Raw genomic sequence first — 63,242 nt, 5'->3', positions numbered from 1 at the left:
AAACTTGCCGAATGATATTATTAACATCTTCAAGTATTGGTATGGAAACCAGGTCAACAGGGTCAGGTGGTTGGGGGCATGGTCTGAGCCGTACAGGTTACAGTGTGGGGTTAGACAGGGAGGACTAACATCTCCCTCTCTGTTTAACCTATACATGAACGAGTTGTTAGTCGAGCTCAGTGGTAGTCGTGTTGGCTGTCATGTCGACGGGGTGGCTGTTAACAACCTCAGCTACGCAGATGACATGGTGCTGCTGAGCGCGTCTGTGTGCGGACTCAGATCACTACTTAGCATTTGTCAATCGTATGCAGATAGACATGGACTAATATACAACACGACCAAAAGTCAGTACATGGTGTTCGGTATTGGCCATAGGAAGTTGATGAGTGTGCCGCCTGTTAGCTTAAACGGTGCTCCTCTTGACAGAGTCGAGAAATTTAAGTATCTCGGTCACTGGGTCACCAGTGGTCTGAAGGATGATATGGACATTGAGAGGGAACGGAGGGCTTTATCGGTCAGAGCCAACATGATAGCCCGCAGGTTTGTTCGTAGTTCCGTAGAAGTGAAAGTTGCATTGTTCAGGGCATTTTGCACTTCCTTCTACACATGCAGCCTGTGGGAGACGTACTCTCAGAAGGCATATAGGGCCCTCCGTGTCCAATACAATAATGCGTTTAGGGTGTTGATGGGGCTGCCCCGATACTGCAGCGCCTCGGGCATGTTCGCAGCGGCTCACGTCGACTGTTTTTACTCAACCATGCGCAAACGCGCATTGGCACTGGTGAGTAGGGTACGGGTCAGCCCCAACACCATCATGCGCATGATTGCGGACAGGTTCGACTGTCCATATATGAACCAAGCTTGTCGCCTGCATGTTGTTTCAAACACGTAGTTCATAAGTTAAATAATTTTATAATGATAGTTTGTGTTTTGTAATATTTTGTAAATTTTATTTTTATTATGCATTAAATTTCAGGTAATAATAATGTAATATGTAGTGAATGTATTGTCTATAATATGGGTCTTTGCTGCCCGAAATAAATGAATTTTATTTTATTTTTTTTTTTTTATAAAATCAAAGCGATGCAACCTGCAAGAAAGAGCGCCCGCGCAACATAGTTCTGCCCATCTCTCTGCGATGGATGAGACGTCACTCACTGACGTAACAGTCACTGTGCCACGCTCAATGTTGCCGCCCGGAAGAATGACTAGCGCATTGAGAGGTTCCATGGCGAGTGTGGATACCGGTACCTCGCCAACGATGCCGAAGAAAATTCACTTCGATTTAAATAATTCTACAAACCTAGTTAATTAATATTTTTGTTGTTCTTAATTTGTTTTTATATTAAATTTTTAAGTTGACAATTTATAGTGACATGTAAGTGAAATATTTAAGAACAGTTTTTATATTTTAAGTTGGAATATTTAAAAAATTTTACAATGTTGATTTATAGGATTTATATTTTGCATATTTACATTTTTTAATGACATTTTACTTTATTTACGTTATTTACATTTTTTTAATGACATTTTACTTTATTTCTTCCTTGTGTGTTGGGAGTATGTACGGGTCAACGTACATTATTGTGCAACTGACAATATGCAACGTCGCACCCTACATTGTGCACGTGCAATATGTATAAATTATAATTTTCAATACAATAAAGTTACTCCGTGGTATCGGTCGAGTATTATTTCTACAGCATCTTTGACATCTCCCTGCATCATCTCGCTGATATCACCTGACATATTCTGACATATTACTGTACGAGACAAGCAGCTCGTACAATGAATTAGTTACAAATTTGGTTTAATTTACGATATTTTGTGCTTGCGTATTAATTGACATGAACGGTTTAAACGGCAACGGTTTCTTTTATTTTTTGCTATTAAGGTCTATTTACCTTAAGGCAGTTATTTACTGTCCTGTGCTATTGAATAATTTGGCGACGTGTTTTAAAACTCGTTTACTTACGGTATAAAAAAAATATACAACGTAGAGGGTCCAATCTTAATTCATCACAACTAGACGATCACGTATATTTTAATAACGGCCAAATATTAGTTATCATATAATTTTAAGCACGTACATAACAAGCACCGGATCTATTATTTATTTTTAAATAGACCCCGGGTATGGCTCTTACAATACGCAATACGTATACATGTGTGATGTAAAACGAATGTACTTACATACCTTACATATCATTGATTCACTTCGTCATTACTTACGCCATTGTACCACTGCTTCCTCAATTTATACCATGAGGGCACTTCTTCCACTTCTCATGTTTTAGAAGATTTTCCAAGTAGACATAGAAAGGAGACTCCAGTGACTGTTATAAATTATATTATAAGATCTTTCACTATAAATCCAAACAAAACAAAACATGTCTATTCTAGTCAAAGATGCTTTTCGTAATGGCGGCCACCTGTCAGCGCTCCGTTGATATCGATAATGATGATATCGATAATGATGATATCGATTTATTTCTTATTTCGATGAAACTAATTCTTAACGACGCAAAGTAAGTTTTCTAACAGAATAAAACAAAATACCTAATGTCACGATACGCACGAATGTAACACATTTGAATCAATATCAAGTATGCCTACTATTTTTGTTCGGTTTCGTTTTCATATTCGTTTAGTCCGTATAGTACTATTTTCTTGCAATATTTCTCTTTGTTTATTTTATTATATAATTCTTTATTTTGTAGGTATAGGTTTTCATTTTCCGTTTGTGGGTATGCTTGTTACGTTTTTATTAACATGTATGTTAGGATTCTGATGTAGATTTTTTATTTGCAATTCAATGTCATATACTCGGTTTCTAGCTTCACTTATTTGTTTTTTTAAGTCATTTTGTTGCGATGTGAGAAAGTCAGTGGTTTGTGTGAATTCAGATTTCAATTTCGATTTTATTGTTAAATTCTTGTGTTATATCTTGTGATATTCTAAGTTGTTCAAATTTTGTGTCTAGTTTTGAGTCCAATAAGGTAGATATTTTTTCCACGAAGTTAACTTCATTCATTTCAACAGGTTTCTTGTTTTGCGGAGAGTAAAATTTTTTTGTTGTGTGTCTCCCAATATACTTTCCTCAAATAAATGACTATTTACTGAAGTTACGGTGTCATTTAAATGTTGCTGGTTGTGTGTTTGAAGGCCAATAGGAGTATTATCGTCTCTGTTTGAACGTAGTGATCATTTCGCCCTGAGCATGTCCAGGTGCGTTCTGATTCGCCCTTTTCTGATAAAAATTTATTTTTTTCGATGTTTGCACTAAAGTCCGTAGTATTTGCCTCTACATTTGCTACATTCCAATAAATCTCCTGTTAACATGTTTATCACACCCATGGCATTTCCGCATCTTGGAATGGTAAGTAGTTTCACTATAAGAGTATACATTTTTATTTAGTCTTAGTTCGTGCGGGTATGCAGAGCACAAGTGTTTACCTGTTCACGGCGGCTAGCCGCGCGCTGTTATGAGTCATCCGCTGGTGGCGTTCGCACATTAGTGTAAGGTCGAGAACACTTTTAGGCGTTGCGATTTAATTTTTTAGAATGTTATTGTCTAGAAGTTTGCAGTCTTTCACTATCACCCATCAAAATGGTATGATCATAACATGGAGCAAAGTCTTCGAGAAGCTTTTCAAGAGCGAAGAAGTAATTAATCCTCAGAGATGGGCAATAGTAAACTCCCAGAAGTAGCTTATGATGGGTCAAAGTAGCTTCCAAAAACAGATATTCTGCAGTATTGGGTGGCGGAGGTTGAGGTGAAGTACTGAGGATGCAAAAGGAATATGGCTACGAATAAAATAGCTACCCCACCGTGAGAGGAACTAGCACGGACGTTGCGACTCAGTTGGAAACCCGGGAGACAGAAAGAAGTAGAAGCAAGACAAGGATTTAAAAATATTTCGGACACAAGAATAGCGTGAATATTTCTGCTTTCGAACGTAGCTTGCATGTCCGCATAATGTGCTGGAAAACTCTGCGCATTGATGTGTACTACATTGACATTCTTAGGTACTTCTAAAAAGGTATTGTGCAGTAACTCATCAAGAGCAGACCACTACAACACTACAGCTAAAATGTAAAGAAATAAAAATAGAATGAATAAATTAACATATACATAATAATATGTAATAATAATAATAATAAATTGAAAAATAAATAATAATAAATTAAAACTTTTTGTATGCGCCAGCCGCTCAGAAGCCACGAAACAAATATATTATAATTTCATCACAAACAATCATGGAATGGAACGCAACAGATAAAATAATTTATTTCTTAAATTTATTTAGCTACGAGGCCATTAGCTTTAAAATGCAATCACAAACTAATAAATAATAATATTCAGAACAATGAGATACTACTTGTGGAAGGTATAGAATGAGCAAGCAGGGTAAAAAATAAGTGCACGTTAGTGCTATTTATGACAGAATAAAAGCTCATCCATACCAAATACTATTCGAAAAGAGACAAAAAATAAAAATGTTACGCATTACTGTCGAAACAGAAATAGTGAAATTGGTTGTTTAACAAAAATGTTTTAGAACATGATCAGAAAAAACGGTTACTATAATTATGCTACGACTAAGTAGTACCCACAAGAGACTAAATATAAAAATTATACAAAATCATGCTCTCAAAACCAATAACAGAACAAATACAGGTAATTCAGAGTAGAGGCAAACAATAAAAAACAATTTGAATCAAAAGACACAAACAAGACTTACTAAGCATTACTACTACTTTTTTGAAGTGGGGGCGCTTTCTGCGAATAGCAGCGCTTTCCACTGGTGCTGCCAGCGAGGAGGTGCCTCCAGCAGGATCTTGTGCCGCTTATCCCCTTCGCCGAGCACTATAACACAAGTCAGGGGACTTGCCCAGCATTTAGCCACCCCAAGTTGTTGCCTGACTTCCATGAAGAGATTGTATTGCTAGATATGGCTTTAGATGCTAAATTGCAATGGGGTCCCTAAATAAATAAGTTATCAAAATGGCTCAGCTGTGCAGTGTACGCGATGAAAAAACTTTCAGACGTCGAAAAAGCTGGAATGGTTTACTTCAGCTACTTTCACAGTTTAATGACATGCGGCATTTTGCATTTTGCTTTGGGGCAATGCCGCTGCCGCCGATATAAATAGAATCTTTGTCCTGCACAAACGTGCGGTAAGGGCAATTTACAACCTGAGCCCCAGAGTGTCTATGAGAGACAAGTTTAAAGACATTAACATGCTTACACTAACGTCACAGTACATTTATAAAAATGTATTGTTAAGAAAAATATTAATTTTTCTACATTGACTTATTGTAAGTCAATGTTTTTGTATGAAAAATATAACATTAATATGAGGAATAAAAATAAACAGCTGTTCTTGACAGTCGTCATAAAGTCTCAAATTCATTTAACCGGCCATGTATACGCTTTTATAATAAGATTCCGATTGATTTTCAAACTTTGCCATTTACGAGGTTTAAAACTATAGTGAAACAAAGCTTTATACAAGTTATTACACAACTTCTGCGTACTTTCAGTTTGGCACTTTCAGGTATTCTCGATCTAAGATGTTTAAATTAAATATTGTAATGATAAATGTATTCAAATGTATATTCACAAAAGCGACCCTAGAGTTTCTGGCTTATTCTTCTCAGTAATGAGCTTTTCAAGACTAATTTGCCTACTTATGAAATAATAGTAGATTGTATAATAATAGTATTGTTGTAGTGCATAAAACGAGTAATTTCTGTGGATACTTAATTCGACTGTGAAATGGGTTTTATGAACGAGTTATACACTCTGCTTTTTTCACTTCGATTGCGAGGAAATTCAACAGCAATATTACAAATAAACGATTATTTAATTAAAATTGGATGTAAAATTACAACTATTAGACATATTTAATGTGATTTTTTTTTATTTTGTGCACTAGAGCATAAAATCCTATTTTATGTAGCCTACACCCAGCATAAATACGAACTTTAAGAAGCATGAGAAGTGAAAAGATTATTTCACTATGACTTTGGACACAAGAGTTCTGGACCCGCTGAATATTCTTCCCCGTTTTCTTCAGTAAACCGCCCTGGCCCGTAGACTAATCTAAGTAGTAATAATCCAAATTAGACAGTACTAGGGCATCAGTCTAAGCTGCACAGGCGTGTCTAAAACAGTGTAGCAATTTGAAGTATAATGATTATGCACCATGGATAATAAACAAATATTATAGTGGTTAAATGTTTAATCTACGTGGCACCGAAGCGATGTTTGTTTTATTTAAATACTCGTATTTATCCAGGTTTCCAAAAAATATTTCATATGAAGGAAGATCATACAAAAATATCGGAATCTGGTGCAGCGTAATTAAAACACGTGTGACGAGTGCATTACGCCTGCCGGCCGCCGGTCGTGTGTCGTAACGTCAACAGACGCAGGATATAAATAGGTCGACACCTATTTATATCCTGTCGCGACTTTCCTGTCGCGACTCGTTCGCGTCTCTACCCGAATATGGTCACTTTACTTCACCACCATACCTCACCTAATGCAATGAACATTACCATGCAGTGAATTTCTTCGCCAGACTTCACGACTAACTTGCCAAAGACGATGGCGTACCTAAGTAACTTTGAGCAAAACCAATTCAGCAAGTACTCGTAGCGGAGAGTGACCAATTGAAGACGAGCGATGCATTGCGGCAGATGCCCGTGCACATCAAGCGCATCACAGCGCAGTTACCATCCAACACGCCAGGACTGGTAGCTGTAAAGGTACTAACTGGGTGATAAATCTGTCAAAGATTTCTCATAGATGGCGCTACGACTAAAAAGTCGTTGAAAAACCAAGTACAAAGACACGACGCAAGCACATAAAAAAATTCGTGAGGTCCGTTGGTTCGTTCCGTGGCTTAGTTGGTATAGCGTCTGGCACGGTATGCAAGAAGACGTCGGTTCGAATCCTACCGGATCGAAGGAATTTTTTCTGAGTGTTTTTTCTGAGTGTTCGATCTTTGTATTAATAATTATAAAAAAGAACACTTACTAATTATTAACTTTGCAAACGATGAACGATTGGGCAATCAACTACTGAAAAAACGAGCGACACGTATTCGCTAGTTCTTCTCAGAAGAATCTGCCTTGCGAATGAATACCAACGTTTGAACGGGTGACGTCGTCGAACACAAGAAAACAAGTGATTATTTTGAAAATCAGCCTCGATTTTTTGCACAGCTACATTTATGTGGCAGTTGCACGGTCAATGAATAAAACATAATAGGTAAAATATCAAAATGACGGGGATTGTATTATATGGACGACTCATTGTTTTGTGGAAAACGTGCATACAACCCCGAAATAAACTTTTGTTTTCCCTCCGGAATGGCGCACTGTTAAGTTTGGTGTCGTTTACCTAGGTGTCCGTCGCCGACTGCGGCATCGTAGCTCCCTAAGTGTCATTTTCCATTAAGCGATTAGCTGCGGGCGGTTAAATGCGCATGGTACAGTGACTTATTTGAATAACGCGAAGTCCGCGACTAGCCGCTTAGTGGAGAATGCGTGTAACAGATGAACCAAAATTGACCGCGCTTTTTTAACCGACTTCAAAAAAGTGGAAGTTCTCAATTCGACTGTATATTTTTTTTGTATGTACGTTACGCGATAACTCCGGTATTTGTGAACCGATTTTCATGATTCTTTTTTTGTTGGAAAGGGGGTACTTCCATAGTCGTCCCATTTCATTTTGAAGGAAATCATCCACTCTAAGGGTGGCTGTTCACGCATGAAGACTCATTTTTATAAATAGCGCCTAAATTTTCTTAAGGATCAATTATTTTAATGTTTTTAATTCTTTTATTTTTTAACTTAATTTTTATTTAATTTAAATTTGCTATTTCTCCAATTCAAGACGTTTTTCTCTCAATATTTTTTGAGTAGTGAGAACCGATTTTTATTATCTCCAGTGTCAAGTCCTGTATAGTGGCGAATTTAAGGATAATTCAATAAAACTTAGCAAATAGCCGTAATTTCACGTACTTTTGAGGTTAGTTTTTTTAGTACTCCGTACCGAGATTATGTTCGACAATTACGCGGTTGTGTATTAGCGTGATATTATTTCGATTAATCAGGACAACCATATGCACATGGTGGAGCGTGTTATGTATCCAGATATGTGAACAACTGTAACATCAGTTCAACGCACTTGCATTCGCAGCAGAAACATGCGCCCCGTACATTACAACGTGACCGCTGACAAAATTAATATTTTACGTACTAATTATAAGTCACTTTTTGGCCCAACGTTGCTAACATCGAACGTTGACTAAATTCCTTCAGTTAGAAATCTATTGTGGAAGTTTAATATAACTATTAACTACATATTTTCTCGTTTTTTACTTCACGGCCACACTCCCAAGCAGCACACCCACATTTAAATATATACTATGAGATATGTAATAGAATTTAATTCGATTGAATATTTTAAGAGCTCAGTTTCCCTCTCGAACAAGGTTTCTAGATAATTTAAAGTAAATGTGAGCTCAAATTTATTAGTAGATCACAAGTAAGTGTGCTTCGAGAAACTATCTGTAGGTAGTGTTAAGAGTGAGCTTTTTCTTCAAGTAACCCTTCTAGAATGCTACAAGACCATTTGTAGAATGTAGACAGTCGTTATTTAGTCTTGTAGACAGTTTTTAGATAATTTATAGTCTATGATAGTTTTCTTAGTAATGCTATTTTAAAACCAAAATACTAAAGCGTTAGAAACATAAGACGCAATTCTCTTAATACTAATAGATTTCAAGTTTAATGGCTTACAAAATATAAACTATCAAAATGACTACATGGCGAAATTAGATATAATATTTCTGACTTTTTCGCGCAATGTTTAAGCGGTTAGAAGGCGCGAATTGACGTGCGACTTTAAATATATTGTGAAAAGTGAAGTAAAACTTGACATAAAAGTAATGCGCTCGCTAAATTTTAAATATTTATCTATAAAATATAAACTTAATAAAAATACAGTTCTCGATTTTCGGTTTTAAATATTTATAGAAAGCTTAAATATACAAAATAACTCACAAAACAAACTATTTCCAAGAAGTTCTAGGCTTCTTCAAGCTAATTTCAACTTAGATTTACTTTTTATAAAGAAAATAAATTTTTGTCGGCTACTTCATAGTCATTCTTTAAAAATAAAAATGGCGATAAGAATTTAAAGCTTTTTCAAGACACTGTTGGGGCATTTTGTCTATAGCTTTATCTATAGAAAAACTTTATAATACGAAAAGATTATTTTTACTTGCTTTATGTAGTTGATCTTGTAGAAGAATATTCACTCTTAAGAAGCTTCTGTGATTGTCTACAAAACGCAATGTTTCTAAGCGATTTTTTCTTTTGACAGTATTATAAAACCTTTATAAAAGTTACAGTTAATAGTGAGCGTATTACGCGATAAAAACCTTTAGAAACACTAGGTCAAAAAAACAATTGAAAAAATCCAATTTATCGCAAAAATACCTTATTCTGTATAATTATATGGAATGTGTTATATATGACTAGAAAGGTTAGAAATTCCCTATCATATAAATATTAGGAATATTTTAATAACATACCTAACTTATGTTGGAAGAAATAAAATTTTCATTACAAAATTGAGGTTATTTCTTCACACATTTCACACATTTCACACAATGATTTCACTGTATTCTATTGACAGACGGCACAATACACATACACAATATTGAAGTACAGTAGTTTACGCGCTCATTTCATAGGTTAATGGCTCATTTCAATTGTCATCACTTATTTGTCAACAAACAAATGCCGGCCATGGCCGGCCCGAGTGCGAATTACAACTATTGTATCCAGCGTTGCCAATTTGTGGGGAATTCCCCAAATTGTGAGGAGTTTTAACTAGATTGATCGTTACTGTTAGAAACATTGTGATGGACTATATCGACGTGTTTTTCAACATCGCACATCCCTCGTATTATTAACAAGCAGCTTAAATAGAATTATTATTATTAGAGCACTTGGTTCTGGGAGTCTAGTCCTACGTCCGTCCGAAACTATTACTGCCAAATAAGCAATTCTTTACCAAATGAAAAGACGCGTGATGCGAATGAAGCTTCATACTTGATACTTGTCTTTTAATTTTGTCGAATATTACTTATTTGACAGTAATTGTTTCAAACGGATGTCGGACGGATTGTAAAATTACCAGTCGGTGCGTGTTGAGTTCGTGATTCTTTCTCCCGCTTAGGCCGGTCCTCGGTATGAAGCAAAACGAAATCAGCTATTGAGAAACAAAGCCGAGCAGTTGGTACTTCCACACCTCAACTTACGACTCGTCAACTTTAAATATTAAATATAGGTCGAAACTCATTGATTATTTCTAACATTAACATAGTGTCAGTGTTTTGTTCAGACTGATTACAGATTAATGTTGAATCTAATTAATATTGTAATTAATATAACTGCCTCCGTGGCCGAACGGTTACCATGCCATGGACTGCCATGCAGAGGTCCCAGGTTCGACTCCCGGGTCGGGATAAATATTTGTATGGCCTACATTTATTTATCTCGTAAGTTTGGGTGTAATTTGTGGTTGTCTACGTGTGTGTCCATGGCACCCGCGACACAGGGTTTCCCCAGTGCGGGGCTATTTTGAATGTGTACGTTATTACTATTATTATTAAAATAAATAAACGATTTAAGGTCATCTAATTTTATAATTAGTTTTACTTTTTACATTCTGTTTACATTCACAACAAACCTAACAGATTATTACATTTTGAGTTTCTTAATTCTTTATTATATTTTTAAGCGATGTATTTCTAATAAATAATGAAAACTTGAGATGTGGGGAATTTATGCGGAATATGAACTTTGCTCTTCCCAAATTTGGGGATTTTAGCCGTGATTTTTGGGGATTGTGAACAATTGGCATTGGCAACGCTGTTTGTATCGAATGATGTGAGTTTATATCCAAGGTTCACCACCTCCACCAGATCTTTTAATATTCTTTACTTTATCCATTTTGCATGAACTCTTACAACGTCCAATAGAGTAAAAACCCTAATTGTAGTATTTTTTAAAATAAAATCTGCTGAAGACGCGCTATAACGTGTTTGTCAATAAGTACAAACACTACAAAATGTATATAAATTAAATATATCTAGAATAAACTTAAGTAAACTAGTTTATAGAGTATTAATAGACTTTACTGGACGTGTACAGAACAATTATACTAAAAATAATCAGTTGTTCTACAGATGAACTTAAAATAAGAACTATAAGAGTAAATCTTAAGCGAGAATACACTTAATTAAGTTGTTTGGTATTGAGACGGTTTTAAAATCTGGACTTGAGTGAAATAAGTCTATAAGAACAATTTATTTTTTCTAAAACCATTTATAGACAACTATTATCTAAATCAATACCATATTAAGACTGTTTATAGATGTTACAGTTTTAAGGCGTATAAAGTGTGCTTCTTGGGCTATATAATTAGCGCGAATAAGGTGTCGTCAAAATATGTACATAAGAGATGACGTAAACTCGTGTCACCTACCAATCTAAACAACATTGCCCAAGGAGCAAATGACCTGAATAATTTCCTAAAACAATCACGGTCCTCTCCAAATATTTTTCTTCAAAAGTGTAACCGCCTCTGCAGTCCTGTGGCTTGCACACCGGTTTTCTTGTTGTCGCCATCTCTGAGGCCCCGGGTTCGATCCCTGGCCGGATCAATGTAGAAAAACTAACGTTTCCATATTGTCTCGGGTCTGAATGTTTGTTGTTTCCGATTTCCATAACACGAGTGCTTTAGTTGGGTAATTTGGGATCATAGAGATGTATGTGACGTTGTGGATGTTAATGATTCATAATTATTTTATTCGATTAATTCAATTTGTATAGTTTTTTTTTTCAATAATTTATTTTCTTCAAGCATTATTTTGTCAAACTTTGAGCATAAATTAATTAATTGAATGATAAAAAAATTGTATCTCTATATTGATGCTTTTTAATGTTTATTATTGCGATCTAAATTTTTATATTGGTTTTGATATATTTCATAAGAATTGTAATAATCAATGATACAGCTTGTATACGAGATTAATAATTAGTTAATAACTTAACTAATCACTGTAGTGTCACAGTGTTGACAGGGTTCATGTGCAGGAATACTATTATGTAGCACCTCTGTTAATCCACATGACACAATGAATAAATGAATTATTAATTCGTTTGTTGGAGGTCACCACAGACCACATAAATACTAGTAAGAGGTCACCAAATGGGACGAGCACAAATTTCGAACTGATTCTGTGAGTTACAATTAAAGACACAATTTTTATAATGTTTTGGCGTAAGTCAGTTGAGTGAACGCAAAACCAAAGAATTCCACTTGGAAACAATAATCCTCCGGACCTAAGGAGAGGTTTATGAATTGATTGCGACGGCGCGCGGCGCGGACCAGGCGCAGACCGGGCGCGGCCAATATTGATTCAGCACCAGTTTAGAATGTTTCAATATATTCTAAATTGGCAGAACAATCGGCTGGCGCACGTCATGACTATTTATTGTTAATACTTTCACTCTGGCGTCTTAGGCTTGTCTAAGTCGCGTCGGCACCAGATCCCGTGGCAATTACATGGATTTAAATGGGTTGATGCAGCAGCATACTTCGTTTTTAAAAGGAAATCTGAAAATGATCCAAAAATACTGATCTCTGTATTGATATAACGAATGACACAGACTATTAAAAACAAACACACACTCACACACACACCACACACATAAACACGACGTATCGAACGCCGATGGGTAAATACTAATCGAGGCACCTCCCTGACCTGTTAGCAGAATGCGCAAGATTTAGTTCCCCTAAAATATGACATTTAACCCGCACTACCCAATCCGTCTAGGTAATTATCACGCGCTATGAATTAGTACAAAAACAATGCAGCATTATTGGAAGACTAAGCAAACGCACAGACGGCATGGGGGCACGCAGTGGCGGGGCGGGCGTGTCCTCGCGCGGCTATTTGCGCCGGCGGCGACGGCACGGGATGCTCTTAAATGGAAGTACGAGAGAGCGCGGCGGCGCGGGCGCTGCGGCCGTGTCGCCGCGAGCCTTGTACGGCACCGTCCGCCCGTATATATGCGCGTGCGCGCCACCGCGCTCTCTGTCGCCGCCCGCCACCAGACGCAGTGAGTGTCCGCTGCCCTGCTCTCGCTGTCCGCTCGCTTCCCACCCTGCTCGCTAGTGCTTTTGCTTCTGCTGTCCGTGGCTGTGCTCCGAGTGCCTGTGTTACTGCCTGTGTATAATTGCCTGTGTGTAATTGCCTGTGTGTAATTGCCTGTGCGCGTGCTCGAGCTCGACCCCACGTCGCAGCACATCGGCGTATATTCTCTCCCAGAAAGGAAGTGGAGTTGGCCGGTATGCCCCTCGGCCTCGACGTGTCTCCCGGCAGCATGCAACCCTGATCGACCCACGACCTTTTCATTTTGTACCAATGCCCCTCCTAGGTAAATCTAAATTGAAAAAAAAATTACTTGGAAATCATCTGACACAGTTGCCGTAGACCCCTAATCATAAATACGGTATCCTTAGTTCGGTTTTCTGGAATGTATTTGATTCATATGTGAATAAGTTTGCCTCAGTCCCGTGCTTGTGTTTGAATGGGTTATTTTTTGAAAACCTTTTACTAGCGATATAGCTTTGATACCGTTGTAGTATTTTTCTCACATGTCATCGTCACATGTCATCGTCATATCGCATCTGTGGCCGGCGGAAACCGAAGTCAGCAAACCATGTTCAACATTTGCTAACAATATTGTTTTTTTAGCTCATTCGTGTCTCTCATAAAAACACTGTAAAAGTATAAACACATAATAAAGCATTCTTTCCCTAAAACCTATCTGATGGCTGTGATTTGCTCTTTTTGTTCAAAATTTCAACTGACACAATTTATAATGTCAAATGAAATGAAATCAAATCATTTATTTCTTTACATTGGATTGATAACAGAACGCACGAAAACATTACAGTAAAATGTGTCTTCTGGTGATTTGTACAGACGTTAACAATGAATGTCGTTCATGCAGGTGTTGACGAGCGAGTGCAGTTTGAGCGAGCGAGTCAGCAGCAGTAGCCGACATGTGTGACGACGATGCGGGCGCGCTTGTAGTGGACAATGGCTCCGGCATGTGCAAGGCAGGCTTCGCCGGTGACGACGCGCCGCGCGCCGTCTTCCCGTCTATCGTGGGCCGTCCTCGCCACCAGGGTGTAATGGTGGGCATGGGTCAAAAAGACTCGTACGTGGGTGACGAGGCCCAGAGCAAGAGAGGTATCCTCACTTTGAAATACCCCATCGAGCATGGTATTATCACTAACTGGGACGACATGGAAAAGATCTGGCATCACACCTTTTACAACGAGTTACGCGTCGCGCCTGAAGAGCACCCAATCCTGCTTACAGAGGCCCCGCTCAACCCAAAGGCCAACCGCGAGAAAATGACACAGATTATGTTCGAGACTTTTAACTGCCCCGCCATGTATGTCGCCATCCAGGCCGTGCTCTCTCTTTATGCTTCTGGTCGTACCACCGGTATTGTGCTGGACTCCGGTGACGGCGTCTCCCATACTGTGCCCATTTATGAAGGTTACGCCCTTCCCCATGCTATTCTCCGCCTAGACTTGGCCGGACGCGACTTGACCGATTACCTTATGAAGATCCTCACGGAGAGAGGCTACTCCTTCACCACCACCGCCGAGCGAGAAATTGTTCGCGACATTAAGGAGAAGCTATGCTACGTCGCGCTGGACTTTGAGCAGGAGATGCAGACGGCGGCGGCGTCCACGTCACTGGAGAAGTCATATGAGCTTCCCGACGGTCAAGTCATCACCATCGGTAACGAGAGGTTCCGCTGCCCCGAGGCTCTCTTCCAGCCGTCCTTTTTAGGCATGGAATCGTGCGGTATTCACGAGACCGTGTACAATTCCATCATGAAGTGCGACGTCGACATCCGCAAGGATTTGTACGCTAACACAGTACTATCCGGCGGCACCACCATGTACCCAGGTATCGCCGACAGGATGCAGAAAGAGATCACCGCTCTCGCTCCCTCCACCATTAAGATCAAGATCATCGCTCCCCCCGAGAGGAAGTACTCCGTATGGATCGGTGGCTCCATTCTGGCCTCCCTGTCCACCTTCCAGCAGATGTGGATCTCGAAGCAAGAGTATGACGAGTCGGGCCCCGGAATCGTGCACCGCAAATGTTTCTAATAAATTTATGTATCTCGTGCGCTTTTATTCGAATTTTATACCGGCCACTGTACAAATGTATTTACTTTGCTCACGCTCTCGGAGACTGCTCGCTCTTGCGTTATCGTGTAAGTGATTTAATTAAGGCAATGTGGTTTAATTATACTTTTTGTTACTGAACGCTTCGTTTCATTGTCCCGAACAGACAGCGAGGGACGAGGGGCACTGGGCGATCGCCCTTAAAAGGGCCCGCGACGCCATTGGCTGGCACGCTGTATAAATAACCATTGCATTGTGATCTCAGGTTAATTCGGGCCATCGGCTGCTGCCAATAATCTATGCATAGAATTGCCGCAGCGCTAATCGATCACCCTGCGCCCCTCACACCCCGCTGATGTTTAACTGCACTCCGTCCACGTGTAACTTAAATTTAATCTGAACTGTGATTAAGTACCGAGACATTTAAAGCAACAGTTAAACCAGAGTCACTGCTATTATAACCGATTACTTGACACGCAATATTGAACAAGAATTATAATAGTAACCACCTATAAAAGTAAGTAAATTTACATTATTTCGTTTCGGTTTTGAAGAGTAAGGGTGCTGGTGAGGCACATGGGACTTGTCAACTTATGTCTCAGGGTGCGATTTAAAGCTCTGAGTGGCACTGCAACTGTTATGGACAGGCGTGTAGCTTACCACCACGCGCACGACTTGTTCGCCCGTCAATTGATATTATAAAAAAAAATACAGAGAAACCGAGTATACTCACCCAAGTATGCGTGAACCGTACAGTAGGAACAAAAAAAATCTTGATTGAATTGAAAAGTAGAGAAAGAAAACAGCTTTGTATCGAGGGACAGGTGCAGAGAAACAATTCTGGTCCATGTTCCATTGTTTATATCGCCATCTTAAAAAAATACATAGACGTCTACGTGTATTTACATAAATTTGACAACATATTACACCGAAAGCGGCGCAGTGAGGTGATCGCGCGTAACTCTAGTACTCAATGCATCAAGAACTCAGGATTTAGTTTTAGTTGAATCGTTCAAACGAGTACAAAAATAATATATTTTTTTACAAAAGTACTCCTTTGAAGCGTCTTAATTGAGCAGAAACTAGTAAGTAAAATAGATTGATACGAGGCCCACCTCACTACACCGAAAAAACATTAAGTATTTGATGCTACGCTCTCAGGTCCGTACTATTGGAAGGGCGGCACTTCACGACCGACGGTGACGTCACCACTACTCACGGCACTCGATGGCTCGACACGTACACTAAACACTGACCGCGGTCACGCGCGCGTGAGGCGCAGCGCCTACAGCAGGCGCGTGTCGGGCGGCGCGTCGTCGTCGCTGTCGGCGCACTCGAACCGGATGTGCCTGGCGTTGACGTTGGCGCCCCCCGCGCGCCGCGTCGGATTCACGTCGTCGCGTGTCGGCTCACTCGCGCCGGCGCCCGCGCCGCCCGCCGCTAGTCACACTTTGTCTTCCGCACCAGCCGCCGATCGCACGAACTGCAACAGACGCGCGCTCTCAGTAGAGAGACCGAGCTGTGCGCGGAGGCGCGGCGAGTACCTACCGATACGGTGGTGGCAGTGGCGGAGTTAGCACGCGGCCGGAAGGTGAGCACGCGCCAGCGCCGTCGCAACTGCGCCAGCACCTCACCGTTGCAGAAGCAATACAGCACGGCCACGCACAGCCCCTGCGGTGAGATACTCAGCGCTGACGCGTACTCGTATGCGCGCCACCAACTGGACGAGCGCTCAGGTCGGATGGGAATCAGCAGGTACTGCAGGCCCAGCAACGGTGCCAGTAGGCACGTGGCGCGCAGTGCGTGCAGCGCCGTGGCGGAAGGCCGTGCCGCGCCTGCGCCTAGCGCGCCGCCCGCGCGTAGCTTTGTACATAGCACGCGCACGATGTTCATCAGGAAGGCCAGGTTCAGCAGAATGGCGGCCAACGCCAGCACGGCCAATTCCGGACGCAGCTCGTCCTCGTCGAAGTCTATCCAGCACAGTTTATCGCTGCCGGTCAGCCGTCGCGCCACGTACACGATTACTGACACCACTGGCGACAGCCAACCCACAGCCAGTAGCGCGCGTAGCAGCTTGCGCTCGGATACGAACGCATGTACGAGCACCGTGTGTAGGTAAATGCCCTCGCAGAGCATCCACATGTAGTTGGTGACTAGCACGTACTGTAGCAGCGCATTTAGGGCACGGCACCAGACTGGTGAATTGCTCATCGTATAAGGGTCCTTCATTACCAGCTCGTACACGCAAAGCCACAGCACGTTGTTGGCCGCAAATGACGCGAACAAGTTCATGTGCACCGTGATGCGCGCGCACCGCAGGTTCCTAGAACAGACATGCGGTCACTAGCGGCCACAGCAGACTCCAGTGAACACTACTATGCACTTACTTGAAATAGATCAGGATGGCGAGCGAGAGTAGCAGTGCGAGCAGCGAAATTCCATAGCCGATCTCGTACACGGTGACCACGTCGCTCATAGTCTGCACACGCCAAGACAAGTGTATGTAATCACTTCACCGCGTCAAGCGCCAGAGAGTGGAGCGATACCTACGTCTTCAACGACACAGGTAGTGTAATTGGACCAAACGAGGTTTGTATCTGGATGCCGGAACCATGTGCCATTCGCCGTGCATTCCTTGTGCGCCAACACTGCAAATACAGCGACAAATCCGATACTCGCATATTTTTATACCCTCACAGCAGGAAATAGAGAGCGAATACTTACGTTCCTTCTTGAAGCCAGGAATGAAATCGGGACAATTGAGATAGGCGACGGTGCCTGCGGGCGTGTGTGGCCAGCAGAGCCACATGTCGTAGGTGCCCTCACAGTAGAGGCCGGCCGGCGGCGCGGAGCGACTGTTAGCTGTCGTGCAGGCCAGTCCGTCGCGCGCCTGCCGCTCTGCATCGTGCATCATCAGCGCTTCGTGCTCTGACGAGTTCATCGCGCGCGCAGGTGGGGGCCGCTGATAGCGTCGTCATCGCCCGCACGCCGTAACCATCGATCTCTTTGGCCTCCGGGCCGGATGCCTGAAAGCAAAGTTCAATAAGTCATAATAGTAGCCCAGATAATATAATACTTAACTAGGTGGTGGGTATCGGTAGTGTCATCAAAATCTCATTGCGCTTCCGGCTGCTGAGCCTATGCGCGAGGTCGATTTTCGTTACGGAGGATACTTTGAATTACTTTGAATTTTACTTTTAACACAGATTTTATCAAATTTTGCAAAATAGAACAGTAATTAAAGAGAAAGTACAATTAAAAACCAAATTGTCTCGTGTAGCTCAATCATCACTTGAGATAACAGCAATGTCTGTGAGGGCGCGAGCGTATCTTCTATTTAAATGGTAATGCCGGCGTCGGCTCATGTTGTATTCATACATCTCGACTGATTTATTTATGGTCCCCTTAGCCAGATTGTATCACACATCTTCTCCTTTTACATTTTCATGCTTTCCTCTACCAAAAGCTTAATCATCGTGTAATTGTGACGTAAAGTACGCATCGTACTGCGCAGAAAACAAGGAATTTCGACTATGCTGTTACGTGACTCTATGTTTATTTTTAGCGGACATATAAAAACTTTACTTGCAAATAAAATCGCTAGAACGGCGAAAATATGAACACGATAATTGTAGTATATTAGAAATTTATAAAAGTAGTCACACCGCAGTTTAATAATTATTAGCAAGAGTTTTCAATACTGCGCAAAGCCTTGTCAGCTACCTCTCTCTACAACAATAAAGCCAACAAGATTGGATATAATTTTCACTTTATAATGTCGTAGGCTTATTGTTTCGGTAAATTACAATTTATTGTAAACAGGGCTCAATGAAGACGCTTTGTAGGCCGCGACATGAATATGGCAAAAAAAGGCATTCCCTTCACGACATATCCTTTTAGCTGAGAAATTCCTTGGAGAGTTGGTGTGCGCGCCATTACCAATTACCGACGTACCGATAATGAACACATCATTACCATCAATTATTATTTATTGCTGATACGTGCAGCGCTCTCAGCGATTAAGGCGACGGTAAAAATGGCACGATGGGCCAATTTCGATTTACTTGACGTTATTTAATTTCTCGAACTGCGGGAAAGTAAACAAAATGAAAATTATGAAAACTTGCAGGTTCTTTACAATCGAAAAGAAAGTTCGGCTTTGTTCGATCGGCGGGAAGTTAATGTAATGAAAAAGTTGATAGGAGGGAATCGCTGTTTTTCGCCGCCATCGCGGCCGAGGCGACCATGATTGGCGAGCGCCACGCATTAGCGCTAATTACTCGCGTCGCAAGTGGTTAATGGCTAAGCTTTAGTGCCGAGGTGCGCTCGGTGTCCTTGGGCGGCTGGCGTGGTGTTTATGGCTTCCGGCACCAAAGTCATAGTCATAGGTCATTAATATAAACGAGAATTAAGAAAGGTCCAAGTGCTGAGCCCTTCGGAACACCCATACTTACTGAAGAGCTCAAAGAAGTCACTCGATTTATGTCTACTATCTGAATTCTATCGCTGAGATATGACGAGATAAGCCTTGCCATTTACTCCGTAATATTTCAACCTCCTAACAAGAGTAATATGTTCCACACAATCAAATGCTTTTGGGAGGACACAGAAAACCCCACAGCGTTCGGGAACTTTCCCAAGCATCAAAGACGTGTTTTAGAGGCATATTGTAGGCAGGCAGGGTGGAGGCGGCTAGTGCAGTGAGGATTCCATCGCTCCACTAGGTTCCTTCGCGTTTGGATACCACTTTCCACTTAACATCAGGTGGAGTGGAGTCATTTGCCTGTCAGGTATAAAAAAAAAAAAAAAAAAAAAAAAGTAGTCATACCCCGCATCGCTAGTCGGTCTACTGCTGGTAAACCCATATTATACACTATGAAAAATGTGATTCCTACCGAAATAGGACAGTAGTTGAGTCAAAACAACAAACAACGCATACTCTCATAGCCTCTATCCGCACTAGCCCTGCCACTAATCCTGTATCGCGAGTGCCATGGACACACACATAGGTAGACAATCACAAATTATACCCAAACTCACGAGAAAAATAAATGTAGACCATACAAATATGTCTCCCGGCCCGGGAATCGAACCCGGGACCTCTGCATGTCAGTTAAGCGTTGTAACCGTTGGACCATGGAGGCAGTTAAAGTCAGCACAACTTTTCGAATATTTTACTTAAAGCTGGTAGAATTGAAATAGGTCTATAGTTGTTGGAATCAACTTTCCTACCTCTTTTGAATAAAGGAATAACCTTACTGTATTTCACCAAATCAGGAAAAATACTTCGTCGATGCACCTTTGGAATGCAACAACTAAATGTGGGGAAATCATATAAATTACCGAGTCTATAACTTTACATCGACGACGACTTTAGACGACGATCTAAAGTTATATAGACTTAGTATTTTATGTGATTTCCCCTTATCTGATTACATCTTTTGTTTTTTAACATGTATAGATTTAAAAGGTTTGATTATGTTTTGCGGATTAATGTGATGAAAATTATAATTATACTGCCACAAACATCAATACTATTCTCTAGGAGATCCATAGCAAGAGCAGGAGAGGAATTTAATGATTCTGTAGTGTTCACAGCGATTTTCGAAAAAAATGATTCGAAAGCTTGAGCTACCTCATCTTCAAGTTTGCCGTCTAATTCTAGAACTATATCTCTATCATGTTGTTTAACCCTGTCTGACTCTTTATTTATTCGATTGTATAATTTTATCGCTGTGAAACTTAACCGTAGCAGCTATGCATACTTTTTAAATAATTTTATCATAATTATTGTATAAAACTGGTATTAGTATTACAACTTTTTATGGCATATAGCTCATACAAACGAGACCTACTCTTATGAATGCCTACTGTTGCCCAGTCGTTGCATTTAGTCTCTTCAATGGAAAGTTAATGTTTCGAATTGAATACGTTATCAAATTTATTTTTAATGCAACTAAATATCGTGCTATATAAAATAATTAACTGTCTCTGTGGCCGAATGGTTACCGTACCGGCCGGACTGACACGCAGAAGTCCCAGGTTCGATTCTCGGGCCGGGAGAAATATTTGTATGGCCTACATTGATTTCTTTCGTGAGTTTGGGTGCAATTTGTTTCTATCTATGTGTGTATCCATGGTACCCGCGATATAGGGTTTCCGTAGTACGGTGCTATGTTGAGTGTGTGTGTTATCATTATTAAAATTTATTTTTTCGAACTTGCGGTATATGAGGCAGAGAACTTAAAATACTGCAGATTATTTTAAAATCTAATAACTTGTACTATAGTAATCGGTCTGGAGAGAAATTGGTCTACCTTCTTGCTCACTTTGCAATTAAAAGAAGCCGCTATGGTCTGGTCTTAAGCAATTTATTATTGATTTAGATGCTGCGTCTGTGTTGCAAAGGGGCCGTATACACACAATTAAGACGACAAACTGATCCAATTCCACGATCATCATGACATGGAATCTCAATAGTCCGTTCAATGGAAATAGCTATGATATCCTCACGCTCTTTAAATTTTAAGTTACGCTTAATAATAATCATGGATCCGCCTCTACTAACTTCTTTCCTATGAACGAACTGCCTATTACTATTAATAACGACTTTTCAAATATTTTTTCATTTATGTGACCGACGATGGTACGAGTTTGTCTAAAACGTACCTGTTTACTCTAGCCTTGAGAAGCTCCGAATTAATAATTATCAGACGAACAACACTCGGCATGGGCTTCCTAGTGCACTTTCTACTACTACTAGTCCTACTAGTTTGCATCTTTGATTACGTGCTAAGATGCATGAACTCACATCGACAAAGTAGATGTCGTATATTTTGATTACGCAAAGGCTTCGATCTAGTGGCCAAGAAGACGATGTTCAGACGATTTCATGAGCATGACGATCCTGCTGAAATTCTCGGCTCTAGGGTTTACTCCAAAACTGCTAATATCTTACCCGAGAGACCGCAGGCAATGTGCAAGTGTCAGCTTTCAGATCAAAAGACTATTTCACTCGATCCGGTGTGAATCAGGGGAGTAACTTAGGCCCAACTCAGTTTTTGATTATGAAGGATGATCTGACGCATTCTATAACGGGAGCGTACCCTGTGTTGTTTGCAGACAACTTGAAGGTAATAATAATAAACTTTTTATTTGCACCAATTTGGATCACTTATGTTAGTTTGGCTACATACACGATTGTTAGTTACGTACAAATTAGAATGACATCATTTGAATAATTTTATAACATCCACTGCTCAACACAAAAATAAAATAAATTAAATTAATCAGTTTTAATTAAATAAATTACGTTATAAATTTGGACATAATATACCCACTACAACTTAATAAACAGACAAATACCATTATTGAATTCTAATAGAATTATTATTAAAATGGTTTATATGAACCCTGCCGCAATGAGCAAGACATATACAGTCGAGTCTGTTCGCAATCACGTAAAGGAAGCTGTTTGTGCTTGCACCCATTCTGCTCGTCAGACGCTTATTCGTTATAATAGAGGCTATTACAACGAATCTCATTGCGATGCACTTGAACGAGTGGCATCGGCCACAGAATCGTCTGTAACAGAATGAAGTGCTACCAATAGAGTACAGCTTCACGCACTGAAATGTAAGCCCATTAGTTTCACACGATCCAATAACACTATAATCGCGAACTAGCACATGGCGGATGCCCTGCTTGACCGAGCCAGTTCAATTCAGGATTTAGGTATCTCTATAGGTACCAGATTGCAAAAGTACGAACAGGGTAGGTACTCGACTTTATAAGAAGAACAGAGTCTCAATTCCGTGACGATAGAGTTGATATATTATTATTGTTACACAATGCCCTCAGCCTCGTTCGAAGCAAGCTCGAATACAGAGCAATTGTATGAAATCCTTGTGAAAAAAATGTAGGTTATTAATTGAGCGCATCCAACCCAAATTCACTAGGCACCTGTGCAAGAGGCGTTAAAGTTGCTATCCGTTTCTACACCCATGTTTGTTTGTCTCCGGAATGATCGGTCTAGAGACTGTAACTAACACGGGCATTAAAGGCACGTGCCCACTATTGTTTACTTTTACGAAATAAAGTGGATAATCCTCTCGTCTTAGAAAAAACCCGGTCCGTTTGTGCTACAATCGCGGCGCGCTGGCAACTTATTTGCCCTGTCATTTGGGATGGTTCGGATCCGGGAGGCCACCGGGAAACGAGTCAACTGAATTACATAAACTAGTAAAACCTGTACTGATAATTCCACCGATAACTGTAAATATAGCTGCATCACGGGCTAACTAAACAGATTTAAATTATACGATCATTCGTGTCATCCGATGTACACGCACAAAAATAGCAAGAAATATGTTATTGATAAAAAATCACAGAACTGTAAATCGTTGATGGTAGATTTCATGATTGTTTTAAATAGAGGCCTTAAGGATTCAATACAGTGGAATTTAAATTTCAAAATTCGTATTTTACAGTTATTATATTCCAACCATTTTGTATTTGAAATAAAATACAATAATGTATTTCAATTTACCTGACTTTAAGAAATTATTTTCTACACAAATTTTTGCTCTTCCTTCCTAATTTGTACTCGTGTAAAGCCGTGCGTGACCGGATGCAGGTTAAAAGACGCGCGACGCGATTGGCGATGCGATTGCGACTCAGCATGGGTTTACAATAAATGAGTACAATAAAACGAAACGACTCCGCTGAGGCAATTCGAGCGTCGAGCGGCTACTCCGTATGCTACGTCCATGTCTGTAGTACCCGAGTGCACTACAGGCGCACATTGGATATGTGCCATTAGTGCTTTAAAGCGAAACATAATACCGATATCGTAAGTTAAAGCTATTCACCTGCACTCCAGCCTGGACTCCTCCATACGAGTCCCCCGGCAAATTCGCGCAAGGACGGTCGCTCATCCTTTCCTCGAAAAAACTCAGAGCACCTTCCAGCCCCTCTATGTTGAGGTGCTACGCTGTCATGAGCAATTAATGCACTTTATTGAGTCTTACTTTATTACTCACTTTACTAAGACTTAATTTATAGACCTCTATTTGAAATACTCGCTCTATTTAAACAATTTGCAACTCTATGAGGTAAGTACTCGTTACCGGCCACCAAAATCAAAGACACTTCCAACTGACTTAGAACCGTACATATTGGGTATCAGTGCTTAATTTTTAAAGTGAAGGAAAAAAAATGTAAAAAAATGAAATAAAATTGTCACTGCTGAATTTTAGTACAACATTTATTTGCTGTTGGGTTACATCTACTTGGTGTAACGGGCTGGTGTCTGCAACTCGACGTTACAACTGAGTTACAAGTAATTCATAAAAAATGCACAAAAAAATGAATGGCAAAAATAAATTTGTACGATTTTTTATCGAGTTCTTAGGTTTTCGCTGTTACACACAGGATATGAAACTATTTTTCGGATTTTAATCGCGTATATATGTTTTTTCAAATAAACCGACGTTTCGGGCCCTTTACAGGTCCCATGTCACTGTTGACTGAGGTGGTACAGTCATCAACCAGTTACGTCAAATATTAATGCAAACCACCCTATTTTTTACTATAATTACAAAAGTTATTCATTAAATACCTTATTTATAATTTTACAAATAAACATTCCAATTTACGCTACATTACGCTTTACAAATTATCTTATTGAATGAATTTTTATTAAGTTCAATTTATTATTAATTAATAATACAATTAGAATAAATTAAAACATATTAATTAATACTGTAGTCTTATGTATGTTTGGCATTTTTCATTAGAGGAAATACTGGATTCCAAACTGGTGGTACGGAGAAACCATCTCCCCTGTTGAAATTAGGATGTTTTTACTTTCAATGGCCTCTCGCAGCATCCTGGGTAGACAACGGACTTCTTTTACAAGGACCTGGGGTTTGTCAAAGTTGCTCGCAGACACAGACTTGTTTAAATCCGGAAAAATAGTCTCATTTCCTATAAAATAAACAATTGTTATAATTATTAATACAAAGTCTTCTTCTTCTCTTACAAAGACGTCTTCTGGCATACGGCCGAATCGAGTCTTTGTATTAATAATTATAACAAACTAGTGGAGTAATTTCACAAAAAATAATTGAATATCAATTGAATACAAAATTTAAAATAAATAATTATTAAAAAATGATTTAATTTTTTTGTCGCGCACCCTGCATTTGATCTCGGTTAATACCACCCCATTCTCAATGAACTTCAACGATAGGTGTTGGTCAAAGGTGTAGGGACGTCTTTGAGATATGCCAACGAAATTAATGCCAAACGTCATAAGCGTGTTGCGAACTCTCTTGGCGTCGTGGGCGCACGCGCAGTCGACGGCAGTGAACACATCGAAATAAACGGTTGAAAATCAGAGCAACTTTGGTACATACGCTTGCAGCTTCGTGTTTCGCTTCATAAAATCAATCTTCCGCGGAGATTGAGAGAGATACTGCGTATATTTGTGAGATGAAACTTAGTTGCCAATTCTGCACAACACCTATATTGCGAAGATCTGAAATCTTCGTTATGTCAACGTCAGCAATGTTGTACTGTGACCGGAGTTTGAGAGTTTGTGTGAAAACAATTTTGCTATTCAGTATCGCGCCGCCAACCCTAACCTGCTCCGACTACGCGATGCACCGTAATCGTGAGTTGTGCTCAGAGTTATATAAAGCAAACTCACTGCGTGGAATTAATAGAAATGGTCATCACGATACACCTAGATGCGTTTTTGCGTAATGTGCATCGGAATCCCCAACTTCGGCGACGAATCTCTTTAAGTTCACGGCTCCAAGTGGGTCGGAACCGATCTAGTAAAGACGCAGTGACACCAACCGAACCAAGTATCAACAATAACAACAGGTATGAAGAACTTTTTAAAAGCGTTATTGAAGTCTGAGTACGTAGTATCCCAGTGTCTACCTTTTTAAGGGCTCACCAGTAAGAGAATTTATTATTATTATTACGTTTCTGTACATCGCCCCCGTTCCAGGTGTTTTTAAGAGCCTCTGATCCTCATTTTGTAGACAGGAATTCTCGACTTTTAGAAAACTCGGAAATATACCATCTCTGACGAAAATTTTAATGTGTTGCGGTGGTGGTAAAAATAAGTTATTTGTGACTAGTGGTCACAATTAACCATAGTGAAAATAGAGTGATTTGCATTAATATTAGACATAATTACTTGATGACTTCACCAGCACAGACAGCCGTGGTCACGTTTCTCACATGGCATGGTCATTCAATTACCTACATGTCCCATTTTTCCTACTATCAATCTTGTCTCGTGTAGTGGGTAACGGGTTAGTTATACAGATATCATTCGAATGTAATTGTAAGACGTCACGAATTTTCCGCTGATTGTCTGCATTCGTGTATAGTAAGACCGGTATGATCATATTGCTTATTTGTACTGTGCACTTTTCGTAAATGTGGAGTGAGAGCCGATCATCGCCTTTAGGTTCAAATGTTTTTGTGGTCATTGAAAAATTAACTACCTGTTACTGTCTGCGAAGAACAATACCCGCTAGATTCACAGCTGAAAAGTGATTTACTTTCTATGAAATCCTGTATTGGAAAATGTTATAACAGTATGTGTCTGTATGTCAATTAGTGTATGTAGTTTTGGTGAAATCACAGGCATATGAAACTAGTCAACTTATGTCTCAGGGTGACGGGCGCAGCGGCAGAGCCCCTCAGATCTTTGCGATTTAAAGTAAAGTAAAAAACTTCACTTATGTCATTCTTCCACGAAAGGTGCGAATTGTTTCTGAGGAAGCTATGGAGTCGAACTTCTCGCCTCGAGGCCTATAGACAATAACACGCAGAATTTAGACGACGAATGCGCAGACGCAACCAGAGCGCCTCCCGCGTGAAATTGCGGCCGCGTGATGCGTGTGGCTCGTGTTGGCCACTCACCCACTCTGTCACCCGTCCGCGCTATGCGAGTGCAATACTGTTAGATAGTAATTTTGCATTAACACTCCACACTACTTTAGTTTAAAAAGCATATGATTACGCAGGTGTAATATTTTGCTCTAGAAGGGAATGTCGGAAATACCTTCACAGGTTGCGGGTTCAATAAATGAAAGTTACTTATTAGAACTTTGTATTTTCATTAGTATTGCTGCTGATCTCGAACAAACCGGAATACTTTTCAATATAATCTTAGTCGAAAATACTTGTCGGTGCGCTGGAAATTTCCCAAGACAAGACGTACTTTTTCTGAGTGTTTTTTCTGAGTGTTCGATCTTTGTATTAATAATTATAACAAACTAGTGGAGTAATTTCACAAAATATAATTGAATATCAATTCAATAAAAATTTAATTAAGACGTAGTACTCAATAATTAAGGGACACGACCTGCACAAGTATCTCCGCCAAGGAAGTTTGATAGACACGAACAGGCCGCTCTACTTACAACTAGAGCCTGAACAAAGCACACCAACGCAGACGCCGCGCCGCCGCCGCTTTGGCGCAGCACCGCAACAGCTCGTCGGTCGTAACAATTAGTAACTAGTGTAGTGCTACGTTCTGCAAACTCCTCTGTTCAGATCTAAAACAATTAGGAAAGAAATGGTCAAAACAATTTATTAACACATGTACGCAATATGTAAATGAGCTTTTTCGATACACAGAGGTATATTTCTGTTTCAGTGTGTAAACAATACGAACATGAAGTCCCTCAAATTTGTGTTTTTGTAGAACTGTTGTAACGTCGAAATCGACATCGTCGAAGTCCACAAGAAGCAACAGCGCACGACCGGGATACAGATACAAGATGATGAGTGGCGGGTGAAAAATAAAACTCGAAGCGAGGTCAAGTGGCCGATATCGCTGCGGCCGTTACAAGCCAGAGCAAGCCGCTAGCAGCACCAGAGCCATGATTTACGATAATGATAATTAAATATTTGAAAAAGACGAGAAACAGACGCCGACCCGCAGGACGGCACGCCTCTCGGCGCGGCGGGGAGCGGCCCAGGCGCAGCTGTAAACACAGCCGTTAATTCTTTTTTTATCACCGCCGGCAATCACACATGTAGCAAGTCTAACTAAGCAGATGTGTGATGCGAGATAAAAATCCGAAGGAAGGGCGTTTGCGATTCCATTATCAATTATTCCGTCCAGATATTGCTGACGATCAGCCAAATTGCGTCAGTTAAGCACGGACCGACCGTCCTCTGGGACCGAAGCCAGACGGACTATGGCGACTGTGAATGTAATGCTGATGGGAACACAATAGACAGTATGTTGGGAGCAGAGAGCGGTCGACGTTCTCGGCAGGAACAGTACAATAACTGTATGACACCCGTACTGCGCATTAATTCACACAAAACCCCATTACTTGGAAAGGCCTCTCGCGCGCACTACATTCATACGTACGCACGTATGAATGTTTAATGAATGTGCGTAATAATTCAATGCCACGAGGACTCATCCGTGAGTTTGAAGTTATTCACATTCCGATTGTGTTTTCGATTGCTGTACCATTAGCGTCTGTGCATAAATTATCGGCTAAATTAAGTTCTGATTGCTCACTTTGAAAACGCAATAATGAGAATTGTCGACCAAATTGCCAGCCACGTGTCGCTTCGGGGTTTTTATTTTTGAATACAATGCCAACACTTCCTAGCACCTTTGTGAAAAAGTACCCACATGTATTACATTGAAGCGAATTTTGTAACATGCGTCGTCTCCGTGTTTCATTGGTTCACTAGATGGTACGACTGTGGTGTGCTGTGGCGTCATTCGCAAAAGACAAACATAACACATGAACAAATGGGAGCGTTTGGTGAAACGCGTTGTATCATAGTAATCGGATACAACCAAGTTGCCAATCTGCTTAAAGTTCCTTGTGAGCACCGCCCCCACTCTTAAGGCTAATATTTGGTCGCCGTAGAGTGCTGCTTAGTTAATTATGGTAATGACTTCGCCCGAGAATACTTCGGCATCGTTTTGCCTTACCTACACTAAAGGCATCGTAACAATCGACTCTTACCGCCGTAGTCGACCTTCGAGTCTGAAGAGACAAAATTGTGCAGCAGTTTCATTAGTCCTGATATCTTATTTACTGATTAAGCTGCGCCTTGATTTCTATTATTGTCAAGTAGAGATCAAAAAACAAACTTGTTTGCTTTCAAAAGCATCGTCCGAGAGGGCTTAATAGAATGTCAGGTCGCGACGTCCACATCGTACGTGATAAGTGCCGCCGCTCGGCAGCGCGCGCGGCAGGGGAGCGGACGAAGCGGGGGGCAGTGGCCGTATAGTGGCCATAAAGCCGCAATAACCGGCGCCGACGAAATTACAATTAAGTCGTAAATATCCGTCGTCTCCGTCGCCGAACGACTCAATATGTGCGAAGCGAGCAACGAGTTGCAATCTGTTCGATCGCCGTTCATTCATCTGTTGTCAGCTCCAGGCGTCGCCCGCCCACTGACTGAGAGCCAGACATCGTCGTCTATTTTGTCACATAGGTAATTAAGTAATCATGCACGCCAGATGACGAACATCAGTGTTGCACCTGCATGGAAGGTGTATAATATGTACCTCTAAGCTAATCTTACACTAATTTCTACAACTTTTTCACTGGAATCATTACAGGCACTATAATGGTTGCTGACTGTAAGCAAATTTTTAAATTGTCGTTGCAGTTGCCCCCCAGAGACACACATGACATGCCATTCCCCGAGCCTTGCGTGCTGATGCCAAACGGGATCAAACATTTAGCAAGGACACGGACGAAGTCCATTTGAGGTAACAATTTGGTGCCTATGGGTACATGGGTACATAGTACCCGCAATAAATTTATGTGCCGGGATTAATTGTCTGAGAACGTGGTTGATAACGTTGTTAATATATCTTACCAGCCGTCACTCAGCCAGTGTTTGTACAACTCGCCGTTGACACGATGGCGGGACGGTGAAGGCACGACCACGATAACAAGATAATGCCGCTACAACTGGAAACAAACACAATAAATATTTCAATGTTCCGTTACTACTTTTGCCGACAGGGACGGGCAACCTAACAGTCGGTGCGGCTCTCAATGTTTCAATTTTGCAATGTAGGAGGCGAGCGGACGGTGCCATTTTGGCGGGCGTCGCCGAAGCAAGTACTCCTAAATAATGGTGCTAATTGTGAGGAAAAGTTAAAGAGACGCTGCGGTAACCGAATTAGATTTCCGGACGACGCGGCGGCCGTTTGTTTGTGCCAATCGAATCGCAAAACGCGACATTTCATTGCCCACTGCCAATGCACACGCGTTGCGAAGGCGCTGTTGCATGCTAGATTCTACATCTTCATCAAGGAGCACGCAAAGAAAGACTCTGCTAGACGAATTCCGGTCACTAACTTACTAAACTTTCTCCGGCATAATAAATTAATTACATGAGTTATTGGCCGAGAGATAGTTTGGCTTGTTCCTCGTCGTTTTATATTTAGCCACGTTGCAAGCGCACGACTTGTTCGTACCGTCACTAGGTATTATAAAAACATGAAAAGAAAGCGTCTGAGAGTAACGAATTATAATACGCTCCCCCGCACGTCCTGCTTACCCCGCACACAATGCTCAAATATTATGCATCAACCACAAAAACAAAACTTAAGTGTGGGTTGCGACAGACGTCACGAATTTCAGTATACAAATTAAATTTAATTATTATTAGGGCCAATAGGGGCATCCATCCCGAAATAAACAATCTGTCCAAAATCCATGTTTCGTCACCTGTTACTATATCCCACACCAAATTTGACGCCCCTTCGTTGAATCTGGTAAGCATGGCATTGCACCAAGTGACGCGACTCGTTTTTTGAGCCTCAGTCAAATTGTGTGGTATCCACCAAGGGCACAGCCAAATTATCGCACCCAAATGTTTGTATGGTTTTGATTGTATTTGACTCATGCCTATGCCAAAAGATGCCCGAATCTCGTGCTATGTCACATGCCTGTCTATATCGATCATACGGCGCACAGTGTCGATCTTTTTGTTGTTCACAGCAGTGGACGGGCGACCATCAAGAAATTCGTCACTGAGACTCACAGGACCGCGTTTGAATTCTGCAAACCTACCTACCTACAAATAGTCGTCTTGCATAGTGCTTCATCGCAAAAACCTGTTTGAAACCAAGCGAAGCCTTGCTGAGCTGTTAAATTACACTTAAAATCGTAGAAAATCATAGTACGAAAATTTTTACGAGTTAAATCCATGTTGATGTAGATAACCAATTTCTAAATGACGCCACAATGTAAAAACAAGTGACGGTCAGATGAAACAAACTGTATTCTACAGCCAAAGAGTTCCATTTTGAAATGTTGTAATTACTTTTTAAATATTGTTTATGTAAGTGGTCACTTCCGGAAACGTATAGTGCGCCCTATGTATTCAGAATTGTACAAAAAGTGTGGTAGTAATTAAAAAAAATAAGTAGCACTGGACACAGTTCGCGTCACCATCACAAATTGCCTCCTACGTACCTCTCGTTTCAACCTATTCCATTTTGGACTATTAGTTATCTTAATTAACATTTACATCAAATTACGAAACTCTATTATATATTTCAAAAAAGAAAAAGGATTTATAGAAGAAACAAAGAACTGATTAGCCCCATAACAATATTATAACACCTATACACGAACACGACAACAATATTTAAATACCTCCACACAAATAGATACCTAAACAAATACCATAAAGTAAAAATATTTATTATAATGATTATTATATTAATACAGAATAATACTTAAATACTTACATATTTATATAGGTTATACAAATACTTCAAGAATAATTCTCAATTATTGAAAATGCCTTCCCCTCGTTAGCTGTGCTCTCTATATTATAATTTGCAACACCACGTGAACGTTATGGAACACAATAAAGTATTAAGAGTAGCACGTGGTTCGAAAAGACTGAACGGCGCTGAACTGAGTCAAGATCTGAACTGAGTGAACGTTTATTCGCACCTCTGCTTAAGTGAAGGGAAGCATCGCGATGGACCAGCGCGCGGCGCGACTTACTGGCAGACTGACAGGCTGGCCTAAACCATCCCCTTGCAGGAGACGCGTGCTCAGTAGTGGAGCGTATCATGGGTTGATGATGATAATCTATGATTCCTGTATCAATTACCACTGGAGGACCGCTCCTCCGGTGGTAATTAAATCCCGGACCCTCTATATAATGAGCAAACGCTCTCTCAACTAGGCTATCGCTGCTTTGTACTAAGTTTTAACGTTATTTTATCTAAATCTCAAACCACCTTACTTCTGACCTTACCAAGTACAATCAATATAGTTCCTTCAATAGTAGTAGCCTTCATACAACCAACGGTTCACCTAAGTACAACGTAGTAGTGACGTGCGCTGCGTTAGCGTTGGCCTTTGACCTGAATACGAATATAGTCTATTTGCCTCTAACGGCTGAATTCGCTCCAAAGAGGCTTATTGACGTAATTGCAATCTCGTCGTCGGCGCAGGCGACGCGCTCATGTTGCTTAGGAAAGCTATCATTTGAATTCACTCCACACGCGGCCGCTTGTTACGCTTAGAATCGATTCACTGTTGTGGTACAACCTTCATGCAGTAGGCCCTCATATGACGTACGTTGCGTGCCCACAATTAATAGACTCGCACATGTCGCGACACATGCGTGCTGCTACAAGCATAGGGGCTGTTGTTGTGAACTCTAACACTCAGGCGACCTTGACAATACATTAGGACGAGTATCTCCGGCAGAGCGTACCCGGTGTTCGCCTCGACTCTCTCGTACCGAGCACAGCCCGCCCGCGCCGCGGCGCCTTATCTTGCGGCTAATGTGGCACCGCACTCGTAAAATTCGCCACGCAGTACGTGCTCTGTATATGAGTATGCCAAACAAAAGAATTACATCACTACAACTCCGGGGACATGTTTGTGGTCCTACTTAAGTGTGGCTTTAAAATTAATTACAAATTGTGACCACTTCTGCTACATTTAACGACACGTCTATGATTAATGCACTGCGTAATAAATTATCAGTACATGCGTACGCGCAGTCGCTGCGCACGTGCGCGTACACTGCTGAATATTGTCGAATCGTTTCACGCATGTTGAATCGTTCACACGCTAACGTACTTATTCATCTAGTGTCAGAAATTCTATTTCATAAAACAAATGGTGTAAGGAAAAAATACACCCATATAACACAGAATATAACATTTTAGGTTGAAAGCATGAATTTGCCCTCCTATATAGGAGAACTCAAATAAAATAAAACAGAAAACAATTTTTCAAAATACATTTGTTCCTGTACATTTCTTGCTATTTTGCTGCGAATTTTATTATTTTGCGGTAGAATAATGAGGGACGGGAAACCCATAGTGTTAAGACGGCCTAGCGTCCCGTTTCCCCATTTTCTTATAGATAATTACCCAAATTGCAGAGAAAATGGTTAACGGTAGAGGCGTAGTGAGGTGAATTTGTAGGGTAACGAACAACTTCAGGCTGCAACTCCTTTAAGGTGGAGATGGTTCGTTGGTAAGTTTGCGCTCGGGCGTGTAGAATAAGTGGGGAAGTGCGGCTGATTAGCCCTCTGTGAGTTTGGCCATCATCCGCATTTCTTCATAACGGTGGCGATCAGTTAACGTGGTGGTGCCAGATTTAAGGAAGAAGATCCAATATACGTAATTGGATTACTTCACGAGTGGTCCGCAAAACTGTTCTGTAGTTAACCTACCTACAGAATAGTTTTGAGTTTCTTCCTTGGACCATTGCGATTATCACAACGAATGAGTTTTCCACGACGGGTGCAATGGCGCGGTTTAAAATTCCATCACTTCCGTGTCGATTCTCTAAGACACCGGAGCCAGCGATGACGCAAATGGGTCAGCATGTGGGTATATTAGAGGTGGATGATTTTTTTCAAAATTAAATGGGACCACTATGGAGGTACCCTCTTTCCAACAAAAAAAGAATCATGAAAATTGGATCACAAATACCGGAGTTGTCGCGTAACATACATACAAAAAAAAAACAGTCGAATTGAGAACCTCCTCCTTTTTTGAAGTCAGTTAAAAATGAGCGAATACTTTCAAATTAAGTTACTTTATATAAGTTCATCTCAACTGAAATTTTGTTAATCTCTGTGAGTGTACTTTCAAAATTCAGAAATAAAAATTCAATCATTAATTATAATTTGTACTGGAACATGGAATGCAGGACTTAAGTATTTGAAGAGAATAATTATGAGACTTAATGGCGAAAACGTGTATAAGACGAGCACGACGACGATGCGGCCAACGGGACCTCTTGCGAGTGGTGAATATAATATTAACCGCGAATGGTATGATTGTACGTATGCAAAACATACTATAGCGTCGGGGCGGCCATGGCGGAAGTGGTGGACCGGAAACTTCCTCGAATCGTTTGCTTATTGTGTCTATTGCATTACTCGACGGAAAGTTATGTATTTTATAAATTAGGATCCACTGAATGACCTATGTCTAGACGGCTAGGCAAACAAATAAAGTTGCATTCGCCCGAACCTGGAATTGCTTGCGCCGGCATCCCCACCGGCTGCGACCGAGGCGGTGCAGGTGAAAGACAAGTACAAGTAATAATAATAAATAATAATAATAAATGTTTATTTCAGTAATACAATTAACTTTACATTAACAGTGGATGGTACCTCCTATTAAGCTTATCAAGCCTGTGTCAGGAGGCACCGCTCTTCCATAGCTATAAATGCATATTTAACATTTTTAACTTATACTTAATGTAGTGTTTAATTTTTTCATTTCCAGAGATCGACAAAAACAAAACAAACAATTTTTTTTTTTTTTTTAACTATTTTCAATTTTCTTAACTTCTAATTTTAAATTTAATTTGAATCTTAAAACGTAAGTGTGTGCATTTGTATATGAAAATGTATGTGCGTGTGCGTGCGTGCGTGTGTGTGCGTGTGTGTGTGTGCGTGTGTGTGTGTGTGCGCGCGCGCGCGTGTGTGTGTGTGTGTGTGTGTGTGTGTGTGTGTGTGTGTGAGTGTGAGTATGAGTGTGTGTATGTATGTATTTATGTATGTGCGAGTGAGTGTGTGTATGTATGTATGTGTGAGTGAGTAAGTGAGTGAGTGTGAGTGTGTGTATGTATGTATGTATGTGTGTGTGGGGGGGGGTGTCTGTGTGTATGTGTATTAACCTGTTGCCATAGATTAGGAAAGTAGTGTTTTTAAAGCAACTGTTGTAATAGATCTTCGGTTTCCTCATACGATTTCGACTGTAGCCATTTTGATGTAACTTTTTTGCAGTCTCTATAACTTTTGGCGTATATTTCTAATTCCTTATTAATTAAATTGTACAAATGGGCCGATCGTTTGCTGAATTGTCTGTTTGCAAATGTTGTATTTACTTTAGGTACTTGTGCCACAATGTCTTTCCTTCTCCTCTTCGAAATATTTAGATCATATTTTAGAGACCTATGTTGTCTGAGTACAGTTTGAGTGATGTAGAGTTTCCTTACAGTGGCTAAATTTGATAGTTGATACAAACTGCTAGTGGCAAATCGTCTTTTTTTTAAATACATTATTTTAAGCAAATTGCGTTGCGCACGTTCCAACTCGAGAAAACGAGTTTTAGCAGCTCCACCCCATACAGGAATACAATAAATGAATACAGATTGAACCAAACTCACGTATATTTCCTTAAGTATATCCCTAGACGACGAGACTCGCGGACCAGCGACTGGTCCTGGCACTACATATCTCAGTGTTTTAAAAATCCAATTAAGTTTTCTTACTCTTTTAATGACATGTTCGACGTGTGGATACCACGAGAGTCGCTGGTCCACAAGAACACCCAAATATTTTGATTGTGCAACTTTAATGATAGAAGGGCATGTGCAGTTACTGGTGTTACCTGTGGTTTTACAATTATGAATCTTTAAGTGAAAATTATTTTTAGGCTGAGTATCATTATTTATACTAAAACAGATGTAGTTTATTTTATTAGTATTTAAGGTAAGAGAATTGTTAATTAACCATCTGTTTACACGCTCCAGTCCCCGTTCCGCACTAGACTTCAGAGTATCCCAAGAATTATCAGTGAATACAATGGCTGTATCATCAGCATAAGAGAAAATATTAGCGTTCTTGATCTGTAAATCACATAGGTCATTTATATATATAAGAAAAAGCGTAGGACCAAGAACGCTACCTTGGGGTACGTCATACAAAACCTCTTCGCACCTACTGATGTGGTTATCTAATTTCACTGTTTGCTTCCTATTTGTTAAGTAATCAATGAATATACAAAGTGGAGTACCTCTTATACCTATCTTTTCTAATTTGTGTACCAGTATGGAGAGAGAGACGGTGTCAAATGCTTTTTTTAAGTCCAAAAATACTGACAAACATTTCTTACGTTTGTTAAGTTTTTCTGTAACCAGAGAACTCAAGGAGATTACTGCATCCTCCGCAGATCTTCCACGCTGAAAACCAAATTGGTTTACAGACAATATATTGTTTTTATTTAAATAGTCTAGTAATCTTTTTATTGAGTAATTTTTCCAGTATTTTAGATATCATTGATAATACAGATATAGGCCTGTAATTATTGACATCGTCTCTGTCTCCACTCTTATACACAGGAGTTATAGTTGACAACTTAAGAAGTGTCGGAAAAATTCCTTTGTCAAAACAAAGGTTTGCAGCATGGGTAATAATGGGAACAACTACGGAATTTACAGATTTTAAAAATGCTGTAGGGATATTGTCCCAGCCAGGCGCACTACTCGATTTTAGGTTCCTAATTATACAGTTTACTTCATGTTCGTCAGTATGCAGGAGAACGAAGGAGTTGATTTGTGTTGGTAAGTTTTTGAGATAAGTTTTCAGTTCATCATTCGGTGTTTGTATTTGCTGAGCAAGTTGCTTGCCAATATTAACAAAAAACTTATTTACATAATCCGCAGAGGCAGAGGGAGTCAATTTCAAATTCGTCAGTTCTGTGTTGGTGGATTTATTGTTACTAGTATACGTAATATTTTTAATATTTTTCCATAATAGTTTATTATTTTTGACTGAATTTTTTAGTAAAAGTACAAGTCGCTAATTATATTCACACGAAAAGTGACGTCTCGCGGCCTCGAGTGATTTAATTTAATTCCGAAAACGCCGAATTCAACTCCGTTGCGTATTTCATTGCATACTTTTCGCTCTATACATTTCAGTATATTCAAATACGTTTTATAGGAACATTTACACATTTAGACAAAGTCGATTCAGACGTAATGTTAGTACGTGCTTTTATGGTACGGTGTTAAATAGATAAATAAATAATTAAAATACGTAAATGAAAGGAATCAGCAACAAAATGTATCGCAGTTTATGTCTGTTTCAAATTATATTGCCACAATCGGGTATACAGGGTGTAAATTTGAGACGGGGCAAAAAGGCCCGCTACCTTAATCGTTGTAGTTACAGGAAAGCGGTTCTAGAAGACTATCCATGAATTTTGAAGATACATTCTTAGACGAGTTTTTAGGTTTTCGCGGTTGTTACACATAGGAAACGAAACTATTTTTGCGGATTTAAATCGCGTATATTTGTTTTTTCAAACAAACCGACGTTTCGGGCCCTTTACATGTCCCATGGTCACGGTTGACTGAGGTGGTACAGTCTTCAACCAGTTATGTCTAATATTAATGCAAACCACCCTATTTTTTCACTATAGTTACAATAGTTATTAATTAAATACGTTATTTTTAATTTTACAAAGAAAACATTCCAATTTACGCTGGATTAAGTTTTACAAATTATTTTATTGTATGAATTTTTATTAAGTTTAATTTATTGTTAATTATTAATAGAAATTAGAATAAACTAAAACATATTAATTAGTACTGCAGTCTTATGTTTGTTTGGGATTTTTCATTAGAGGAAATACTGGATCCCAAACTGGTGGTACGGAGAAACCATCTTCCCTGTTGAAATTAGGATGCTTTTTTAATTTCAATGGCCTCTCGCAACATCCTGGGTAGATAACGGACTTCTTTTGCAAGGACCTGGCGTTTGTCAAACTTCAATGAATGTTTGTGTGTTCAATGTGTGTGTTTGAAGGTTTATCCATGACATGCTCGCGGACTGCAGACTTGTGTACGCGACGGTGTTTGCATATAGCTGAGCACGACAAAAGGTAATTTTTACAAAACTATTTTTCTGCCATTCGATCCAGTCTCTGGTAACGATCAATAGTCTATAGAGACTCGACTATATTGTTACCAGATATACATACATATACAGAGTTAGTTGGTCCCATAGGGGACCAACTGAGGTAAGAGTGCTCGAAATGTCAGAATCGCAAAAAACCTTTTACCATACATTTTAAGTGAAAACTTAAAAATGTGTGAATGCTAATCAAAATATCTTCAAAATATCTTCAAAATTCATGGATAGTTTTTTAGAACCGTTTTCCTGTAACTACAAGGATTAAGGTGGCTGGCCCTGCTGCCTCGTCTCAAATTTACACCTTGTATAGTAGATGCGTGTAAGGCAAATGACGCTGCGGCTGCTGTGGGTGAAGCATTGTTCCTAACTGTTATTGAAGACGGCTAGTGAAGAGCCGAAATGAACCGCCGTGGATAATGTTATCATGGATTATTAGAGTACCGAATAAGGCGCGATAAATCGCATTGATCGGCAGTGGCGGGAGAGAGGTGCGTAGGGGCGGAGCAAGGCGGCGGGACGCTCGGTCAAACTGTAATAGCAAGAACAAACCAATTGTTGGCGAAGAGCGGCTCCGAAGGAGTGTTAGAGCCGAGTCTCTAACTACCTCTACCTACATCACTTGACTATCAGCTATCGGCACCTCACTACTTCGCGTTACGAGCTAAGCGTACGACGCTAAACATTATGCGACGATCAAAGCCACCGTCGCCACGAGGAAGCGATGGTGATTTGCCTTTATTTTATGAACCTTGTCGGACAAAATTGTGTTAAAAATTTTGAGAATGTACGTCGGTCATTTCAATAGTACAATAATGCGTGCAATGAAACGACAGCACATTAATTATATGCTCCAGAAGAAGATAATGTGTCACTCCTCGAAACATCAGACTTCCGTTTAATGGTACTTAATAAAATTTTATTTTGCTTCTTCGTCTTCATTTGAAATTGTCACTACACTGACAATATCGGTCACCAGCTTTGCGGTGGAAATATGGCCGATGTTACCACGACGTGGATTGAACGTTTTTCCGCTCTGCGCGCGAGACCCACAAACCATTTTATTATAAAACTGAGCGAGGCGATCGTGTACTTTTAATTCAAATATACAATTAGACCTTCGCGCCTCTGGGTGATTGCGAACGGTATTTACTGTGCCTGAGTCAGAGGCTAGAGATCATATCAAGCGTAGACTACCATGATTGTATAATAACGCTCGCTTGGCGCGGAAGTACCTAATTCGAGGGCGCGATCTCGACTCTCGCCCGACCTCGGCCTTGCGCCCGCCGCGGATTCCTCACGATTTCCTGTAAGACGACGGAGCTCTTTTATTTATCGCCCAAACTATTTACCAAGTGGCCAAGTAGAAGCACGATGTCAAAGGCACTGTAGGCGCTGTACGCTGTCATGAAACTTTTTTCTTTTGTTTGATCTCTAGGACCGAAAGTCGCGACGTGATATTGAGTAGGCAAACATGTTCGCTTGTGACGCACCGTGACACAAACCAAACTCGCCGTGTCCCGAGCCGATTGCCACGATTATCTTGGATAGGTCCAACACTTCAACCCCGCCGCCTTTTGTAAATTGTCATTTCTAAGATCTATAAAATCTATAGAGTCTTCAGTAGGTACAACATGTTAGCCATCCGTACCACAAACCGCCGCCGCGCCGCCGTCACCGTTGGAACGATTTTCGCTTGTATTATGATGTTATATTTCTCTCCTCTTGATTACACCACCACCACTACACTAATAAATTATATACTCGGCAATGGAGCGACAGGTTAATGCCTGGTATCAATCACTTCCTCGACTGTACCTCAAGTTTAGTTGCTTGATCATATTAACAACCTACGCCGAATGTCGCTTCGGTTATGGTCCGTAATGGGTAGTAAAACAAATTACTGCTGACGATTTAAGCGGATGATGACATGCCATTAATAATATGATCTGGCGGGAGGCCAACCGCCAATCGCGGGCGTCAAATAGACTCGGTCACGCCTAAATTGTTTCTCTTCGCAATGTTTTGACAGTATCAATAAGATCGCATAACAAAGTTGAGGGCATTTATCGCAACTATAGCAGCGGGCTGCGCCACAGGCTTATCAATTAGTAACAGGCATTCGTCTTCGGGCGTGCGAACCTGGCGGCGGCGGCGGCGGCGGCGGCGGCGGCAGAGGAGGCAGCCCACCGCGGACACAACGATACGTCCAGCCGCACGACGACAGCTCGTAAAATACCGCCGCCTGCGCCGACTTCGTCCCGCGAGCCACTTAGCGCTCATCACGTGAGCGACGCCTATTTAGTTTCGCGAATTTGATTAATATGAAGCTTCTCTACGATCCCTCTAGTCCGTTTTGAAAAGCGCGTTATGCAAATCATTATTGAAGTACCGTACATTGCGTCTACTCGGCAGCATTTTTTTATTACAATTTCCTTTTACAATGCACTCATTTCACACCTACCATTATTAGGTATAAATCATACTAACAAACTTTCTGAACAGTTTCTGTTCCATCATTATAAGATTATGGAGATGTAGTTTCTTATTTTGTTAACCGACTTCAAAAAAAGGAGGAGGTTCTCAATTCGACTGTATGTTTTTTTTTGTATGTAGGTTACGCGATAACTCCGGTATTTGTGAACCGATTTTCATGATTCTTTTTTGTTCGAAAGAGGGTACCTCTATAATGGTCCTATTTAATTTTGAACAAAATCATCCACCTCTAAGGGTGGCTGTTCACGCATGAAGATTCATTTTTATAAATAACGCCTAAATTTTATTATAAGGAGCAATTATTTTAATGGTTGATTTTGCTATTCTCCAATTCAAGGCATTTTCCTCTCTCAATATACTTTGAGTAGTGAGAACCGATTTTTATTATCTCCTGTGTCAAGTTCCATATAGTGGCGAACTAGGGGATGATCCGGGTTGGCGCAGTTTCCGGTAACCGATTTCAACAAAACTTAGCAATGCTGCGTACTTTTGAGGTCGGTTTTTTTAGTACTCTGTACTGAGATTATTCATAATGCAAATGTCACAATGTCTAAGTTCATATTAAAAAAAAAAAATTAGTTTCATTTGTTACATTTCAAAGGCATCACGTATGAACATTTCACAAATTGTTCTTGTTTGACCTCATGAAGACCCATTGCATTACGTGATTATTGATAACTCGAAACCTGTACCAACTATGACAGTTGCCGGCGCGGTGGGCCGGTGCACCAACGACACTGTTAAGTTTTACGATTCATCTTCCGGCTGGTCCGTACGAGAGACATCAACGTCGTCGTCATCGAGCTGCACTTGTTTCTGAACAAATGATAAGTGGCGTTCTGTTCGGGCAGAAATTAATTAAGCAAATACAATTGAAATGATGTGCAAAATACTCTGCACTGGCTGCTTTGCGTCCGACCTACTTTTGTCCACGAATTAATAGAGCGACACATTTTACTATAGAGTACAGGGTTAACATCGCGCAAAATCCATGATTTGTATAGTATAAACACTGTACCAGTATACAACCAACCCCTCTAGTTTCATGCTCGTTATGCTCAAGTGAACAGTACGCCGTTGTAATGAGCCGCAGCGCTGAAGATAAAATAAATTGAAAATATTAATTTCGAATTTGTCTTCTCAGTTCCCCATTTCACTGAGTTCAGATAAGACTTCGCGACTCGTTTTCTTCGATCTAAACGATTAATGGTAGCTACTGATGGATGACCCATCAAGTAATTTTACCACGATCAAATGGTTGAACCAGCCCCTGAGCCAGACTCAGACGGCTATTGCACACATCACAAAGTACTCGCATGTCCGATAGTGCATCGCGGCTCACAGTCGGTCATTGTAGGCTGTGTGGAGGCACACGTCGGCCATATAGAGATGTTAGTGTTAAGTGGATATACTTAAATGCCTACCGGATGTTACGTCCGGCCGGTAATATTGAAAAAAAAAAAGATAAACGGTCACTCGCAACAATTATTGAAGGCAGATGGAGTCTTTCCTCGGGCTGTTGACACAATTTTTATGGACCGGTTATTGTTAAGGGTATGGCATTACATCCAGTTGATTTTTATTTTAAAAATAACCAATGCCAAACCTCAGATCCGTATTCGATTTCAGAAATGCATAGGATTTAACCACTGATCTTATATTGTACACATTTTACACACATTGTAGACATTGACGGCCGACTGTCAAGTTAGAGACATCGTTCAGATAATCTGTAATCACCTACGTTTTTGGGTATTTTTATTATCATCACAATTTGTCTTGAGTTATTTGTTCAAATCCTGTGGGATCTGGCGCAGCCGTCGGCGCCACCGGCCGCCGCCGGCCCGCGCACCGGCCTTCCGAGATAATCCCAACAATTCGCCAATTGAATCGAAATCACAAGGAACGCGACGGAACTCGACCTCTTCTGTTCGACAAAATAAAGACTCGGATAAACGGAGAAGGATACTAGGTACCTATTATTTTTGATGTTAGTAACATTACGACAACCGCTCTCAAACCCGAACTCAATATATTTTTATTTCAGGTAAACAAATTACACTGAAATCATGAAATCGTCAAATTGATTACAACGACAACAACAATCACTCATTGTTTTTTTCTCTCTACTAACGTCCTCAAATCTGATATAATAATACGAACGATGAGCAGGTTGACACGGGTTGATCACTTTACTCTATCAAAAGCATATCCAACCGTGGATGGAGTACAGGAGGAGGGAGACGAAAATCGCGCTACCAGTGAGACGGCAACGAGCGTTTGCGATGCCTCATAGGCAAATTGTTCTTTTAGTTTAGGTTTTTTGTATTTCAACTTTGTTTCCCTTCACGTACAGTTTTTATTAGCCTCACTTCAATTTAGGGACGTCAAGTAATTTACTCAAAAATACAGACACTATCAGAAAACGTAGCTGTTGATTAAATGGTTAATCGTGAAATTACTTCAAATGGGCAACAGTTGCGTTGTATGTTACACAGTAAGTAAGTTACCTGTCTACTTGCGGCGATGCTTGTGACGGCGACCGCAGCGATAAGCGATTGCCCACACCGTGAAGCGATAGGCGGCAAGGTCGCGGCTCGCACAGCACTGGCCCCGCCAGCACTGGACGCGGCGGCCGATCGCGATCGCAGCTCTGGACACGCGAGGCGCGGCGGCGGCAGGCGGCGGCGGCGGGCGGCGTGCGACTGCCGCGTGCCGCGCTCGTGCCGGCCGCGCCGCGCCGCGCCTTGCTCCCTCGCCTCTAACACCACTTATTGAAACTAACTAAGTGCTAGACCTTCACAGGAATAAATCTTCAAATCGCCCATTTGATCCGCCCGTAATTAGGCGTCGTTGTCGCTCCGGGCCCGAGCCTGCAAAGCCGAGCAATGGCTTGTGTTTACGGAGACTGGTACGACTTCAAATCACACATCATATGGTAACCCATCTTCCGTTTTAACTAGCTGGTCAATAATATAATCATCGTGAGGAAATCCGGCCGATTTTGTTGGGTTATCGTTTGGATACCTCCATTCTCGTCTCTGTGATAGGAGAGGGATCCCAAAACGTAGGTTGGTGCGAGGGTCGCAGTTTCGTTATCATTGTCGGGATAAAAGAATTCAAAGCATTTTATAGAAAAAGCTGCAACGTTTTTGGCAAAAAAAAACTCGAAACAGACCGTTACCGTCTGTTTAAGCAACGTGATTGTCTAATCCAAACAATATAAAATGTAGAATAGAGTGTGCGAGTTCCACGCAGTAGCACGCGGAATGTGAGAACCTTTGCCTCATATCTAACGATGAAGAACGCAAATTAGCTTAGATTAAAACTGTAGTAACCGGGTATGTAAATAATTACATAACATATTACCTACATAGAGATAGGAAATGTATTTTTTGTTATGATTTGAAATTGAGTAAAGTTGCTGAATCCATGGTAACCAGCAGTATTTTGCACGACACATCCAGTATAGTAATGACGTCTCATGGAAGTCTGTTGCTTTGAGATGCGAATGAAAGATATTGATAACCTATTTACCTACTTATTACTTTTCTCTATTTATTCGCATTTTATTATTTTTTAAATAATAGTTTTGAGCACACTAACCTAACCTAGCAATTAAGTTGTATGTAAGCCTAAGAATATTAATGGACCTATTTTGTTGTTGTTTGAATAAATAAATATAATGATTGTAGAGCAAATCGCTTTGTGAAAGTAGTTTTTCTAATATTTCTTATTCGTAACAAACTAACTCAGTTCCTTATCCTTTACAGTCTATAGTCCCTACCGGCACGCTATGATGGCTGTTTTGACGTTTGTCTGCTCATCATGTTTCGTATTAATTCATTACTACATGGAAGGAGCTAATTGACGTACATTTTTGTCTATAGTGACGCGCAGTAAAATTTATGGATGTATACATTTCTTATGTATAATATTCTATGAAAACCATAGATTTAGTATATCTATAATGGAAACCAAAGGACATGTTATGTTGACATATATAAATCAGACTTTATGTATATATGATGTATTTAGACGTTGAAAACAAGAACATTTTATTGTCTTTGTTTAAGTACTGCATGCCATCGTAAGCCAAAAAAGATAGCACTACATTGATTTGTGTTAAACACGAGAATCGAAAATACGTAACGTCATCTTAAATGCCAACTGTCCTCATTTTGCCATTTTTGGAGTACATCAAAGGCAAGTACATACATCAAATGTGAAAACCAATGTTTTGGTCAAATGTTTTAGTGAATTATTCGCATGAATTGTAATGAAATAGACAAAAATATGGACAGTGAGAACAATTAAGTATTGATTAAAATGCGTCGCTGCGGCATTAAGGGATGCGGCAGTAAAAAAGGCGGAAATCAACCGAATGTTACATTACACCGGCATGTGTTATTTTTTGTCTATAAATCATACAATAGCCCAAATATCTCATGTATCTCACTTAAGCAGTTTATTCATAAGTCTTTCCGAATTTTGCTTTGGTTACTCTAAAGTAACCAAAGCAAAATTGCCTGCAATCTAAATCTGCAAATCTGCAATTTAAATTGCCTGCTTGTTAGTATATTTTAATAATTGTTGATAACGATTATTTTGAGATAGTGTTGTTCTTGTAAGCAGACATATTATCGATACTCTGTTATTAAAATAATTCACAACGAGGTTTTTATTTTTTTATTATTTTTATTTTTAAAATTTACCTACAAAAGAAAAAAGAAAGAAAGAATGATTGGAAATTATAGGAATGCCGAACATAAACATTGGATAAAATATCATCTTCGTTTGTTCGCTCCATTTTGAAGACACAAATTTTAATAGAATTTTGAAGGTAACTAGGTTACATGTTAATACAATTCCATCGTCGCATTTATTGGTAAATAATTTTATATTTAATTTTGAGTAAACAAGAGACATTGCTACGTATTCTCAGTTCCTTAAAACCATCCACTCGTTTCGTGTGGGCAGCTATTCAAAACTCATCTACAATGGCCATTTGTAATGCTCTTTTTCAAACTTGTCGAGACAATGGCCATTTGTAATGCTCTTTTTCAAACTTGTCGAGCGTGTAGACAGCAGCACTAGCTGTACATCAATTTGCTGCGCTCGCGTTGGCCTAGACTCGACCAATATGTATTGCAAGAATACTTGTTTACTGTACAGCCAACAGTACAGCCAATTACTTCTAGAATGTTAATTGAAGTGCAGAATATGCAGACAACAAAAGCTGTTATCCGGGTGAATGAATTTAATTTGTAACTTGTGACCATTTGTTGTTACATTTTTATTGTTGTGGTAGTTTAATATATGGTTATGTGATATTACATGTTTGTACTGACACTGTCTCTTGCTACATCTTCTGTTATACCATGTTTTAGGCAAATAAACTTGCCTATTATTAATAGTATATCTGATTTAATGATTATCGATAATGTTATTAAAATTATATAAGTAATTTTATTTCTTTCAAAAATTGAATGGAAGTGTTAGATTCACCTAAATAGATATTGATACATATATAGATATTGATTCTATACCAACACATAAATACAAAACAGCTTAAAGTATTTGGAAATCTTTTTAAAAAAATCTTTACTTTAATTAACATTTTAATCATACTTTGATTACAGTAAACTATACAAATTACAAACATAACAAAAAAAAACAGTTTCAACATTCAAGCCATACATTTGCATATCGGCATTTACTTATCTACGATTATGGCACAACACTAAAGAAATCCGCCATCTGTGGTGGACATTTTTGGTTTAGGTAGAGACGTTTATTTCGTAAATAGGGCAGCTCCTTTTTTTATTTTTTTCCATCCTCTAAGACAATTTTACGATGCAATTTGGCACTTCTTTTGCGAAAAACGAAATTTAAAAAAATGAAATTTAATACGATCATTACTTATAGCTTATGCTGACCAGCACAAATTCTACCTCCGACAAACTCGCGTCAAAACTCAATGCAAAACAAAGCAGTTTCGAATTGACGACATATTAAGTAAACATTTTTATTTTCGTTTTATTTAAACTTTTTTATCGGTTACCCCTTGCAATACTAGTTATAAATCTAAAAACTTATGATGCGACTCGCATTTGACTACGTGTTTTTCGATAGTGAATTAAGATTTGACCTCACTATTGTAATCTGTCAAAACGACCATCGGTAGAGGCAATGGTTTTCATTATAGATCTAGGACCTAGGTCTTACTTAAATTACATACTTTCAATATGGCTAAATAAGGTATCACTTGCGAATTTTTTGTAACAATTCTATTTGATATCATTATTAATACAACGATCAAACGCTTAGAAAAAAATCCTTCGATCTGAACCAACGTCTCCTAGGAAACCGTGCAAGCCCCTATACCAACTAAGCCACGGAACGAACCAGCGGACCTCACGAATTTTGTTATGTGCTTGTAGTCGGATCGGTTTTCAACGACTTTCTAGCCGTTGGAAACCAAACCGGAAACTTCTTAGTGTTCGATCTTTGTATTAATAATTATAACAAACTAGTGGAGTAATTTCACATAAGGAATAATTGAATATCATGGTGGTGAAACATTCTGACATTGAATAAAAATTTAATTATATTAAGAATCAAACCCACAAAAATGGCACTAACAACGACGGCTGCACCATGCCAATGACCCAAGAACAAATTTTAAATAAACGTGGAATCTTAACGCGTGTACATTCCACGAGTAGTTGTTGCGCACTACACTTCCGCACTCAAAATAAGTGACGTCTTGTATACTTTGTCAACGAGCAAGAGAACATTATTGTATTATCAGTTGCAAAATTCACAGGAAGCAAGCCTCGGTGTGAACATTGTGATATGTTCACATCTGTGATTTTAGTTTTTTTAATTAATCAATAACATACGGCTGTATCTGATGCATAGTGTAATTCGTCAACTTTTTTTACGGCTTTTATAATAAAAGTGCTCAAGTATGATAATAGTGCCCGTAAAACGTATCACAGTTGTCACTTTATTAAGTATTATTATGTGTTACCTACAAAAGTAGAGGTCGTGATATCGTTACCACCTCGGACTTATGTTACACTGTGAAATTTTTTATATCGCACAGAATAATCATAAACAGTGAGTGCAGATTTTGATATTTAAAACACGCGATTATTATTGCAATGTAGGTCACGGTTAAAAAGATCCCTTTGCAGTTGTACTCTTGAAAAAGTTTATGTCGTCGGCATACAACAACCAATTCGGGTTGAAGAGACTGACTTATTTTTATTTATTTATTTTTAGCGGGTACAAGAAGCTTATTAAAATGAAATGGACCCCGTTTAAAAAAAACAGATATACAGGTTTTCGAGATATTAAATCTGACCGATTTAGAATTCCAGTGGTCGAGTCATCTTTGCTCATGCTACATGCCACCGCCATCGCCACAGCCACCGCCCGAGCTCTGAACGAACGCATGTTCTAATAAAAACAAATGTTTGTTTACAACAATCTGTATGTGTTTACACATCGTTACGGAACTACATAGCGTACGTATAACAAACAAAACCGTATGATGTGCTGAGGAGTATTGGCAGGTGCGTGTGCGGACGGAGGGGAAGAGAGAGGGAGAGGGATCAGGCATTGGGGTCGTTGACGGATGCGACGTTTATGTGATGTTTATATAGGCCACGTGTGAGATACGGTCTGCCACGGTCGTGGAGACGCCGCCGTTTCGAAACGCCAACAGCTTTATGAGGGGATTAACGCGCCGTGAAACTTAAATTACCTCCTCATTAACACGGTCTGCGTCACTCCTGCAATATTGCACTTCCGCTCCTACTTATCGCTACGGATGCGGAAAACAACCACAGTAGTGTGTCGCCGCTGTGTTAAAATGGAATCCATTAAGTGTCAAATAAAATTCGTATGTTACGTAGACGTCAAATGCTTTTATTTTCCGTCTTACTTGATGTCTACTTATGTTATGATATCAAAGGACCGCTAAAATGTTACCTGGTTTTTAAAATTGTGTCCCACCAAATGAAACAAAGTAACGGAAAAACTATGTATAGAATGATAGCGGCCAAGAGGGCAAACAGAGTCCGCTCATGCCCCAACACAACATCAAAACGTAATTACCGATTGTTGTTTCTCTACAGGACCAAGCGGGCTTGGTACGAATGATAATGTAGGTACTTACTATAATATATACTATAGCGCAAAATTTTACATACTGCCTCTACTACGTCTCTCATTATGGTGCGGCTACGCGATCGAACTTCCACCGGCGGACGCCAAGTACACCGTTGCATTTAAAAGTACGCGCGTTGTTTAGTCATCCACCAAAGTTGGAAATTCCGCTGCGCTGATGCGTCGCAGCCACAACGCTCTGTAATCGGATTAGGAGAGACTCGCACGAGACTCGCCGATTGACTCAGACTGACGTCGGGCGTCGGGCGTCGGGCGTCGGGCGTAGAGCATCGACGCGTAACTTCATTTCAATTAGACCACTCTCCGCTCACCGCCGCGCCGCCGTCCACTCCTATCACCCGCCCATTTACTTTTCGCTCAATTTGCCCACTTTATTTCTCTTTTTCTCATCAAATTACGCGGCATCACATTATGGGGACAGCAGAAAAACGCGAATGTGATTATCATAATTATAATTGTGCTCACAAATCTACAGTTCACGTCGACGCTGGAAAGGAAAAAAGGGTAACTGACCATTTTTGGGCAAATGGACTCATATATATAATTGAAATCAACGAATTGTTCCGCGTCGAATGACCTACGTTTGACGGTGATTTGAGCACTCTTTTGGTGTTTTAATTTTTTTTGAAAAAGTAAAGGGCCTAACAGACAAGGGGCCTACCACAAATATTACTTTTCCCATTCACTTTTCGTACCACGACGCGCTAAAAAAAAAGCTTACTATAATGTTAAAACTAAGATGTTTTATTGGCAGCTTTGTGACTATTCATTCGCTCGGTTCGTATTATGACGCGACTTTCACATTAAAGTAATATTGCTCTTATGTCAAATTTAGCAATCTTATAATAGTTTTTTTTTTTAATTTATTCATTTCAAAAACATTAACTATTTTATTACATTAACGCTAGGTAAAAACTTAATGGTTTAACCACCTAGCGATAAAAGAGTTACACTGATACAATGGAAACAATATGATTTTCAGTTTTATTGTCTTATTCGATATTGATTTGTAATGAGTAAAAGTTAAGTTGAACTTATTTGTTTACATATATCTCTTCAATATTTTGTTGAATTGTTATTTAATAGTACATAGGAAATAATACCTCGTTAAATAAAAATACGCGATGTTTATTTCGTAAAATTATGTCAACGACATCTATATGCTCCTTGGCGAAACTAACAGTTGACATTAGACTATAATTCCGAATTCACAATCCCACTAGTAAGGTATTTTTCAGAGTCTAAGTAAAACATAAAATGTACGTTAGTTCCTTATGCGTAACGTCTTTATGTGAAAGTATGTATGTTAGCCGATAACGATAAAGCTGATGACAAAACCCAATTGTCTTTGTCAAAACGTGCCGTTTATTTCGAATATTAGCAAATTTTAGCAATATTTCGCGCTGCTATTACAATAGTGTTGTAACTCAAAATATTTGAAATTTAATATTATATCACTACAGAACGTGAAATTTGATTCTCTTCACGTCAAAAAAAACCGTGGTTAGAATATTGTAAGAAACAATCAAAAGATATCTACTTAACTCAAAATGAGACAAACTTTATTTGAGCTAGTTCTAGCCAAAATAATCATTAAATTATTTTTTCCATTTTATTGTTAAATATATTTGAGAAATTGTTTAAGTGTCTATAATAAACTATAACATATAAATTTTAACGTGAAAAAGAATACAGTAACGAGTTGAGAACGTCCCCTTTTTGAGTTAATGCACTATTGTATTAACAGTGCGATGTGTTAAAAGCATTTTGTAGTCCTCATCAATGCCTAAAACTTTCTAGTAGTCAACTTTTCCATATAACATATGTTTTTTGAAAGTAATGCAAACATATCATGAGCATGTTTGAGAAATAATAAATAAATAAATAATGCCCGCTCTTATAGCCCCGCACTAGGGAATCCTGTGTGCCATGGACACTCACTTAACCACCAAATTTGTAGTAGTAGTAGAGCTCCTTGTGAAAGAGTTCGTCCAGGGAAGTACTGCCACCTTACCTATTTCTACCGCCAAGCAGTAATATCGGCACTACTGCGTTCCGGTTTTGAAGGGTTAGGGTGCTGGTGAAATTACAGGCACATGGAACTTATCAACTTACGTCTCAGGGTGACGAGCGCAGTGGCAGTGCCTCTCAGATCTTTGCAATTGAAAGCTCTGAGTGGCACTGCATCTGTCATGGACAGGCAAGTAGCGTACCATCAGGCGCACGACTTGTTCGTCCCGTCACTTGATGTTATAAAAAAAAACTCACGAGAGAAATAAATGTAGGTCGTACAAATATTTCTCCCTGCCCAAAAATACTTTTGTTTTTGGAAATTCGTTTGAATCGTGAATATGTTTAAAACTACACATTATGTGTAGTTCTACAGACAGCGTTGTTGTTAATTGCGATTGAAATGCGAGCGGCAATTTATAGACGTCTGCGGCGTCGAGTGTCGCTGTTCATATTACCCGTATGGCAATTCCAGACAGGGCTGTATTTGAGCCCTAATTACAGTCTGGAAGTGACTGGCGATCTCAAAGTCGTCTATCGTGTCAGTTTTTCATAGCAGATAATGAACGATACTTGTCAACTTATGTTCAAGGTAACGGGCGTAGTACTAGCGGCTTTCAGATGTTTGCATGTCGCCTACCATCAGGCCTACGACTTGTTCGTCTCAGAAAGAAATCGTAGGTAGATTATGGTTTACGGCTATGGTCGACTAATGAAACGTACGAACTATCTGTACTAGGGATGCTTCAAACGGCTTCAACCACGGAAGAAACAAAGAAACAATGGAAGTGCCGTAGGCCTCCAAAACACAAACCTTGACAACGATTGTTCGTACTTTCTAACTAAAAAAGAGTTACAAATTCTGGACAGTTGATATAATTTAAATTTTATACTATTCGCATAATACTGTGTTTTTTACACTCCAAAGTAGCAGAATAAGACATTCTTCTACGATTTTCGACGTTTTGTGCGAGATAATTGACACGAACATAACGTAAGTACAAATTGAAAATGGCGGACGGAGCTCAAGTATGTAGAACTCCGCGTATGACAGACATATGACAAACGTGCGGGTGCACGTCTGTCTATCCGTCACAAGCAATTGACGGAAAATTTTGAAACACTTTAATGCATCATGTTAACATTAACATAACTTGTAATAGATGACGATGATGTCGTGTGAAATACGTAAAGGATTTTAAAACTTTTTTAAAGCACCGGAGTTATTGTTAAAATGTCCGCTAAGTATGAAAATATTATTGAAAAAAACACATTAAGATATTTGGCGCGGAACCCCTTGCAGCCAAGTCCTCGCGCACTTGAACGGTTTATATTTATCGTACACGTACTTACACGTACACGACAAGTGAGAAGAATATATCTCTGTCTCGTCAAGGTAAATGCAAAGGTATAACACGATACATATCACAATAATTTGGTTCTCTGGTGACATAATTTTGTCGACAGATTTTCCTCATTGTTTTAACAATTGTCGCGGTTTGCATTTGCGTCTGCCGTAGATATATAACCTCACGCAAGCGCAAATGGCGTACCTCGAGGGTAGGTGCCTTGTTAGTTGCGGGTGGTGTTGTGATTCATTCATTAAAATTTGTGTTTGTGGGAGCTGCTGCATGAACATCCAAGCCCACAAGTTTGCGTAAGGCATGAAAACTCGGAAAGCGAAGCAACTAAAGTCATTGTAGGTAGAGCATCAACGTTAGATGTGTTAGATCACAGTCCTTAAATTAATAATAATTTCATATAAGTAGCTAATGGAACATGAAAAGGTTTTCCAAGGATAATTTTTATAAAGCACGCGGGTAACGGGTCGCAGGGCGCAGATAGCGGGGCGCGGATCGCGGGGCGCGGATAGCAGGGCGCGGTTAGCGGAGCGCGGATAGAGAGGCGCGGATAGCGGGGCACGGAAGCAGGAACTGGTGAGCGAGTTTGGAAAACATTCCACACACACTCAGCGTGTATGTTAAAATTTCTGATGTGAAGTGCGTTTTGAATAAACTCAAACCGAAGCACTCCAAGGGACCAGATGGTCTCTAAAAATAAAAGGTGGTACCACCTTTTATTTTTAGAGACCATCTGATGGTGATGGTAATGAAGTTCTGGCACGTGCCCTCCTATACGTCTTAACATGTATCTCAACAAGGGAAGAATTCCTGATCGATAGAAGCTGACGAGTGTTGTCCCGGTACCTAAAGGTCGTGGAGGAACAGAAGTAGGCTTAGCAGCTGAGCTTAGGTAGGCTAAGCTGGCTGTACGCCGCAAACATTGTCTTTGTTTACAAGTTACATGAGAAACAGGAACCAAGTTGTCGACTGGTCTGCTTATTGGTCGGAACCGTACGTCACTCGATCTAGAGCCAACCAGGGAAGCAATTTGGGCCATTGGAATTTCTTTCATTGGTAAATGACCTTTACCGGACGGAGTTAGGCATGCTACTTGCCTCCTTTTCGTTGCTGATCTTAAGTTAGTACTTGGGATAGGAGATCAATCTGATTGCTGAGGCTGGGTAAAACACAGACTTTCCTGCAGAAATCTCTTTGTAGCGCAACGCATAATGACGTACTACTCACTCTACATATACGAAATTATAATGTATGTTGCAAATAATCTTTCTTCATTCGGTACTGTAAATGTTTCTGGCATCCCTCTTCGCCGTACCGGTCACTTGAGAACAGTCTCCCGACGCATGGCACTTGCAGAGAAAAACCCGCGTGTTATCGGACCTACTTACTATGAGCGTTTACCCGCTACTCTCAGATTTGAACCGTCTGATGAAATACTTAGGCGCTGCCCAAAGACAAAGACCTTTTCTTGGAAAATCCTTTATACTCTGTAAATGAATTTATGGACTTAAAATTGTAACGAATTGAGTATTTTCTATTTTTATTCTAATTTTTATTGCATTGACATACTCATGTATAATTGTTATCAACTTATGGCGATCCTTGATGGAGAATGATATTTGATATGTAATTTAATGACAACAATATTATATAATGAATTGTTAATTTTCTAATTATTGTGTATTTTTCTTATAATTTTCATTTTTGTCTGACGATCTCAACATAATTTCTTACACTTTGACATGTAGTGCAATTAATACTGTAATGTTACATTTGAGAAATACATTAATTTTGATTAATCTAATTAATTAATAAATGAATCTGAATCTGCAGGCAGATGTTGATAGGGTAGTCCAATGGAGTCATAGAAACAAATTATTTTTTGATGTTACGAAGTGGTCTATAATATAATTTGCCCTATCACGACGGCCTGACCAATTCTCGTACTGCGTGGACGGAGCTTGTGCAACGTGTAACTGCGGCGAGAGATCTCGGAGTTCATTTCGCTTGTGATCTGAATTTCCGTGACTGTATAATTAAGTCTGCAGAAAAGCTTATCGGAACCTCGGATTTTTATTGCGGCAGTCTCATGAGCTGACAAATTTAGGTGCAGTGAGGGGTTTGTAGGAAGCACTAGTAAAAAGCCACTTGGAATGCAATGCATTTATGCGGAACCCACACGAGAAAAAGTATAAGTTGGTGTTGGAGCGAATGCAGAACAAGTTTACACGTTTTCTATGTGTTAAACTGTATGGTGCATACCCGTCCTACCCAAACTTTTAACGGGCAAAGTATCTTTTAATAATATTTGTGTTTTTTTAATATTTGTGAGTTGTATTTATTGTTGCCCAACTGCTTCTGATCCCTTTTATACAACAACCATGCATTATTAATGCATATATCTAAAGTCTGCGAAAATATTGCCAAATGTCACCTTTTGGTCTTAAAACAACTGCGGTATATCGCAAGCAACATATCGGCAAGGTCGACGCCTCCCATGTGCATGTTGTATGGTTTAATAATCTGCGGACAAGCGACATCCAGCCCGCATTTCGTTTCTTTTGAGTATCGTTTTATTTTATTTTAAAGAACTGGCAATAGTGACAACCTTATTATCGAGCCATTTTACAGCAGCTGTTTTATTTTTGTTGCAAACAATCTGTTTACTAGAACCCCTTTCTCTTTTAGCCAACACTTTGTCCGTGGGAAGTTTGCCGTCACACCCTCTTAGCCTATTACTTCTGATTGCACCCAAACTGAAAAAACCGTACACTTCACGTAGAAAATGTATTAATTCGAGAGACGTAAAAAAGTTATCAAAGTATAAAACTGAGGGTCTTTTCTTTAAGGTTTTAGCAAGAGCCAGAACAACTTTAGCTCCTAAGCCAAAGCTGTTTTCGTGGTCTGTGAATGATATTCCTTTGAATGTATCGTCACCTGCGTACAGTATAAAATCGTAGACCAATCCTGAAACCCCTGCCCTCATGAACATTTTAAAACCCCATTTCTTGGATTTTTTGGGTAAGTATTGTCGACGGCTTCCAGCTCTGGTTCCCTTATACGGAATCATCATTACGTTGACGCAGTATCGACCTTCTTCTTCGAGTAGTAAGCAGTTTCGTCTTATTATCTTAATTAACGGACGGATCTTAAAATAGCGATCATCATTGATCTCGTTATTATCTACAAAATGCAGGTACCTTCTAATCTGTTCATATTTTTTTAGAGGCGTAATATCAGCTATGGGATGGTACCTCAGACTTCTACTCCAATAATCCCCATAGGACGGCATTTGTACGACACCCATTAGAAACGTAATAGCCAGAAAGTCACAGATATCATTTGCTGTTAAATTTGTGCATTTTGTTAGACACGCTGAACGGAATATAAATTCGATTGTTCTAAAATATCCGGAGAAAAAAAAATAGTCGAGAGGGTATAGTGCCAGATGGTGTGCTGAAATAAGGTTCTTCTATTATTGCTGCATGTTGAAATCTGTTGAATTTCCATTTAAATTCTAATGGTTTTCTTACATATTTCTTAGGCTTTTTTATTACCATTTTAGGTGTAGAAACATTCTTTCTTGAGGAGCATGTACTTTGTGGCAATGTAGACAAAATAGAAGAATTTATTGTAGGAAGCTCTGTGCCGACACCTGGCGGGAACATTTCATTTATTAAGGGTGTCAAAGGTACTGTATCTTCGTCATATGGCAATATTGGTGAATTAGCATTCTGTATACTCATGTCGTATTCGTCGTCGGGTATGTTCAGTCGTTTAACAGACGAATCTACTGACCTTGGCTCAGAACTACAATAAGTTGTTTCGTGCGCATTATATCGGTCTGGAGATTTAGCGCCCACATTCTCATCTTCCGAAGTGCTGCTGCTCTCAGAAGGAGCGCACGCTGGTGGAACCAAAGCCATTATACGCTCAGTCCGCTCCCATTGTGGTTTAACCTAAAGCAAACACCAAAGAAGCTCTCAATTTTGCAAGTTGTGCAACGTTGAATATTTTAAGAATATTCAACGTTGCACAACTTGCATAGAAAACCATACATATTTTATTCATTGTCTCGCAATGTTAAGAATATTCAACGGTCACCTTTTAGCCGTTACATCTTGTAAGGAAAAGCAGTGCAATGGCCAGTCAATTGAATACAAACAAGAAAAGGTATAAGTACAATATACAAAAGTAGTTACAATTGGTAATTTGTGTAAATCAAAGGTTTACTTTATTGATAAAACTGACCAGACGTTCGCGAGTTATTTCTTTACCCGGCGCCATTTTGCCGCTAAGTGTCAAAATATCATCGAAACCTTAGACCTTACACCATTAGACTATTTTTTTCCATCCTCTAAGCTCTAAGATCGAAACTGTACTTTTTTTTTTGTTGACTGCGTTCCGTTTTTGCAATAACTTTGTGTTTTCATAGTACGGAAAAAAAAATAGATTTCTTGAAATAATAAAATGTCTCAGACGTTGAATACTTTCAACGTTGCAAATTAAAGGGTGTATCCTAATTTGTTTATGCTCGGCATAATGGATTACAACAAACTTGAAGTCAGAGGGGACTTAAGTTTGGCTAACTATACGTTTATGCATTTGCGAGGCTGGATATCCAAGCCAGCGGTGTTGCAGTTGGTGGGACTGTACGAGTATGTACGGGGCGACAGCCTCCTTTGCCGGGCGCAAGAAGCGTCCTTCACGCGAACGTTGCGTAACCTAAATGCTATCACTAGTTTTGTGGATATCTTCTGTTGCTCAATGAACGAATTCGTAAAAGCGGCTTCGTGGGTTTTCTGTTACAATAATAATAATTAAGTAGTAATAAGTTTGCTATTATCTAAATTAAAGTTCGATAAATAATGCTTGTTGTCTATCCACACTATCCCATCAGGTACAACGTACAACCTGTAATGATGGCTGTAAGTTAGAAATAAATAAATAAAGTTTAATTATCAATGCCCCATGTTCGAACTGAACACCCATTAGTGAAGCAGACGAAGCCGAAGAATCTTGCCAGGCAATGCTCGGCGGCACTGGCAGTCCGTTCCGCTTGACGACCGTTCACTTGGGGTGGGCGTAGATACTAATTGCTACGCGCTAATTGCTAGAGAGAAGTGAAATAAGGACGTCAAAGAATAAGCTTTTCGGAGGACAGAATCGCGTTTGCTACAGTGAAAAGAGCCTTAGTCTAAATGTATGAGCAAGAATTGTCGGCCTGTCTATTATTAATCGTCACAATTACCTATAGTCGTATAATGTGTGGCCGCCCAAGCATGTCGTCAAGTCGTGCCCGGGTGGTAGGTAGGTTTGGCAACCACTTTATTCTGACCTGAGCTAAAATGGTTGAAATACTTGACTTTATTTGGAAATTTAATTTTAATGTTTCTCTCAAATCGGAGTGATTTGTGAACGTCAAATGTTCTCCCCCAGACATGCTAACACTACAAAACACATGGCGCAACTGTTGTTCGATTTGTCAGTTTCTGGAGACTTAGTGCCTGTTTGGTTATTGGACTTGAACATTACAAAAAGGCGCCAAAGTTAATTTAACACCATTTGTTCTACCGTAATGGAACACATGGGCAAAGCTAACGCAGTTATGTTGGTAGTAATGCCAACCTCAATAATTGGTGTCAGGGGTTCTCAACAACTGCTGCGAGTTTTAATTACGCCTGCGGTTTATAAGTTAAGTCATTCTTCAAGTTACAGCAGCTTGCCCTAATTGTACAATGTTTTATAACGTTCATATAATGTCTCTAACTCCGAGTAGGAAAACCTATAGAACAGAATGGAAAAAATAACAGAAGAACTTACTAATTATAAAAAATACAAAAGAAGTACACCACAATGACGATTATATCAGACCGTTGAAAATACGTATTCTAGAAATTATTTCTCACTCCTTGGTTGTGCAACATGTGTGCAGAAAATATCCAAGATATACGATTAATTCAAATACATTTATTTCAAATAAAAATTCATATAATGTTAGTAAACAAAGTAACTTATTAGTATTTATATTATTTCATTTAAAGGGACAATGCAGCTACGCAATTTTTTTTAATTTTTCAATGACTTTTTACAAATAAAATAAGGTTCTCCCAAACTTCTTAAAAGTTTATCGGGAGAGTTTGGTTACTACGCTTAATATGACAGTCACATAAATATTACAATCAGTTACTAACATTACAGTTTTTCAATATTTACTTACATTGTATCTAACAAATATTTTTTTATTCAAATTCAAATGTTTTCTTGCATACATGTTGTTAAATATAGGTCTTAAATAATTAAACTAGTACACACAGCATCAAACGTGAACCCCGATAAGGGCACGGCAATGTACATTTTTAAATACATTCTAAATATATCCAAAGTTGTATTACATTTCATTGAAAATTAGAAAAATAATAACTATATAAATATTTCATTTTTAACAGACTTTTAATTTTTAACTAAAAGCTTTAAGGTTTTTTAAGTCAGACCAAAGACACACACAGACAGTTAAAAGATGTTGGAATTAAAAGTCCTTAGTTATTTAACATATACGTTATTTGTTGTAAAAGTTTCTAGCTGCCCATCGTTACTTGTCTTGTTGGATAACTATAATTTTTTGGTACTTTATATTCATGACTTGAAGATTCTTTTAATGTTTCAGACAGCAAACATTTTGTTTTCAACAGGAAGTATCTTATATATTCTAAACAACATGTCATAATTTTGCGTTCCTTTACACTCTCTACGCACGTTCTTAAGCTAACAGCTTTAAGAACCGTATTTGGAGTGACATAGTTTTGTTAGAATGTGTCGCGTAGATAGTACCATAAGTTCCCACAAAGTAATTATTATAGATTCAACAAGAGCATGATATCTTTATCATGCTCTTGTTGAATCTATAATACTCTCTTAAACAGGATCGCACGAGGAGTACAATAAGCAAGCCTGTTGAATCTGCTTAATATCTGTCACAATCTAGAACATATATGTATATCGACCAACTAAATCGATCATCTACCATAACCCCCACATATATATAATTATTAACTTGTTCTTTAAACGGACAGATACATGCAATGCTACCGCGATGCAGACACTCGAACGTGACCTATCAAATGCAATGGTTGTTCTACAGTTCCTAGTTTCCTGTTATGCCCTAAACATATAACGCATATACTCAACATGGCTCCGTACTAGGAAAAAACTGTGTTGCGGATGCCATGGACACACAAATAGACAACCACAAGTTACACCACATGTAGGCCATACAAATATTTCTCCCGGGACCTCTGCGTGGCAGTCCGGCATGGTGACCGTTCGACCACAGAGGTAGTTATACGTATAGTCCATGCAGACTTTGTTTCATTTATGTTTAGAACAATTCCATTATCTGTTCAGGTCATTCAAATCCTCCTGTAGATTTTGCAACAATGCTATTGGTTGTAATGTGGTTGGTCTTGTTTGGCGTTCATAAGACACATAATGTCCGCAAATATGTAACATTTACATTTTTTATCACATTAAGCATGTTATTGACGTGGAATATGTAACCCAGAGGTCCAATCACAGAGTCTTGGGCCACGTCAAAGCTTAACTTTTTTAGGTCACTACACATTCGTTAACTTTAACTACAAAAGTCCTATTTTTTTAAATAGTCTGCACACCAACTCAAATATTTTCCGCGAATTCTACTGGCATCTATTTTATAGACCTATTTCGTTACTGCCAGCAATATCTAAAATATTAGAAAAGTTTATAAATAATAGACTTGTATTGTGTTTGAAGAAACAATCCAAATTATCTAAATCATAGTTCGATTTTAGATTCAAAATATCGACATCTGACGCTATGCATCACATTACGGATTTTTTTGCAAGGGAACTTGACGACGGTAACAAAACAGTGGGGATATGTCTAGACCTCGCGAAAGCTTTTGATAAAGTTTATATACCCATCCTATTGCAAATGCTTGAATTCCTAGGTATAAGTGGTATACAGCTAAAATTACTTGCAGATTATCTGGAGAACCGCTCACAATATATCAAAATAGGTGACGTTTTCAGTTCTGATCTCTAGAGTACTGCGTTTGGAATTCCACAAGGAAGTAATGTAGGCCCCACTATGTTTCTGATCCACATTAATGACCTTTGTAATTTAGAATTAGATGGTAGGAAGATCATACTCTTTGCTGATGATACTGCTCTGCTTTTTTCTGCTAACCGTGATAAGGAAGTTTGGGAGTATACTCAGCGAGGATTCAATATTGTAAATAATTCCAGCAACATTTACTAACACTAAACACGAATAAAACTAGTTTCGTGCAGTACCCAACTGGCAAAATCTTGTCAGATCAGGTTTATAAAGCCTAAAAATGTGTTCTTATAAAAACCATATTATAGGATGGATATGGGCACATATTCTAAGAGCTTAAACCTTATACATGTCATATTATTGGTTGATTACATGCAAGTAATTATTATACAAGTTTTATTATCGCTAGCGACAAGTATATGTAACTTATATTTGCCATATTAAAGGTGTTTACACGGGCAATAGAAATATTTGAGCTATTTATTATTATGCTAAACTTATGTTTGTCATATTGACATCGTTTAAAAGGGTAATTTCCTTGTATAAGCATTAACTGCGTACGGTAATACGGGCAATCATTATTTTAGCCGGTGTGTAACAATTTCACAAAGAGAGATATTATTTACTTCGTATGTAATGCGTATAAAACAATATCCTGTCAACCATTTTTGTAAAACGGTGCTGTGGAATAGCTGTTTATGAGACTTCACAGAAGAAGTGGCGGGTGTAGAGGTGGCAGCCTAGCTCTAGTATTTTTTGGAAAGCCTAAAACAGCCACTCCTCTTATAACATTCTTGCAAATTCATTTTTTGACAGGAAAAGGCGTAGATGACCCGACCGCGCGTTGCACTTCAATGGGCTGACTTAGTTATGTAAATTATAGTAATATGACAATCTTAACAATAATACTCTTCTAATTACTGTATTAGTGATAATGAATTAAAAATTTGGACAAAGACACGGTCTTTGAAAAACGTTTAAAAGAATATCTAAACAAAGAAACCTATTATAATATGTCTGAATTTTTTGGCGATAAATGTATTCGAAATTGATTTCATGCCTATATGAAATTTAGGTAATAATTGAAACTACAATTCAGTAAAAATTTTTATTAGCAAGAAGTGTACGAATAATATATATTATAATAATAAAATAAATGTACGAATAATATATGTTAAAATAATTGTATCATTAGGTTTAAGTTTAAATTGTGCTACGCCCTAACAGGGTATCACATATATGTATCTAAGTTTATTAAAATGTGAATTGCAATAAATGAAATTAAATTAAATGTAATAGTAATAAAAATGTTTAATAATTATACAAATAATAATTTAATTAATTTTAAGATAAAAATATTGTGTAATAATTATGTTTATTAATAATTATAGAAGCTATAACATAATTAATTATCTGAACTAATTAACTACGTTCAAGCTTGCAATGTATTTAAATTCCATTGTAACTTTGCTACACCCTTACAGGGTATCACACGTATAAGTTTATCATCCATGTGAAATGCAAATAAATGAATATGAATATGAATTGCTTAAATTCTTATAGAAGCTAACAAGTATTCATTTGCTATATAAACGCTTCTTAAAAGATTTAGCCTAGATGGCCTTATCCACCTTATCCACTTCTTCTATAAGAATAATTACTCTTTACGAAGACCTTTATGTAACTTTAAATATTATATGGCAAATAAGCAATAACATTAACCTTTATAAGAAGAAAATATATTCTGAGGCTGTATTGTGGTCATATTATTTGGGTATAATAATGTGTATACAGCCAAATTATAAGAATAAAAGCTGTATAAGCTAAAACCTCTTATAAAGAAGTATTATAAGGTACTGGCTGCCTAGAACATTGCCAAACAAGATTCCTCAAAAGAAACAACCGCTAAGATGCCTCCAAAATTTGGAGCCCTTGGTGATATGAAATGCCAAGTAGTGCCATCATTACTCATTATCTCTGCTATTTCTGTGAGAACTCCTGTCATACTGTGATTGAGCATTTGTATTAGTATCTTTGCGGCTCCAACAAAATTTAAGCCATTATCGCTGTAAAAATTTGTGCAATGACCACGGCGCGATACAAATCTGTGAAAGGCCGCTATGAAACCTTGGCTCGTCAGATCACTGACTTCTTCTTAATGGATTGCCCTTGTCTTCATACATACAAAGATACATATGTACCTTGAAAGGAACTTGAAAGATTTATGAACTCTTCCCTTTGATACACGCATCTGAATTAGTCCCTCAAAATGTATGCTACTAGCACTAAAAGGTCTTCCAGTACCTTTAGTAGTTCACCCATCTGAAGCTGCGTAGTTGCCCCTCGGTACTGTAGACTAGGCTCTACGCTATGAGTAGAATCACTGGCTGAGTGAATAGATTCATAATTAGAATGCTTTGAAAATGAACTAAGAGAAAAGAATGGAGCATCTTGACATTATTGATTTGTAACCTGAAAGGAAAAATATATAAAATAGTGAAATAAACCAGAGTTCTTAAGATGATCCCGGTCTATATTATTAG

The 63,242-nt window shown here is 39.2% G+C and overlaps 2 protein-coding genes and 1 long non-coding RNA gene across 5 annotated transcripts; 2 read left to right on the top strand and 1 right to left on the bottom strand.

The window, feature by feature from the left end:
- The first annotated feature begins 13,132 nt into the window (after window positions 1-13,132).
- Window positions 13,133-15,433, top strand: LOC113225827 (actin, muscle-type A2). Its single transcript, XM_026458275.1, has 2 exons — window positions 13,133-13,218; window positions 14,116-15,433. The coding sequence occupies exon 2, from the start codon at window positions 14,168-14,170 to the stop codon at window positions 15,296-15,298; it is 1,131 nt and encodes a 376-aa protein (XP_026314060.1). The 5' UTR covers window positions 13,133-13,218; window positions 14,116-14,167; the 3' UTR covers window positions 15,299-15,433.
- A 771-nt stretch (window positions 15,434-16,204) lies between these two features.
- On the bottom strand, window positions 16,205-43,727 carry LOC113225826 (calcitonin gene-related peptide type 1 receptor-like). 3 transcript variants are annotated; one of them, XM_026458272.1, is made up of 8 exons: window positions 43,543-43,727; window positions 30,209-30,303; window positions 27,766-27,900; window positions 18,041-18,342; window positions 17,867-17,964; window positions 17,704-17,795; window positions 16,865-17,639; window positions 16,205-16,799 (listed from the first exon to the last, which is right to left on the bottom strand). In XM_026458272.1, the coding sequence occupies exons 4-8, from the start codon at window positions 18,255-18,257 to the stop codon at window positions 16,761-16,763; spliced, it is 1,221 nt and encodes a 406-aa protein (XP_026314057.1). In that variant the 5' UTR covers window positions 18,258-18,342; window positions 27,766-27,900; window positions 30,209-30,303; window positions 43,543-43,727; the 3' UTR covers window positions 16,205-16,760. The 3 variants fall into 3 exon arrangements, with proteins under 3 accessions (XP_026314057.1, XP_026314058.1, XP_026314059.1); XM_026458273.1 differs by lacking the exon at window positions 30,209-30,303; XM_026458274.1 differs by lacking the exons at window positions 27,766-27,900; window positions 30,209-30,303.
- LOC113225828 lies at window positions 29,679-31,580 on the top strand. The gene is made up of 3 exons (XR_003310048.1): window positions 29,679-29,818; window positions 29,996-30,098; window positions 31,342-31,580. It is a non-coding gene; the product is annotated as an uncharacterized LOC113225828 (long non-coding RNA).
- Window positions 43,728-63,242: the final 19,515 nt, after the last annotated feature.

This window comes from Hyposmocoma kahamanoa, unplaced genomic scaffold (genome assembly GCF_003589595.1).
Source record: "Hyposmocoma kahamanoa isolate Upper Pololo Valley unplaced genomic scaffold, ASM358959v1 175, whole genome shotgun sequence".
NCBI lineage: Eukaryota > Metazoa > Arthropoda > Insecta > Lepidoptera > Cosmopterigidae > Hyposmocoma > Hyposmocoma kahamanoa.
This window is presented reverse-complemented; position numbering and strand designations above follow the sequence as displayed.

Excerpts from the sequence above, each read along its gene's own strand:
- LOC113225827 (XM_026458275.1), top strand. The coding sequence starts at position 14,168 with ATGTGTGACGACGATGCGGGCGCGCTTGTAGTGGACAATGGCTCCGGC.
- LOC113225826 (XM_026458272.1), bottom strand. The coding sequence starts at position 18,257 with ATGAACTCGTCAGAGCACGAAGCGCTGATGATGCACGATGCAGAGCGG. Across the intron at positions 17,640-17,703 it reads GCCATCCTGATCTATTTCAA|GAACCTGCGGTGCGCGCGCA; the intron begins GTAAGTGCATAG and ends TGTCTGTTCTAG. Across the intron at positions 16,800-16,864 it reads CCACTGCCACCACCGTATCG|TTCGTGCGATCGGCGGCTGG; the intron begins GTAGGTACTCGC and ends CGTCTGTTGCAG.